The following is a 72,089-nucleotide window of genomic DNA, read 5'->3' on the forward strand; positions in this document are numbered from 1 at the left end:
CAAGGAGAAAGATCTCTTGGATCGCTCAAACCAATAGCTACTGGATTTTCAATGCACAAACTGCAAGTCTGCAAAGAAAGTATCAATTGACACCCTTGAAGTATCGAACGACACCAATCGAAAGAGAGTGTCGATCGATACTACCACATTGTTGTCGACACCACACATGGAAATGCAGAGATGGTTAATATGATCATACTTAAGGCTGATTCAGAAGGTGTTTTACGAGATGAAAATGTTAGTGTGCGCAATAGAGCAGGCCAACTGATTGATGCATAGGGGGCTGCAATCTCTGATGCAACTACTGCTGCTGAGAATGCTAGAGTTGTTAAACAGAAGACAATGGAGACTACAACAAGCCTTATGAGTTCTACGCTAACAAGTATGTGATTCGTCCTCCCACATTCCATTCCAGAGGAATGACTTTGAGTCAAACCCTGCATACTACTCTCTTTTGGCTAAGAAACTTTTGTGTGGTCTTCCTCACGAGCATCCGATGGATCATATTGAGATGTTTGAGGATTTGGTTTCTTACATTTAGTACGAAGGAGTTTTTGAAGACTACCTTCTCTGCAAGCTCTTCTTGAAATTTCTTGTTGGAATAACACCAAAAAGCCTTCCTTAACCAAAATTTTCAATGATGATGCATCAACTCAAGAGAGTAAGTTGGAGTCTGTGATGGAAAAAATCCTAGAGGGTCAGCAAAAGATGATTGTAGACTTTAAGAAACAATTGGATTATGTCTACATTGAGCTAAATGGAAAATTTGAAGCTCTGAATACTCAAGCAAAGCGCTGAATATTCAGTTTCAAAAGATTTCTGAAGTTGTGAAGAGGCTAGAAACAAATCCTAGGCAATTTGATAATGCTATCTTGGTGGATGATGAAGAACATCATGAAAATTAGGGTCAAGACTCGAAACTAAAGCTTGGTGTAGATTGACACCACACTAGCATCAATCAATACCCATCGGGAAAGTTCCAGAAACTTCACCAAAGGCTGGTATCGATTGACACTCATCTAGTGTCGATCGACACTCATGGTTAGACGCACAACCAGTTTTCATGATTGAGCCAGACCAGTTGAGGAGAGAGTGTACAAGCCAGAGGTTCCATACCCTGTTATTCCCAAGCATCTGAAACTACCTGTTTGCGCAAAACAATTGGCTGGTTTTCAAAAAAGAGTGAAGATGATACCTGAAGATGTCCTTTGAATATGCTTATGAAGAATTTTGCTTCTTTCAGTTCTTCGAGGACTCTAGAGAGACCATCGAGAAGAACATTACATTGTATGATGAGGCTACAAAACCAGCTGAAGAGATAAAAAAACTCACAAGACTGCGAGACCCTGGGAGGTTTGTGATTTCATGCTCTATTTCAGGAGTGAATTTCATGATGCTCTCTGTGATACATGATCTAGGATTGGTATATGTTGTGCCTAAAGACATTGCTTAGAAACTAGGACTCTTCATTGAAGCTCCTAAATTTAAACTAACTCTTGAAGAGAATTTCTCGCTACAGTAGTTGACATGCAAAGTAGCAGAATCTCATTTGCAAACATTGATGAGAATGTCTTTTCCTCCCACCATACAGAGGTGTGCTCTAGCTTGTAGTTGTCTCAAAAATTGAATTTCGCGTGAGGAAAGACCACTCGATAAAATTATCGAACGAGATCCGCTTTGGTATTGATCGAAACCATTCTTGTTTCGCAGCAGTCCAAAAAGGTCTAAGTTGTAGACACTATAACACAAATAGCCAAGTCCAAATAGGAAGTCCTATTCTATTTAAAATGACATTGTTCGTATCCAAAGTATCACCTAAAACATAAACTATATATTCCTAAATAGATATTCTACAGTAATAAACATTATGTACAAACATACATTTTCTCTTTTGCTCCAGGCCAGAAAAAAAGAAGCAATGGACCAAATCAGTTTTAATGTCATTGTGCCTCTTGATGATTTTATCGCCGGAAGTTCACAAGAAGTTGTATTGATTTTACTAATCACTTGAATAAATACATTTTCTCTACTATTTTCAAAAAAGTATTTTGGTTCTAGTTATAATTTTATTACAGATTTATTGCTAATTTTGTGTTTTTAAATTTTTTATGATTGAATAACATCAATTTACATGTTTGTAAATTAAATCTAAGTGTGGGCAGGACTAACACTTATTTACGAGATATAATAATAACTATATATATATATATATTTCATAAGAAATATGTATTATCATATATTTGTACGACATCTTATTATTGTTTATCGAGCAAAGATTAGTTAAAGCGACGTGGAATAAATTTTATTTTAAAATAAACTAAATTTTATATCGTGATTTTTTTGTGAACTTTATATATAGTAATATTGGGAAACGTGTTTTAAACAAAATGGTGTTAAAAATTTGTTTTGAAATACACTAAGCTGGATATCATTTTTAAAAAAATTGGTTTAGTAATTCAAGGGTATGGTTGATTTTATAAATTTAAATAATTTTAAAGCATTTATAAATATTTTAGGAGAGTTAGTTCTTATTTTTTTCATGATAAACCTAAAGTATTTATAACAAAATAGTTATCATTTAAAAAAAAAAATTTTAATCTGATATCAAATATAAGGTAAAGTTATAGTGTTTTGAACATGGATTTTTGTACGACATTAACTAGTCATCACTAAAGCACAATGTGTTATACCAAAGACAACCACTACTTTAACCACCAATAAGAGTGGTTGATGTTCATCTTTTGCCCATATAATATTTTTCTAGGAAAAAATGTTAAAAAGCAGAAGACATATACTATTTAGATTATATGTTTTCAATGCGACTTTGGGGCATCCATCATTTTCTTTTAGTTGATCTTGAGGGGTCAACAATGTTAAAATTAGATCAATAGTCTCCAAGTAAATAAAGGAATATATGAACTCTTGTGTCGAGTAGTCGCGTCAGACATATTAATGCTGAAAGTTTATATTTTCTTTAAAAGAAAATATTAATGCTGACATTTGGCGACAGTATCAATGGATCATTTCTCTTTCGTTATTTTCAATACTAATACTAAGAGCATTGCCTCCACACTTGTAAACAGAATTCTTGTTTCATCTCAATATTTGCTAACGTTATTATAGTTGTAAATTTTGCGTTTTGGTTTGATCATTGTTTTTCAAGTTTTTATTGTTATAGGGTTAGAGTTGTGATGATGAACTGTGTATGCATTGTTCCCCACTTATAAAAGACTAAACTGTGTTAGTAATGTGATTGATATAGTTCGTGGTGTTACTTGTTGTGTCACTGAAACTTATTGTTTGTTTGTCTTTTTAGTTTGTTTCTTGTACTGTTGAGAGTACATAAATTATATTAAGGTTGTTGAGAGTACCTTTTGTTTCTGGATATTTTTTCTACAGTTTAGTTGTGTAAGTTGTGTGTATTAAGTAATAGTTTTAATTATCTTTATTATGTTTGTTATATGTTTTTTTTTTTTAAACTTATTCTTTTACCAGATCTTTAAAACAAATACATGGACTTGTAGAAATAACTATAAAATGCGCGATAATTCTGAGTATTTGAGCTTTAATGGATTTTAAACGAATTTATGTATTTCTCATAAGAAGACAATAACATTGGCCTGTTGACATTGGGCATGTAAGATATTTTCATAAGACAAGAAGAGTGAGCATGTGAAGATGTTGTTGCCGCATTTGTGTATGTCGGGATTGTCTCTTGTATCTCCTGGTGTGACTGTGTTTGTTTCTCTTTTATTTGATGGGTAATATGTAAACAAAAATCATTGTTATTTGTATTTATCAAAGTTCGTAACTTACACTGCTTTTTTGTTTAGGTAATTTCACTGATCTTGGTTGGCGTCTTCATCTTCTTCGTAAGCATATGCGAAAGTACGTTTGTAACTTGTTAAATAGCTGGCCATGTAGTTTGTATTTGTTTAGCTGACTCGATTTATGTGTTGTCGAGTTTTAGTTGAAGTGATTGGTTTGGTATATTTGTTTTGAAGTTTATTTGTAAGATTAGACAAAAAAGAGAGGTGATCATTAATGATTCATCTTTTCTGGGATTCTAGTTTTTGGTGTTTTGATTGTTTGGGTTGTTGTGGTTTATTTTAAACTGTAAATTAAAGTTTTGTGTAAAATTAGTTTGATAAGTAAGAGAGATAAATAGATAACCACAGATCTTGGGTAGGAAATATTTTTGATTATTGATGTTAGCACAATATAGACATTAATATAAAGGAAATTGTGTGTTGATTGTTTCTTACGGATCAATGAGGAGATGGATAACGACTCGAGTTGTTTCTTTGGTGAGGTCAGAGCTCTGGACAGAACGGATTTTCCTAACCACATCTGCGAGTTTAAATATCAGTTATAATATCGAAACATTATATAAACACAGATGCAATATGATAATATTACCAGGGAGTTATATGTTTGTGTTCACAATCACTTGGAGACTGTCAAATAATTTAATCATGACTGAAGATTGATCTCAGGAGCACCCGTGATGACTTCATCAATAATGGTTGGTGAGATGAAACGAATGAGGAACGGATGATCAGTTATCTTGTACATGCTTGAGCACCTAGCAACCTCAAAACGATCGACTTTCACAATGGAACCGACTTTCAAAGATGACATGTAATGATTAGCAAGTCCGGTGGGAATAAACCCATGAATCACGGAATCTGCAAATAATATTATTCAACAAAGAATCATGAAATCAATTTAGAAAAATTATGTTAAATAAGTGTGATAGATCGAAGATTAACTGACCTTTTCAATCAAAGAAGAGAACCATGATTCCATAAACTCACTGTCTTTCTTGAACTTCAGGGAATCCCAGAAGCGAAGGAGGCCAGAGGCTATGCTCTGACTACTATGACCAAGACGAAGAGACTCGAAGGGTGAGTGACGGACGCCGGGGACCCGGTTTGAGGAACATGAAAGGTAGAGAGAGACATTTTCTAAAATATGGTTAAAGCTAAGAGGAATTAATGAGTTTTGTGGGGATGCAGATTGAGTTCATCAAGATGAGAATCCTATATATAGGGTTTACTGAGGGGCTACAAATCAAGAACATTTATGATCAAACGATTTAAGATGGAGAGATGAAGAGTTCACCGGTTAAAAAATAGATTACGAACATACACACGGCACAACTCTGTAACTCAGACTTGTCTGAGACAATGATGAAAAGAACCATAATTCATGTTAAACGACAACAATTTACAATATGAGAAAACTATAATTGTTGCAAACTTGAGCTTTTTTTATAAAACGTGATGAATCCCATTTAAAAATGAAACCCATAATACACTTGTAGGCCCGGCCTTCAGAGGAAGCCGAAGAAGCAAGGGTTCTGACCTTTATAAATATATATTAGTTTCGGCCATCAATGTACAAAGTATCCTTTAATCTAGTGGTATAAATATTGGTGTTTATATCTCAATAACTTGGGTTCGAAACATGAACTTAAAACTTTTTGTACAATTTTTAAAAGTAGGATCCACAAAACGCTTACGTGACACGCTGAAAAGCGAGCAAAGTGCCTCGTTATAATGTGGATTCCACGATAAATGTAGTTAAGTACTCAAACACACTATTTATTGGCTAAGGATAAACGTTGGATTAAATCATTTATAACATAAAGGTTTATTTTTGACACTTCTGTCTTTCGGTCATATAATAGTTTCAAAAAAAAAAACAGTTCCAGATCATATATATATATAATTTATGAATACATAACTGCACATATAAATTACAATAAATTATCTTGTAAATATTTTTGTAAGGTTAGAGAAATTTAGATTATAATATATATATATATCTTATATATTAAAACAGAAGTCACAACCTTGATTCATGTGTGATTTTTTAAAAATGAACCTAATGGACCTATTCACTAGAAAGTTATGTTACATTTAATCTCTAATCTTATATTTTAAATTTTGGGCATACCAGAAATTTTTATTGGGCTATCAATAATTAGATTTAAACAAAAGATGATCCATTGGATTTATACATAGTATAAATTAAATAGATATAATTTAATGTTGTAATACTATACCTCCATATGTTAATTATTTAAATATTTATCGATGTTAAATTTTAAAATTATGAAAAAAAATTTTAAATAACAAAAATCATATCATCTAACAATCATTAGTTTTTACTACCTTAAACCAATGAAAACAAATTTTAAACTTTATAGTTTATTTTAAAAATTAAACAAAAACTAAATTTTTAATTATTTACTCGATAATATAAATCTTTGAAATGAAAAGTTAAATTTTTAAAAAACTTTCTAAATTTGTGAAATGTTACAATATTTTTGAATATGACAATAAAACAATATTTTACTAATCTTTATATATATATAGTTATGATTTTAATAATTAAATAATAATCCGAAAATATATATATAGAAGAAGATACAAATACATGTGAAAGTTTGAAACAATCTATTCAATGAAAACATATACCGTAAACTTATTATATTTTAAAAATTGATAGACACATATATATTATAATATATACCAATTTAGAATTGAAAACAAAATGTTTAAATAAAAATAAATGAAAACAAAAATCCGCGCGGTTGCGCGGATCGAGATCTAGTTTATTATTTAAAGTTAAACTATTTTAGATCAGTCAAAACATGTTAAATTTTAAAATTATGAAGATTTTTTTAAATAAAAAAAAATCATATTATCTAACAATGATTAATTTTTACTACCTTAAACCAATGAAAACAAAATTTAAACTTTATAGTTTATTTTAAAAAGTAAACAAAAACTAAATTTTTAATTATTTACTCGATAATATAAATCTTTGAAACGAAAAGTTAAATTTTTAAAAAACTTTCTAAATTTGTGAAATGTTACAATATTTTTGAATATGACAATAAAACAATATTTTACTAATCTTTATATATATATAGTTACGATTTTAATAATTTAATAATAATCCAAAAATATATATATAGAAGAAGATACAAATACACACTACAAGAAAACACATGCTTAACGACGAAAATTAACGAGGAAAAACAATCCTCGTAAATTTGCGTCGAGTTTACGACGAATTTACGTGAAAAACTAAAGTCATCGTTATTTCCTCGTAACGTAACGACAAAACTGTTTCGTCGTAAAGTGGATGTAACTTTACGAGTATTTTACGAGGAAAAACTATTTCCTCGTAAATACGACGTAAACTTTGCGTGGTATTTACGAGGGAATAGTTTACGTGTATTTAGCGAAGAAATTTTTGAATCCACCAACTTTATAGGTGTTACACGTTTTTTTTGCCCACCTAATTAATTTTCGTCGTAAATTCATAGCAAAATTACAACTACCAGATTCGAATTTTCCTATAAATATGGATGTTTAAACATCATTTTAAACACACCAACAACAAAAAACGTGAAAGAAAAAAAATGGCTGGCTCCGGGAATATTTACGAGTTGCGGAAGTGGATGTATATGCATAGAGATGCTAACGGGAGAGTGACGAAAGAATACCTTGCGGGTCTGGAGACATTTATGCATCAAGCAGATTCAACACCGCTCGCCCAAGAAAGTGGTAAGATGTTCTGTCCTTGTCGGAAATGCAACAATTCGAAACTGGCAAACCGTGAAAATGTTTGGAAGCATTTAATAAATAGAGGTTTCACGGCAAATTACTATATCTGGTTTCAACATGGAGAAGGTTTTAATTATGATCAGAATGAAGCTAGTAGTAGTAATAGCAATTTTCAGGAAAAAGAACCGGTTGATCATCATTTGCATAATGAACATAGTTACCAGCAGGAGGAGATGGTAGATTATGATAGGGTTCATGATATGGTAGCTGATGCATTCGTAGCTCATGATGGAGATGAAGAACCTAATATAGATGCAAAAAAGTTTTACGAAATGTTATGCACGGCGAATCAACCACTTTACAGTGGTTGTAGAGAAGGTCTCTCTAAATTGTCGTTAGCTGCTAGAATGATGAATATTAAAACTGATCACAATCTACCTGAAAGTTGCATGAACGAATGGGCGGACTTGTTTAAAGAGTATTTGCCGGAAGACAATGTGTCTGCTGATTCTTATTATGAGATTCAGAAACTGGTTTATAGTCTTGGGTTGCCTTCGGAGATGATAGATGTTTGCATCGACAACTGCATGATCTATTGGGGAGATGATGAGAAGCTAGAAGAATGTCGATTCTGCAAGAAGCCACGATTCAAGCCGCAAGGACGGGGACGTAATAGGGTACCGTACCAAAGGATGTGGTACCTACCAATTACAGACAGATTGAAAAGATTGTATCAATCAGAGCAGACTGCTGGAAAGATGAGATGGCATGCCGAGCATACTCAGACGGATGGTGAGATGACTCATCCATCAGATGCAAGAGCCTGGAAACATTTCAACAAAGTACATCCAGATTTCGCTAGCAATATCCGGAATGTGTATCTCGGATTATGCACAGATGGATTTAGTCCGTTCGGAATGTCAGGGAGACAATATTCATTGTGGCCAGTCTTTCTTACTCCATACAACCTGCCACCGGAGATGTGCATGCAACGGGAGTTACTATTCTTGACCATATTAATACCTGGTCCGAACCATCCAAAAAGGTCCCTGGATGTTTTCCTACAACCACTGATAAAAGAGTTGAAGGATTTGTGGTCAACAGGGGTGAGGACGTATGACTGTTCAACGAAGACGAATTTTACGATGCGAGCGATGCTTTTGTGGACCATAAGTGATTTCCCTGCCTATGGGATGTTGTCTGGATGGACTACACATGGGAGATTAGCTTGTCCATATTGTAATGGAACGACAGATGCGTTTCAACTGAAGAATGGTAGGAAGACAAGTTGGTTTGATTGTCACCGTCGATTTCTTCCCATTGGCCATCCTTACCGAAGAAACAAGAATTTGTTTAGGCACAAAAGGGTTGTGAGAGACACTCCTCCTCCATATCTAACTGGAGAACAAATTGAAGCGCAAATCGACTACTACGGAGCTAACGAAACAGTTCGTTGGGGTGGTAATTGGCATGTCCCTCGTAATATGCCAGATTCTTACGGTGTTCATCACAACTGGCACAAGAAGAGTATATTTTGGGAGTTGCCATATTGGAAGGATCTTCTTCTGCGCCACAACCTCGATGTGATGCATATAGAGAAGAATTTCTTTGAGAACATCATGAATACAATATTGAATGTCCCAGGGAAGACAAAAGACAACATAAAATCGAGGTTGGACTTGCCGGATATTTGCTCAAGAAGCGAGTTACATATTAAAAGCAATGGACAAGTTCCCGTTCCGATATTCAGATTATCTTCAGAAAAAAAGTCGGTGTTGTTCAACTGGGTGGCATCAGAAGTGAAGTTCCCCGATGGGTATGTTTCGAATCTCTCTAGATGTGTTGAAAAGGGTCAAAAGTTCTCCGGGATGAAGAGTCATGATTGTCATGTATTTATGCAACGACTACTGCCCTTTGCATTTGCGGAGCTACTTCCAACAAACGTACATGAAGCACTTGCAGGTACGTAGTGTATTATATCACAATAATTTACAAAATAATATATGACTAACAATGTGTTTAATTTTTTTTTGAATATAAAAGGCATTGGAGCATTTTTCAGGGATCTGAGCACACGCACTCTTAAAGAAGAAGTTGTGGAACAGCTTCAGGAGAACATTCCCATCTTATTGTGCAACTTGGAGAAGATATTTCCTCCCGGATTTTTTGACGTCATGGAGCATCTAGCTGTCCACCTCCCATATGAGGCATTGCTTCGTGGACCTGTACATTACGGATGGATGTATCAGTATGAGCGAGCCATGAAATATTTGAAGGGAAAAGCAAAGAACCTCGCCAAAGTTGAAGGTTCTATAATTGCTGGAAGTTTGACGGAAGAAGTTTCTCACTTCACATCGTACTACTTTGCGTCAAAAGTACGTACACGGAGAAGAGCTCCAAGAAGATATGATGATGGTGGTGTTGCGCCAACATATGCAGTTGCTGGTGTTCCAGACATCTTTAGCCAGATTGGGCGACTCGGTGGGAAGTGTAAAGAGGTTTGGTGGTCGAGTGAAGAAGACGCTCATAGTGCACACACCTATATTCTACTCAATTGCGAAGATCCATTGATGCGTTATTTTGAAAGGTAACATATATTGACACTTCGAAACACATATAACTATAATTAATTGTATAATTGCGAGAGATTCATTCCTATAAAATGTGATTTTACAGCCTATTTGTTTCTCAAGTCGAAGAAACATTTCCTGGTATATCCACAAGTGACGTAGACAAAAGGAAAGATCAACACTTCATTAAGTGGTTGCGGAATCAGGTATTAACTAAAACTTTTTTTTCATACATTATCTGTATTTCATTAACATTCTCTTTATTTTTGCAGGTTGATTATGACGACGACGATGCAGATTATCCTAAGTGGTTACACGAAGTAATTCAATCTCCACTTGTAAAGGTCACCACATCACAGATGTATTTCACACGAGGCTATACTTTTCATACATATGACTATGGTAGACAGCGGGCGACCAGTAACTATGGAATATGTGTGAAAGGGGAAACAGATTTCTACGGGATCTTGACGGAGATTATTGAAGTCGAATTTCCAGGGATACTGAAGCTGAAATGCGTCCTCTTCAAATGTGAATGGTTCGACCCCGTCGTCAACAGAGGTGTTCGGTCTAACAAATTCGGTGTAGTTGATGTCAACGGTGGACGAAGGTACAACAAATTCGAGCCTTTCATCTTAGCTTCACAAGCAGACCAAGTTAGCTTCCTTCCATACCCTCGGATGAGAGATTCAGGTATAAATTGGTTAGCAGTGATCAAAGTTACACCTCGAGGACGAATCATCAGTGGAGAAGAACCACCATTGCAAGAAGAACAGATAAATGAAGTCGAGGAACCTGAACAAGAAATTGATGACATCCTTCTCATTGATCCGCATAATCACGAGTACGAAGATCTTACCGATGATGCCACAGACGAAGCTGTTGAAGACGAGTTTAATGAAAATGATGATGTTTCTAGTGATGACGAGAATGTCGATGTATCCGATTGATGTATTTGTTTTATGAATAAGATGAGGGAGTTTGTTTTATGAATAAGATAATGTGGGGTTTGTTTTATGAATAAGGTAATGCTGGGAGTTTGTTTTATGAATAAGCAAATGTGGGATATTGTGGTTTGGAATGGAAATAAAGATGGAGTTTGGAATATATGAAGTAGAAAATAAGGAATATGGGGTTTCGGGTTTTTGGTTTCGGGTTTTGGGTTTTGGGTTTCGGGTTTCGGGGTTTGGGGTTCTAGGGATATATGAAGTAGAAAATTAAAGATGGGGGTTTGGAATATATGAAGTAGAAAATTAAAGATGGGGGTTTGGGTTTCGGGTTTCGGGTTTCGGGTTTGGGGTTTCGGGTTTGGGGTTTCGGGTTTGGGGTTTCGGGTTTCGGGTTTGGGGTTTCGGGTTTAGGGTATGGGGTTTGGGGGTTGGGGTTTCGGGTTTCGGGTTTCTGATTCTAGGGATTTAAACATAACACTCGTTAATTCCACGTAAGCACAAATCGCCGTAAAGTCCACGCAGGTTGAAATCGTCGTAAAGTCCACGCAGGATGAAATCGTCGTAAAGTCCACGTAGGATGAAATCGTCGTAAAGTCCACGCATGATGAAATCGTCGTAAAGTCCACGTAGGATGAAATCGTCGTAAAGTCCACGCAGGATGAAATCGTCGTAAAGTCCACGTAGGATGAAATCGTCGTAAAGTCCACGTAGCATAAAATCGTCGTAAAGTCCACGTAGGATTAAATCGTCGTAAAAACCACGTAAGACAACGAGGAAATAACGACGAAACCTAAAATTAAATATGAGGTTTGGAATATATGAAGTAGAAAATTAAAGATGGGGGTTTGGAATATATGAAGTAGAAAATAAGGAATATGGGGTTTGGGGTTTCGGGTTTCGGGTTTCAGGTTTCGGGTTTGGGGTTTCGGGTTTCGGGTTTCAGGTTTCGGGTTTGGGGTTCTAGGGATATATGAAGTAGAAAATTAAAGATGGGGGTTTGGAATATATGAAGTAGAAAATTAAAGATGGGGGTTTGGGTTTCGGGTTTCGGGTTTGGGGTTTCGGGTTTGGGGTTTCGGGTTTCGGGTTTGAGGTTTCGGGTTTCGGGGTTGGGGTTTCGGGTTTGGGGTTTCGGGTTTCGGGTTTCGGGTTTGGGGTTTCGGGTTTCGGGTTTCGGGTTTCGGGGTTGGGGTTTCGGGTTTCGGGTTTCGGGTTTGGGGTTTGGGGTTTCGGGTTTGGGGTTTGGAATATATGAAGTAGAAAATAAGGAATATGGGGTTTGGGGTTTCAGGTTTCGGGTTTCGGGTTTGGGGTTTCGTGTTTCGGGTTTGGGGTTTGGAATATATGAAGTAGAAAATTAAAGATGGGGGTTTGGAATATATGAAGTAGAAAATAAGGAATCTGGGGTTTGGGGTTTCGGGTTTGGGGTTTCGGGTTTGGGGTTTCGGGTTTCGGGTTTCGGGTTTCGGGGTTGGAGTTTCGGGTTTCGGGTTTCGGGTTTGGGGTTTGGGGTTTGGGGTTTGGGGTTTGGGGTTTGGGGTTTCGGGTTTCGGGTTTGGGGTTCTAGGGATTTAAACATAACACTCGCTAATTCCACGTAGGATGAAATCGTCGTAAAGACCATGTAAAAAGATTTAAACATAAATCACGTTAATTCCACGTAAGCAAAATCGTCGTAAAGTCCACGTAAAGAAAAACACGGGCCTTTGTGATTCCTCGCCATTTCCTCGTAAAAAAAACACGGGCCTTTGTAACTGCTCGCTATTTCGTCGTAAATTTACGACGAATTTGCGACGATATGTAATCTTATATATACACCCGACCGCTCACTCTTTCTTTCCTCTCTACTTCCTCTCTACTTCCTCTCCATTTCGTAGCAATGGTAAGCCTGATTTCTCTCTAATTTGGTTAGTTTAGGATAGATTAGGTGGTTAGTATAGGGAATTTAGATAGGTTTGCGGATTTTATGTTATTTAGTGTTGATTAGGTGGATAATGTTGGAAAATATATTGTTGATGTTAATTTTAAAAATTTCATTTTTTTTTCCAGGTTCGAAAAGGAAGACTTACTGCCCATTACAGAGAGATCTTCGGTGAGCCGGGTAGTCGTTTAGACCCGGCCTCTTCTTCCGCTCCCAGTTCTTCGGGCCAGGAGACTGTCCCCGAGACTCAGTACACTCAGAGAGTCTCTGGGTCTACTTCTTCTAGTGCACCATCGGCTCCTCATGTGCCTCCTCCGATGCCTCCTCCTGTGCCTCCTCCGATGGCACCTCCGATGGTCGCTGATATTCATCCTGATCTGATGGTGCCTCCGAGTGCTCCTTACTCGCAGTACACGGTAGAGGACATTCTCAGTCTGCCAGGCAGAGAAGGTTTACCAGTCATCGACCCAGACCGACCGGACGGAACGTTGTGGTATGTTGCATTAATTTTTTTAATTCGTTTAAATATCTTTTATAACATTAAAAAATAATTTATATTTTAAATTTGTATTTTCCAGGTGGGGGGTTGACGGATGTCTTGCATCGGACGTAACCGACACGATCAAGGGTTACTTCTCCATGGCACATCCAAACTGGAGTAAGACGCCTCACTACGTCAGAAAGACGTGGTTCAAAATTTACGCTGTAAGTTTCTATTAATTAATTATATATATTTTAATTTTTTCATGATTTATATATATACTTTCTAAAAAACTAATTGTTAATTTATTTTTTCCAACAGCAAAAATATAATTGGGCTTTGGGGATCACTGAGAGGGTGAGGAAGAAGTTTAACGCGAAAGCGAAAGTTCGCTTGTTGGACACGGTCTCCAACTGGAAGGGTGACTGGATCGTGAAGGGGTATGAGCGTGGCAAACCCGCTGAGCTCACCACGGACGTGTGGGATGGCCTCATCCGTTATTGGCGCCTTCCTGATTCGATTAGAATCGCCCAGGCTTGCTCTAACTCCCGTAACACGGTCGATGAGCACGGGAACGGGCCGATGCTTCACACTACGGGCCAAAAACCCCACGCCGGTGTCCGTTTGGAAATGGTAATTAAATATTTTATTAAATAATTTTTTAATAATTATATTAATTTATTCTAACTTTCTTAACTGTTTTTTAGGCCAAAGAGACGGGACATCTCCCGTCTCTTATGGAACTTTACGAGAGGACCCACAAGAACAAGGCGGGCGTATTTGTAGATGGCAAGTCCGAGCAAATCTACAACGACGTAGTTGCTCGGGTTGAAGACCGCCAGACTCAGCTGACCCAGCAGTCTACCGACGGATTACCCGTCACCTTATCCACACTTGAAGTGGATAAGATTTACGAGGAGGTAAATTTTCAAAAAAATTAATTTTTAATTATTCATTTAATTTAACTTTAAATATTTACTTACAATATTTATTTTTTGTTTTTAAGGTTGTCCCTAAAAAAAAGGGACGGACGTTGGGTATTGGTTCCGTCAACGATGTTTCGAGAGCGACATCGTCTTATGGTCAGCGACGGGATGATGAAGTCACGGAGCTGCGTAGAGAGTCCGCTCAGCTGCGTAACGAGTTGACCGCGACAAAATCTCGTATGGGTGGAGTCGAGGGCTTCTTGGACGTTATTGCGGCCACAAATCCGGAATGGGAGTCCATGTTGAGGAACATGCGACAACAACATCCCATTCATGGCGAGTCATCCGACGACGTACATAACGAGGCGGATGTTACGAGGAGGAGTGATGAATTCTACCGGGCGATGAACGACCCTTAGTTTTTTTTTTGTTGTTGTATTATATAAATTCAAAACTTATTTATTTATAAAATATTTTCATATGAATTTATTTTTATTTTGAATTTTAATTTATTATTAAATTAAATAATTTTAATTATTTTTTAATTATATTTTAAAATTCTGTAAAATAATAAAAACGAAGTAAATTCGTAGCTAAAGTACGACCTCTTTACGTGGAAATCTTACGAGGAAATGACGAGAAACAGTTTACGAGTATTTTACGAGGAATTATTTACGAGGAAATAACGAGGAAATGTTTACGACCATTTTACGAGGAAATCATTTCGTGGTTGTTACGTGTATTTTGCGAGGAAAATCTTTCAAGGTATTTATGTGTAGATTACGAGGAACTGTTTTCGAGTTATTTACGAGGAATTGTAGCGACGTCCTTACGAGGAATTGTAGCGACGTCTTTACGACGAATCGTTCTACTTCGTCTTTACGACGAAATATATTCCTCGCTAAGTTACGACGAATTAGCGAGGAAATATGTGTTACGACGGACGTGTAACGAGCAAACGCGTTTCCTCGCTAATTCGTCGTAAAGCCTCTTTTACGACGAAATAACGAGGAAAACCGCCCTCGTTAAGATTATGTTTTCTTGTAGTGACATGTGAAAGTTTGAAACAATCTATTCAATGAAAAAAATATACCGTAAACTTATTATATATTAAAAATTGATAGACATATATAAATTATAATATATACCAATTTAGAATTGAAAACAAAATGTTTATATAAAATTAAATGAAAACAAAAATCTGCGCGGTTGCGCAGGTCGAGATCTAGTTTATTATTTAAAGTTAAACTATTTTAGATCAGTCAAAACATATGTAAAAAAGCTTAAGATAATTCTATTATTTACTTATATCACCAAAATGAATTATTCTTTCGGTCGCTTTTCTAAAAAGAATTCCAAAATAAACTGGAATAGGTTGACAAAAAAAAAACTGGAATAGCGGAAAGGAGATCAGCAAATAATTTGTGATATCGTGCTAGTATCAAAGTACTAAGAAAGATAAGATGGTGTTTACATGTTTAGTAAAAAAAAGTCTTTCAAGTCTTAAGTGTTGTGGATACACATGAGAAACATATATGGATGTTGAAAAAATCAGAAATCGTCAGTCGTCTCGGTTCTTATCTGAAAGGCGGTTAAAGATATATGTTTTAGTGTTCAACGAGGATGTTTGTTTTGTGAGTGGAGATGATTATAACTTTCGATTTCTGATATATAAAAAAGTATATCCAAATGGTTAAAAGAATTGATTTATCTACCTATGTCGCTAAAGTTTTTTTTTGTTCATTTATCTAGAAATATAACTATAGTTAAGCGATTCTGAGATAGAAAGTGAAAAGACATTAATCTATCATAAAGTAATTTGAAAATATATGTGAGTGAGGTTAAAATAAAAGATTTTTTTTTGATAAAAATTGTAGAGTCAATAAAAGAAACTTTTGAACCTATCAAAATTAGAATTTTTTACATTTATAGACACTTTCTCACATTCAAATTACATTACAAGACAGTTATCACTTGAGACACACTTTCTTTTATCAAAAAACTCTTATAACCCTAAACTAAAGAGAATCTCTCTCCTCTTCTTATTTCATTTTATTATTTTTCTTATTCTACTTTATGTATTTATTTACTTTTATCTCAAGTTCTAAAATATATTAAACAAAAATAATTGTCATAATAAACTATATATAAATTTCTCTATCTTTAAAGATCCATCTTCATATATATATTATATATATTAATGTGTAAACAAAATGTGGACGTGGACACCAAAGCGTTGGATAACAAAATTATAAATTAGTTGTGGACATGAACATCTTAACAGAATTATAAACTAGTTGTGGATATGGACAATATTCCTTCGATTCCATTCATCATCTCGGAATCTAAATTCAACTCTAATTAAAATTACATTCATCCACATCATGACAAAGCACAAATTTCTTAGATTAGAAATCTCTGACATGCAAGATCTATTACTCTCCGACAAAAGGTAAACGCTTCTTCGACTTTTCTCTCCGCTCATACTCACAATATCATCTCTTTCTCATTTTGATTGAAGTTTAATTGCAGATAATTTATCAATTGAGTTGAAGAAGCCAAATGTTTGTATTGGAGATAACAGAGTCCTTGTCCACGTTTTATGGTATAATTTTAGTAACATGAGTTCATGTCCACGTATTGTTGTATAGTTTTATGGAATCAAAACAGAGAGTTTGTCCACGTTATCTACTATAAACACATTAACATCACTCATCCACACATCACCCATCCACAAATCACCCAACCACGCATCACTCGTCCACAAATCACCTATCCACAAGTGTCATTTCCATTAAGGGCAAAATTGTCCACAATCTGTTGCTGCTGAGCCATAACAAAGTGTGTTACATGTAAGAAGTGTCTATAGGTGTAATAGAAAGTCAAAAAGTGTCTCTTAGTGTAATCAACTCTCAAAAATAACACTTCTGACCGTGGAGCAAGATGAAACTAGACCTAAAGAAAGAGTGTCGACATAAGCACACATGAGATACATATAAAACAGTTATCTACTATTTATGCATTTTTATTCTTTCAAGGACATTTTCGTATTTGCAAATAAAATTACGGACAAAGGGACATTAACTTAACTGAAAGATATCAAGTACTAAGCATAGAGACCAAAACAGTGAATAAATTTGAGACAACAATGCTTTAAGTCTATGCCTAGAAGAATTTTAGTCCATAATTTTCAAACTAAAAATCTTAACAAATCCGCACAATTTTCCATTTAGTCTTTTAACATTTTTAATTCATCTCTATGTTTTGACTTTAAACTCAATCAGAGAATAATATTTTCTTTAACCTAGTTTTTACCTCTTTATTGTAAGAATATTTGATGTTATGCCATTAGTAAAATATACAAGTGTTAATTATTTTTGTCAAAATTATCGAACTTTAATTTTGATCCGTCAAACGTGCATCAACAGTGAGGATGGCAACATCCTGTGTCAATTTGGTCACCTCTCATTCTGAACGCCAAAGCAAAATGAAACCTTTTTTTTTTCAGTTTAACGAAATACAAATTTATTTTATAATCGCACAAAAATGGAAAAACTTGATAGTGAGTCAAAACTTAGATGTGTAATTACTGGACACGACTTTTTTTTTTTTTTTGATAAAAATGTAAAGATATTATTACCAAGGTTTTTTTAATTTTTGACAGAAATACAAGAAAGACAAAGAAAGTAGAGCAATTGAAAAACACAAACTAAACAGAAGCACTTTCTAGCCTAAGCAGGGACTGACTCAACAAGCAAAACCGCTAACTAGATGACACTACTCCATCAACACAAACCCGCTTACAACAAGAAGAGAAGCCACAGTGATTTCGAGAGACAGAACCCGGTAGAAATTGGCGTACCCAATGGACTGCTCTTAAGGAATTGGCTCCTCCAAAAACAGCTTACGAATGGCCTCCTAAGCAGCAGCCAACACAGCTGGACGGTAACACTCGAGGCCAAGTACACCCGCACCGACGAGGCATTGCAGTTATTCGGAAAGGAGAGCCTCCAAGGATCGCCACATGCCAAGGACCTACACCAAGCAGACAGAGAAAGCAAGTACCACTTTACCTAAGCAAAAGCGGACAGGAGACAGCCCTAGATCAATCCCCTGTAACAAGCTAGCTCTATATGCGACGCCACCGAGAAAGAGAGCCACAACTGACTAAACCGACAACTATCCTCCTCACGCGCATCAACAACGGAGAACCCGTAGCGGATCTACCTAGCTGGGAACCGAAAGAATCCCATGAGACTCTTCGAGAGCAGAGACTCACCTATCTTAAAACACGCACATCCGAGGGCAAAGAACAAGCAGAAGAACACTGAACCTCCACCGCCAAATACATCACAGCAACGATGCAGACGAAGTGAGAATGCTCACCCACGCCGAGAAGGAGGGGAATCAGAGACAAGGAAAAGGAACATATCCGCTTCAGGAGGTCAGATCTGACACCAGATCTTCACCGCCCTCGCTGAAACCCAACCGCAGGAACCGCTTGACAAGCCCACCTCCATGTTTCTCCGACACTCCGAGCAAGACAACGCCATATCTGAACCGCGGTGGCGAGAGAACTCAGAACATCGAGAAAGGAAACACAGAAAGAGAGGATTATGAAGCGGCGAAGACAGAGGAGCAAAAAAGAAAAGGGGGGGGGGCGGAAAGGCAGAAAGGCCTCCGGCCACCCAAAACGGCGGAGAGATTAGGTTTTGGTCTTAGAGATGGAAGAGAGGATTTTTGGAGAAGAGAGATAAAGTAATCACAATAGACACAACTTCTTTCTTTGCAGGGCTAGATCTAAATACTCTTGAACTGATTCAATTGTGATGACAAACTCTTTATCTGAATAAAGATATACCACAACAGTCCATAACTTTGACATAAGGTTAATAAAATAGAAATAATAAAGTTTTTAATAATAGAAATGGAAACTCTCAGGAAATTCTTCGAATTGCGGAAGTGGAGAGTGAGGTATGGACGGAGGCTCAAATAACAATTCCAGAAATGCAGTTTCAGGGTACACAAGCTTTTGACTGGCAATCTTCGGATCCTTCGAAGATTTGTTTTATAGATGGTGCGTGGAAGGAGAATGATAAATTCTCCGGGTAGGGATAGTTCTGCCGAGGCGTAGGATCAGAAGAGAAGATGATGGGGGCGATGAATCTCCGAAGAAGCTTATCAGCTCTACATGCATAATGTGAAGCTTTGATATGGGCTATGGATTGCATGAAGACCTTTGATTTTTCAGACGTAGTTTTTACAACAGACTGTTCTCAACTGGTGAAGATGGTGTCCTCACCTGACGAATGACCAGCTTTTACTACACACTTGGAGGAGTTTCGACGCAGTAAGAGTTTCTTTCTTTCCTTCAAGATTCAACATATACCAAGAGCAACTAATCTAGTGGCGGGCAAGCTTGCACGAGGTGCTCGGAGTTCCCCTTCAGCTGTGTTCTATGTTAATTCCACCCCACCGGTTTGGATTTCCGAGTCGGTAAGACCTTTATCTTAGTTTAGTTATTATTGTTGTAAAAAAAAAAGAGATGACCGGAGCTTAGAGATGGATGAGAAGAAGTTTCAAAGCATTAAAGATAATTACAAGAGAACTGAGTCTAGAGTTTTTTTGGGGTGTAAACTGGATCTAGAGTTCTCAAGAGAATATGTAAAATGAATAATTAATTTCGTTTAAATAGCGAGATTTGAACAAGATTAGTTATGAAAAATACTTGCGTCCACCCTTTGTGGTGAACTGTCAAATTAAAAAATATTTGTGTTCATCCTTTTTGGTGTACTGTCAAATTCTTCATCTCTTATCACCAATCAAATTAAAATGTTATGTAAAATTAAAAAAATATCTATATATCTAATTTATTAATAGTTCAGCATCTATAGTTGAATGCAAGGTTTTTTCTAAAAGTTTTATATATCTAATTTATTAATTTAAGATTCTATTTTTATTTATCGCTGGAAATTGTCATTTAAATTTTAGATAAAGTTGTTATTAGGCTACTTAAATTTTGGATCCTTTCATGTTTGTTTCAATATTATTAAACGCTACTTAGATAATAAAACCGGTATACTTAAACTAAACCAACATCATCTAATAAAACTAAACCGGTGTCATATTTTAAAACTAAACTAAAATTAAACCTTTGGTTATCTACTATTAGAATAACAATACAATACACACATCTCTTCCTATGATAGGGGTGGGCACTATACCCGATATCTGAAGTGGCACCCGAACCCGATCCGAAACACCCGAACCGAAATTCGAACCGAAGTAGCAGAATATCCGAACGGGTATTGAATTAGGAGATATTGGATATCCGAATCCGAACGGGTAATATCCGAACCCGAATGGATATCCGAAAATAACCGAACATATGTATAATTAACCTTATATTTCTAGTTTACATCTCTCATTTTATATAAAATATTTATATTGATACTACACATATTTTAAGTTCATATGATATACATACAATTGCGGAGAAAATGATTTGCTACTCACTTAAAATGCATGTCAAATTTTTTATTTCAAGAATTAACAAAAAGTTTCATCCAAAATTTAAAAACAATAACCAAATTAATGTCTTTTTAGTTTCAAAATGTTATGTCCAAATCTATTAACCATTCAATCTATTAAAAATAAAAAATTAGTTAAGTGAAAGCTATAATTTTAAATACAATAAATTTGAGAAAAGAAAATTTAATTTTGTTTTTCCAAAATCTAAATATCCGAAACCGATCCAAAATAACCGAACCCGAACTAAAAATATTTGAACCCGACCCGAAGTACAAAAATACCCGAACGGGTTCTACACCTCTATACCGAAATACCCGAAAATCCAAAATACCCGACCCAAATCCGAACGGATACCCGAACGCCCACCCCTATCCTATGACATGTCTTAACGACTGACTCTAATCGGACATCAAGTTTGTATAGATGATCGTCTTTAGTTCTCTCCAAATCACTAACTGCAACATAACAAAATATAATTAATTCATATTTTGCCCATCTTTCATCATGCTAAATTATCATATATTATATAAATATAAATTACATATATATGACGTTACATAAAATACATATTTGACAATCATATACCACATACTAATTTTATAATAAGTTTCATAATGACAGTTTTTGTATATATTTAGTCATTTATAACACAGACCAACACGTTTATATGATTGTCGAATGCCATTATATTTTCACATGATAGTATAATGTTATATTTTAAATAATTTACCATTATATAATAAATTATAATTTACAAAATATTTTGAATGTACTTATTATATTTATTGTTACACATAATATTATCTATACCACGATTTTAGTAAATGGAATAACCTCTGCTAGAATTAAACTACTAACTAAAATTGTGTATATCTTCTTAACTAAATTCATTTAAAATCTATACTATTAAAAATAAATTATTTTTAAAAATTACAATAAAAAGATTTTAGACCTATCTAAAAATAAATGAATCTATTGTATTAATTTAAAGTTCTTTTTGAAATTTACCGTAACCTTTTTTGGACCTATTAAATATGTTGTCATTTAACCAAACCAAAAACCAAATAACTAAACACAAACTGAACCCAAATTCATAACAAATCAAACGGTTCTTACATCTTGAACTGAAAACCAAAAACTACACAACTAAACTGGAAGTGAACCTAAAACGAACGCCCATGCCTAAACATATTAATAATATGAACAAACATAGATATTAGTAAATTTATCAACAAATGCGTTTTCAGAGCGCGGATCGGATCGTATCTTAGTTAAATTAACCATATATATTTGTTCCGTGAGATCGGTTTGCTTTGCATGTCGTCATGAACCCTAGAAACTGATATCAAAATTAAAATTATGGACCCAAACTCTCTGCCATAAATAACCATCTCTCCAAAGACAATTCACACCACTTGAGAAACATAACACTACCTGATAAACAAAAAAAAAAGAAAAATAGAGAAGGAGCTCTTTTTTCATTTCTTTTTTCGCACACTGAAGATCTCATAGTGTCGACATGGGTTATTGCCAAGACGACAAGCTAGTGAACACGATCTGCGATCTGTACGAAAAGATCTCGAAGCTCGAGAGCCTGAGACCTTGTGAAGATGTCGACACTCTTTTCAAGCAGCTTGTGTCCACATGCATACCACCAAACCCTAACATCGACGTCACCAAAATGTGTGAAAGCATCCAAGAGATGAGATCAAACCTCATCAAACTCTGTGGGCATGCTGAAGGTCACTTAGAGCATCACTTCTCTTCAATCTTAACCTCGTTTGAAGACAACCCACTTCACCATTTGAACGTTTTCCCGTACTACAACAACTATCTCAAACTAAGCAAGCTCGAGTTCGATCTCCTCGAACAAAACCTTAACGGATCTGTTCCAAAGACTGTAGCTTTCATTGGCTCTGGTCCTCTCCCTCTCACTTCCATCGTTCTTGCCTCTTTCCATCTCAAAGACTCAATCTTTCACAACTTTGATGTCGACCCATCAGCGAACTCCGTTGCAGCTCGTCTGGTTTCTTCTGATCCTGACCTCTCTCAACGCATGTTCTTCCATACCGTTGATGTAATGGATGTAACAGAGAGCTTGAAGGACTTCGACGTTGTATTCTTGGCAGCTCTTGTCGGGATGGATAAACAAGAGAAGATTAAAGTGATCGAGCATCTTGAGAAACACATGTCTCCTGGTGCTTTGCTCATGTTGAGAAGCGCTCATGGACCTAGAGCATTTCTATATCCCATCGTTGAGCCTTGCGATCTCCAAGGTTTCCAAGTGTTATCGGTTTATCACCCGACCGATGAAGTTATCAACTCTGTTGTGATCTCAAGGAAGCTCGATGGAGATGTAGGTAATCATGATCACATGGATCAAGCTTCTGAGCTCGCGTGCAACTGTTCCCAGATCCACGCGATTATGAACAAGAAGAAGAGCATTGTCGAGGAGTTCACAGGTTCTATTGAAGAACAGCTTTCTTAGAGGTTACTGTTTTATTACAGTTTTCTTTATCTATCTATTATGTCTTTTTTCTACAATAAACTGGATGTTCATGCTACAGTATCGTTCTTGTCTTTTCTTTGTTCTGTTTCTTATTTGAAAATGACCATTTCTTTTTGTTTGATTCTGACAAGTCTATTGCAATTTGCGAAGGGTCAATCAAACTTATCTGTGACAGAACCGATTACTCTTGTCGGTATTAAAATGAAAATAAAAAACATAAAAGGTCCCTTTAAGATAACGATACGATTGGTCGAAATTCTCACCTCTAGTTCTGTTCAAAGAGCAGACTTTGTGAAAATATTATCCTAAAGTAGAAATATCGGATTCCAAAGGAACATGATTCTCTTTTTTTTCCTCTCATGTTTCTATTCTGACTTCAAACTACATTAAGTAAAAAAGGGAACGTATTTACTAATTACTATTTAGGATATCAAACACTACCCAAATATCCCTTATATATTAAAAGAAATACACTATAACAAATACATTCAGTACAATAGACACGTGACAAGTTTCACAGCAATTTGAAAATGAACACCCTGACAGATCAAATGTAGAAAATTTTTCGGTCAAACTCTACATAAATATGTTCACACTATGTATTTTGCGTTTTGCTTTTAAATATAAATCTCACATGTAAAGTTTCAATAAAACTCACATTATCCAGATTTTTTTCCGATTCGAATCAAAACGGATAACGAATCGAAAATCCAATTATACATATATTATTTTTATTATTTACGGATAGGCTGGGCAAAATATTAGTAAATTTTTATTTGATTCTTTATCCGTTTTGATTCGAACCAAAAAAACTTGATATCCGTAATCATACGAAGCAAATCAAATACTAAAATACAATATCTGTAAAAAACAAAGCAAATCACAAATACTAATATTTTTAGGAACGGATATCCGATTTGATCCGTTATATGAATATATATATACATATATTTAAAGAATTATATATATATATATATAAGTTATATATATTATAGTTTATATGATTTTTACAATATTTTCATGTATTAAATTTATTATAGGGAAAATTGCCAAAATGGAACAAAAATTCAGCATGGTTGTCCCTTTGGTATAAAATTTTTTTTGTCCACTTTTTTTTCTCTTTTACCCTTTCCAATTCTAAAAGTTAACGAAATAAATAGTTTATGAATAAAAAAATTGTAAAAATAGAAACAATTGATAAAACACCCATATACACAAACTGATATTTTTTTTTTGTTGAAAAACTTGATAAATTAAATTTTACAAGTTACTTCTACTAAAAGTAGAATTCATCTTCTACGGAAAATGAGTTAGTAGAAGGTGAATTCTAGATTAAACAACTTCGTCTACTTTTTTTAGAAAGAACAATCCACTTTTAATTAAAATTCTAAATAGGGGGAATGTGAATTCTAGTAATTGTAAAGATAGCTACTTTTCTATCAAAAGCAGCTGCTACTTTTATTACGTATTCTACAATTCCCGGGATGTGAAATCTAGACATTACTCTGACGGCTACATGAGATAGAATCTGCTTATGGGATTTCTGTTTTCGTAGAAAGTGTCTTTTACGGATAAGAAAACCTGATTTTTGCAAAAATTTAGGAACTTTGAGTTAAGAAATTATTCTAAAAATATTTCAAATATTCTAACTTCCTAAAACATGTATATCTGGTCGCAAAAATATTCTAAATATATTTGTAATCTCTATGCTTGCCTAAAACGTTACAAACATATATTTTTGATTTTTTGATATGTTTACAAACATATATATATTCAACGTTTATTTTATTTGTTTACAAACATATATCGACTAAAAAATAAAGGGAATTTGCCAAAACTAACCCACAACTTTATTTTAAACCCAAACCTATACTCAAACTTGAATCAAATGCAAAACTAACCTAAAAACCTTGTGAAATTACAGCCCAGCCCCTTGTGACCAAACAAAAAACAGAAGCCATTTTTACGAATATAGCCCTAGTAAGTCGTCTGAGTCATCTGAGATGTTTGAAGTCGTCTGGACGACTACAAAGTAAGTCTTCTGGTGTAGCTGATTTTAAAAATAATTTTTAAATTTTTTAAAAAATATTTTGATAAGCGAAAAATTAAAATCATCTAATTATAAACAGTTTTAAGTGATATAAATTAAAATATAACAAAATTGAATTGTTTTCAACATAGATGAGTGTAGGTAGTGAATCATGGTATTCTTTGGTCTAGGGTTTGGCAACATATGTTGTAGTATTGTATGTATACTTAGGGTTAGATTTTGGAAAGCTTGAATGTTTTTTTTGAAAAATTAAATTTTTACCTATACATGTTTATTTTTGTGTATAGTAAACAATTTTGAAGTTTAATTTGATTTTATGAAGTGTTTAGTTAGTTAATTAAGTTTAGGGGTTATGTTTAGGGTCTAGACGACTTACATTTTAGTCGTCTGGTGAAGAAATTGAAACAGACGACTTACATGTAAGTCGTCCAAATATTCCCGCCTAAAATTTAAAAAAAACTTATTTTCCCGCTTAAATAATTTAAACCAGACGACTTACTTGTAAGTCGTCTCGGAAGTCTTCTATTTTAGTTTCCCACTAAAAATATTTTAATTTCCCGCTACAAATATTAAAGTCTTCTGGACGACTTAAGTCGTCTAGGAAGTCGTCTGAATCAAAAATATTTAACCTAATTAGATTTTTTGTCTCCCTATATAAAGAAAAATCTACACATTCTCTCTCCTCCTCTCAAATGGCTGCAACAAAAATGTAATGTTCATCACTCTAAAACTCTTCAACCTCTCTATAATCTCTTTGACTTGAAAACACCAAACCTTATATGAATTTTTCAGTTTTGTCTCATGTCTTTCTTACTAATATATCTTTTTTTGCAGGTTTTTAATCAGATGGTACTCATCTTCAACTCATTTAAAGGTAGATCTATTAATTTTAGATATGTATTTTTGTGTGTTCTATAAAGGTAGATTTATCTAATCTTCCACTCATTTTTTCTGTTTTTAACCCATTTGAACGTTTTTGGATATGCAGGTTTTTCAGATCTGGATTTGATATACAGGTTTTTCAGATCTGGAAGACTTCTGGGACGACTTACCTGTTAGTCGTCTAAAATATAATGCACTAGACGACTTCCAGGAAGTCTTCCAGACGACTTCAATTTCAGTCGTCTAGACTTCCTGGAAGTCGTCTGGACTTCCTAGAAGTCGTCTGGACTTCCTGGAAGTCTTCTGACAAAGTCTTCTTCCATATCAAGTGGAGTCCAAGCTTGTCTTTGTAGAGGAATGATCTATAATAGTTTTGTTTGTGGTCTGTTTTGTGAATTGCATGTCTAGTTGTGAATTTTTTGTAAAATCAGTAATAATGTTTCCCAAGATGTAATACATGTGCTAACAATGTGTTTACACATTTACAAATCAATGAAATAATAAACTTTAGTAGCCTTTTTATCAATAATAAACAAATCAATGAAATAATAAACTTCAGTAGCCCGTCTTCCGCTGATCCTTTTACCATTTCTTGCGCATATAACAATGCTCTGTATGAAGTGGTGTAATCAAGTGTCATGCCAAACATGTTCTTCATTGCATCTTTGATATGCTGCGGATTCAACCCATCAATGATTCCAACACGATCTATGAAAAGTCGACCAATGTATTTCGGAGTACAGCGTTTCCGCTGAGTGATTCTGTCTGGGATGGTTAACTCCACAGACTCTGTGTTCAAGTCCAGGTTATAATCTTCTTGAGTCATTGCAACAAGATCAGCATGTGTCGAACCTTCACTCAAAAACATTCTCGCTCCTTTGAAATGATCAACCACAAAATTCCAACATCCATCTTTCAACAACCATTCTCCATACATTGCATGTAACTGATGCATCATCTGAAAAATTCAAAATAAAACACATTAGCAAACTTAGAATAAAGAAAACGAAAGTTTATTAAAGATCGAAGCGGACAACTTCAATCTAAGTACTCCTGATGACTAAACTATACGTCGTCTAGTAAACGCAGAGGTTATTTTTGCAATTGACTTTGAAATCTGTTATTTCAGACGACTGAAAAATAAGTCGTCTACTTTTGTTTGGTTAAAAAAAACTCTAAAAAAGCTAGACGACTTACATTTCAGTCGTCATAGGTTTGTTTTGCATTTGACTGGATTATTTCAGAAGTTATACTTTCCTGGACGACTTACATTTCAGCCGTCTCGTGAAAATTAAAATAATAACATTTTTTTAAAACTAGACGACTTACAATTAAGTCGTCATAGGTTAGTTTTGCAATTGAAAAAAAAACTTCAATATTTAATTATATATAGACGACTTACAATTCAGTCGTCCGTCAGACGACTTACATGTAAGTCGTCCAGGATTTACGAGGTTTGACCAGAATTTCAGAATAAAATCTTGGACGACTTACATGTAAGTTGTCGGGCGGATGACTGAATTATAAGTCGTCTGGGTATGATTAAATATTGAAGTTTTTTTTCAATTGCAAAACTAACCTATGACGTCTTAATTGTAAGTCGTCTAGTGTTAATAAAATATTGATATTTCAATTTTCACCAGACGACTGAAATGTAAGTCGTGCGGGAAAGTCAAACTTCTGAAATAATCCAGTCAAATGCAAAACTAACCTATGACGACTGAAATGTAAGTAGTCTAGGTTCTTTGGAGATTTTTTTGTAACCAAACAAAATCAGACAACTTAACTTTCAGTCGTCTCAGAAAACCGATTTCAAAGTCAATTGCAAAAATAACCTTTGCGTTGACAAGACGATTTCCAGGTAAGTCGTCTACAGCCAGACGACTTCCCATGTAAGTCGTCTGACGAACAGATCTGGAAAAAAACTCGATTTCATATCTTAAATTGGTGAGATAACTTTCTTAGCACACATAAGGCTTCTCCAAGCACACAGAATCTCAAACGAAAGTGACCCACCCAGAATCGTTTGCTTCTATGACTCTATGAACCATAAAAAATGTAGAATCAAAATCTTGGGTTTTTTTAGCTCATTGTGGAGAAAAAGTGAGAGATATGTTGTGTTTTGTTCACAAGAATGGAAAAAGAAGAAGGGTAACTCGATTTTGGGAGCATTAAGAGCTTCAAATTGGTTGTTCATGGTGGTTAGGGTATTGATGACAATGGCAATCTTGTAATTACTTGAAGATGATGAGGGTGAGAGAGTAAAAATGTCATTTTCGAAAAAAAAAAAAAATTGATGGCATTTTCGTGAATTATATGAACTTGTGGGGTGAATAGGGCAAAACCAATTTCCAAAAAAGGGAAGGTTAGTTTTGTGTTTGACTTTAAGTTGTAGGTCAATTCTGCAAAAAGCCCAAAAACAAATATGTATATTTATTTTTATTTTTATTAATAAATTTATTTATAGAATTATTTGAAATTAAATTGTGTATATCACGGGGAATATATAAATGTTATTATGATAACTGTTTAAAGTATAAAAGTAATAATATATTAAAAATAATAATTGAATTTAAGTATATAAGTATCGTAGAAATATTAGTACATAAGTGTTACTTATTATAACTGTTTAAAGTATAAAATTATTTATCAAATATGATTAAACATTTCAAATGTTTAATGAAATTTTAACATATTTAAATAATTTATAAAATAGTTAACATACACTAAAAATTGTTGAATATCGACTAAAAACTTTAGTCGATATTTTGAAAATATCTGTTTGTAAATTTAAATATACAATTTATAAAAACAATATTAAATTTTTTTGTGTGCTCTTTATGTTAATTAAATTTTTATTAATATATTCATTTATTTTTATTAATGTATTTATTTATATAATTATTTTGAATTCAATTGTTTATATCATTTTTTATATTAATATAAAATACGTTAAATATATTATTTTTATTAATATATTATAAAATGTTGAATTAAAATTATATATATATATATATATATATATTTAGTTATTTTAATTATTTTAATACATTTTTTAATATTAAAATACTTTAAAATGTTTTTATTTGATTAATTTGATTAATCAACAGTTAGTTTTGGGATTATGAAAAAATTATACTAATAGAACAACTTACTGATGGTATTATATTAAAAGAACAACCATGTTAAATTTTTGTTCCGTTTTAGCAATTTTCCCTTTATTATATTAGGTATTAGAATTTAAAAATTAAATGATAATTTATTTTGTCATGAAATATTATATTTTTTATATTAGTTAAGATTTTTCATTTATTTTTAAAAACTTTATTTTATTTACGGATCAAATCGGATATCCGTGAAAATTCTAAATATTTTCGGGATATCTAAGACATCGTATATCCAGGTGGCTACGGATCTAATCGACACTAATACCTCCAAATACCCGAATATTCGATATGTGTCCCTATTTACGGATACAATTTAATTTTCTTTATATCAAAGAAAATTTACTAATGTCTAGGCTTATTTTTTTTAATTAATTTTATTTTAATAATCTATCTTTCATGTGTTATTTTGAATAAAAAGTCATTTTTCTTACATCAAACGGCTATTTTATAACTAAAACTTGAGGTGGTCTGGTTCTCCGGAACAGAACAACCAATGTAGTACAAATCCCTATGAAAGGATTTTGCTATCTTAGCTAATGAATCAGACGATACATTTTCAGACCGTGGAATAAAAACAATCGAGAACTCAGTAAATTTACTCTTCAGCTCCATTAGCTCTTTTAATTCAGTGGAAAAGTTGGGTCATGCTCCTGGGTTTTGAATCATTGAGACTATATCCTTGCAGTCGGTGGCAAAAGCCTGACACTTCGATATCTGAAGCATGAACTCCATCGCCCATGAGAGGGCTTCGCTGATGGTTTCGTGCTCCCAATAGCTGAGTTACTCCTCTAGAATTTGTCCGATAAACAATGATTCTGAACCTTGTCAAAATTAATGCACCGTCCGTCGGACGGGATGAGCCTATGGTCCGAGTGAGCGGGCGTGGGAGGCCTATTAGCCATAGGCGGTCAGGGTTATAAAAATTGTAACATACCGGTTTGTGGTATATGAAAAAACTTAAAAGAATTGATTTAGATACCTATGTCACCAAAGTGCAGTTACGTTTTCCATCACACATCCGTTTAGAACACCAAGGTTAAGTGTACTTGAGCTGGAGTAGTGGAAGGATATGTGAATGATTCCAGATATCATGCGAGTGAGGCCAAAGCACGAGAAAATGTCATGTGGTGATTGCAGGGTCAGTAAACAATAATTTTGAGCCTTAAAAAAATTAATCACTGTCCGCCTGACGGGATGGGACCCACAAGCCAAGTGAGCGGGTTTGGAAGGCCCATTATCCATTGTCGGTCCATGGTCGGTCGGACGTTATAAGTGGTATCAGAGCCAAACCCAGACGAGTGTGGAGTTATTGAGGACTCACACTAACATGGGTAACGATCTTGGGGCACAACAAGTACGTTGCGTTTTTTGAGAGGGAATAAATTGTAACATCCTAGTTTGTGATATATGGTAAGGTTTCAAAGAATTGATTTTTTGGCTACCTATATCACCAAAATGCAATTACGTTTTCCGTCACACATCCACTTAGAACTCCAGGGTTAAGCATGCTTGAGCTGAAGTAGTGGAATGATGGGTGACCTCTCGGGAAGTGATTCACGATATCGTGCGAGTGATGCCAAAGCACGAGGAAAGGTCATGCGGTGATTGCAGGGTCAGTAAAAAATGATTTAAAGCCTTGGCAAAATTAATGCAGCGTCCGTCAGACGGGATGGGGCCCACGGGCCGAGTGAGCGGGCGTGGGAGGCCTATTAGCTGTGGGCGGTCGGGGCGTTATAAGAATTGTAACATCCCGGTTTGTGGTATATGGAAAAGCTTAAAAGAGTTAATTTAGCTACCTATGTCACCAAAGTGCAGTTACGTTTTCCGTCACACATCCGTTTAAAACTCCAGGGTTTTGAATGCTTGAGCTGGAGTAGTAGAAGGATGGGTGAATGATTCAAGATATCATGCAAGTGAGGCCAAAGCACGAGGAAATGCCATGTTGTGATTGCAGGGTCAGTATACAATGATTTTGAGCCTTAGAAAAATTAACCACTGTTCGCCGGACGGGATGGAGCCCACATGCCGAGTGAGCGGGCGTGGAAGGTCCATTTGTCGTGGGCGGTCGGGGCGTTATAAATGGTATCAGAACCGGAACCAGAAGAGTGTGGATTCAGTGAGGGCTCACATTAACGTGTGTAATGATCTTGGGGCGTAACGATGACGTTGTGTTCTTTGAGAGGGGTTGAATTGTAACATTTCGGTTTGTGGTATATGGAAAGACTTAAAATAATTGATTTGACTACCTATGTCATCAAAATGCACTTGCCTTTTCCGTCACACATCCGTTTAGAACTCCAGAGTTCAGCGTGCTTGAGCTGGAGTAGTGGAAGGATGAATGACCTATCGGGAAGTGGTTTCCGATATCGTGCGAATGAAGCCAAATCACTAGAAAAGGTCATGTGATGATTGAAGGATCAGTAAACAATGATTCGTGTCTTGAAGAAATACCGTATGTCGGATGGAATCCACAGGCCGAGTGAGCGGGAGTAGAAAGCCCATTAACCGTGGGCGGTCGGAGCGTTATAAAACCATTCACCAACAATCATAGTGATAGAACCTCCATCCTTCTGCTTAAGGAGACACAATGGCTTCATAGCTGCAACAGTGATCACTTCCTCTATCCTCATCCATAAACGTTCAACATATTTGGAGTCTTGTAAACTTTACCATAAACTCCAACTTCCTTTAACCCATACCACTGAACCTTCTCAACAAGTGATACGCCGTGCTCCCATATCCTATTAGCATGCTCTAAAATAACCAAGTTACAAAGCTCTTTTAATATTAAATTTGAACTTTTCTCCAAAAAATATAATATTACCTCGAAAAAAATTTGGGTAGCAAAGTTGGGAACCTGCTAATATCCAAAAAAACTTGGATCCAATTTGGTTCCGGTTCGATTATGTTTTTCTTGGGTATTGTAATTTATAGAAAAAATATCAGATAATTTGAGATTTTTCAATTTAAATATCAGGTTATTCGGATAAAAATATAAAATAATTCAGGTAATTTTAAATATTTTGAATAAAAAATAGTCAGGTAATTTGTTTTGGGGTAATTTGGTTTATAAATAGTATTTTTAGGATATTTTGTTATTTTGTAGAAATATAATTTATATTTTAAAATTTTTGGTACACATTCGGTTTTCGGTTTTTTTGGTTCCAGAAATATAGGATCCGCTCGGTTCGGTTATTCGGTTCCGGATAAATGTCCTCAGACTTATACACTATATATCTTATATATAAATTTATATAAAAATAATTTATTTAATTTTAAAAATAAATTTACGAACGGACCAAAATCTAGTTAATCATTTAAATTTTAAAAAGTTGAACTACTTCAAAATTAACATCACTAGAGCATCACGTAAGTATCTAAAAGGGGAAAACATTTTATTCATGCATGAACTAGGGGTTGCTGAGAAAACAAGTGCTTGAACTTTCAAGACATGTCAAAATATACTTCCACTAAACATAAATTGAAATTCATACCGAGATTGTATAAGTCGCCGCTAATCCATATTTTGACTTAAACTCTATTAATTAATTTTTAACGGCGATGACTAGGATGCTTAGTCGGCTGATGAGTCAGATTAATCAATAATTGGACTAAATCAAAAATCAGATTATAGTGGGCTTAAATTGATAATGTTTGGGCTGGAACCCTAAACAATTGGGCCATTATCATTACGACATCGTTTTGTTTTGTGTTTTGTCTCCTTTTCTTTCTTCTTTATTCTATGACAAAGTAGGGATCCCGACAAAGTGAATTATAAAATCATCGTCGTGGAGAAAGATTGAGCAAGAGGAATGTCGCAGTCAGTGAAGCCAAGCTCGTCGTCGATTTCTGGTACGTGAGTGAATCAATTGTTTAATGTTGTTTCTCTGTAAAGTTGGGCCAAAGCCCTAAAAAGTTGGGCCATTAGCAAACGTTGTCGTTTTGCGTCTCCTTTTCTTGCTTTCTTCTTCCCCGACAAAGTGAAGTCACAGGATAAATTGGGTAACAAAAACTTCTTATTGGAGAAAGTGACGAAATTGAAGAAATCAGATAGCTAGAGAAGCTGGGGTTCTCGAACTCATATAAAAATGAGGTAAGTCTTCGTTTGCGGCTCAAATTTTTAGGGTTCCGGCCCAACTTTACAGAAAAACAACATTAAACAATTGATTCACCCACTAAAAATCGACGACGAGCTTGGTTCCACTGACTGTGACATTCCTCTTGCTCAGTTTTTCTCCACGACAATGGTTTTGTAATTCACTTTGTCGGAATTCCTCATTTTGTCAAAGAAGAAGAAAGAAAAAAGAACAAAACGAAGTTGTATAGTGATAATGCCCCAATTATTTAGGGTTTCAGTCCAAAAATTATCAATTTAAGCCTATTATAATCTGATTTTCGATTTGGCTCGATTATTGATTAATCTGATTCATCAGCCGACTAAGCATCCTAGTCATCGATGTTAACAATTAATTAATAGAGTTTAAGTCAAAATGCGGATTAGCTGCCATTTATACAATCTGGGTATGAATTTCAAATTTATGTTTAATGGAGGTGTATGTTTTGGTACGTCTTGAAAGTTCAGGCACTTGTTTTTTCAGCAACCATGAATAAGCTGTTTCCCTATCTTAAAGTGTCTTTTTCCAAATCTTTTTAAAATTTTAATTAAAAAAAAAATTAAAATACCCACCAAATATCTTCCTCCGGAGATGTTCTTATGATGAAGTTCATTGCCGGATCTGCAACATCCAGACCATCAATATGACCCAAACTTCGAAAACTCCATAGAAAAAAAAAACTCCATAAACACACACAAGCTGAATCAAAACGAATCATAAGAAATGGAGATGGTCTCCAGTGCGCCTGTGACACATACCAGTGAGGTAAGAGATCTACCGGATGAAGCTTGACAGCAGAGAGGATATTAGAGAGAAAACTTTAGGCCTTACTAGATAAGATAAACTGAAACTATGACCCCTTATCCATTGTATCAAACAGACGATCTCTCTCTCTTCCCCGAAAGTTTATGCAATTTTGATCCGGTGAAGTTAGGGTCAAATAACATGACCCGAAGTGCACATTCTTAATTCCAGTTGCTTAACTTCACCAAAATGATGAAATGAAAACTGACAATAGCTTTCCTCTGAATAACATATCTTAGCTAAACCAAAATGATAACCCGGTTTTAATATTCTTCCGGTAAACATATGAACAATTCACAGCCTGAACCTCAAAAAAAAAAAAAAAAAAAAACAAAAAACAAAAACTGATTCATGATGACTGAAAAATGTTTTCTGGGTCTGCAAGATCTTCACCATGTACGCTGCTAAAGTGAGAGCCATCTCCCAAGTTACTGTTTCAGGCAGTATCTTGATCCCAGTTTGTCTAAGACCTCTGCATATACCATTGGAGTCGCTTTACTGCAGAAAACATCTTCCCAAATCTTCAAAAGCTCTGAACCCAAAAGAAATCAGTTGAAACCACAATTACATTTCCAGTCAGATTAAAGATCGTTGAAACTGATAAAAGGGATTTTACCATTTTTCTCCGTTGAGGTAAGGCACATGGCGATCATGTTGAATCTAGGAACCTTTGTTAGGTTCTCAATGTACTTAACAGCAAAATCCATATCTTCACTGCAACATGCAATAAATCATAAGCACCAAATGTTTACCAGAGTTTTGGTGAACCAATAATGCATATAATGGTCGGTTTACTAACTTGAAAAATGAGGCTACACACTTGATTATGTCAAACAAAACGGGAGAAGTCAAAGCGCTCTTGAAAATCTGAGGTAAAGAGCTCGGTGTCGTAACCTGATACATTTACAAACCCGATGAGTGGCAATGTTATTTGAGGATTTAGCAAAAAGGTGATATGTCAAACCTTTAACAACTGGGTTTGCAATGCACGGTCGCCTGAGAAACTCCGCCAGGAGTTCTCAAATTCGTAAGCAGATTTTGGGACTCGAACGTTTTTAGAAACTTCAGCCATTGCAAGTGATGCTGCACGAGCAGCAAGCTCTTGCACTGATGGCTTTAGTTCCAGCTTTCTAGAAACCTGGTTTCCCTAGAGAATGGGGACAAGCATTGCAGCATCAGATAGGATTTCATTTGTACTACATAAACTTGTTAAACCCCAATTTTTTATTGCAAATACTCACCGATCCAGAAGGCTGAGTACCATTTATGCCATAAGACTTTGCCTCCTTTTCATAACCTTCGCTTTTAAGCGTCATTTTCTTGGAAACTTCGTTCTTTTTCTCCTGAAGAAGATGTCACACAAACAAAAAACAAAAAAGTTTACGTGACAGGTTTTATGAGACAAGCTCTCAAAATTTTTACATGAGGGTTTACTTAAAGATAAAAACTTCAGCGATGATAATACCACACTAAACTTTACAAGTGAAACTAAGGCTACACCGACCTGCTAGATGTGTATTTATGAACTTAAGATATAATATCTAACAAAAGTAGCTTTGGTATAATACCTCAGGTTGTACACTTTCAATGAGCTTCTTTCCCGAAACTTCTTTGCTACCTGAAACAGGCCTAGCCGTATCCCCGTTTGTTTTGGCCCCTTGGGTCTTCATCATCTTCATTTCCGTATTTGGCGTTTTTGTCTTCTTTTCTAAACCGGCTGTTTTGAGCAGTTCTTCTGCAGTGCTTTGCATTGCTCCAGTGGCTCTCTCAATGATTTCCTGCCTCATTATTAAAAAAAAAGTTTTTTAAACTTTCAGTGATGCATATAATAAACTTTATATGGTGAAAGGAATGGAGTATATGAGAATATTACTTTCTCGAGCAAAGATTTGATGTCGGCATACTGCTTCTTAAGTTCCTGGCTTTCAGGCTCTAATCTTAAAGCAAACTCAGCATCTGCGATAAAATTTTAGTCACCGTGGATTTTAAGCAAATAAACTTTAAATATCTTAGCACAAGAAAAGAATACAAATAAACTCAGCATCTGGGATACCTTCCTTGGCTTCTTTGATCATGCCGAGTTGCTTTCTTACTGTTGCTCGGCGTGAGTATGCTTTTATGTATCGATCATCTAGGTTTAACGCTTCTGTGCAGTCTGCTTCAGCCTCTCGATATCTAAAACAAACATTAGAGCCTCAAAAAGTCACTAAATAAATGAAACTAAGTTAAAAGAAAATGAACTAGCCTTTTGAGTTTAAGGTAAGCCATAGCCCGATTTGCAAAAGCCACGGCATTTGGTGATAAAAGCAATACTCCTAGAGTAACAATCGATGGCCTCATTGAACTTCTTCTGCTTGAAATATTCATTCCCCTGAATATTTGAAAAGGGAGAAACATGGCATTGAGAGGAAGAGGAATAATATCAAATAGCTAAAGGCATAATAAGCTTGATGACAAGTAATACCTGTTCCTTCTCTGAGTTAGCATCGAACTGACTTGAGAAATCGCTCATCGGACCATACTTTTTGACAAAGTCATATTGCTTTGACCCACTCGGTCTGAGTTTCTCACTAGTCTGATAAAAAAAAAAAAAAAAAAAATACAAGTTTAGGACTAAGCTGAAAAGTTAACAATAAGGAAGAACTAGATGGAAGAGAGAGAAGAACTAACAAGGTTAGAGGAGGAAGTAGATGGTTGGTGTTTCATTTTCTTGTCTTTATCCTTCAATGAAAGTTCCCAGTCCTGCAAGTTATTCAAAAATCCCTGGAAATTTCGAAAACCCAAGAATAAAAGTAAACATTCACACTGAAGTTTCATCTCAATCCTCAACTAAAATCCGGGGAGTTGAGTAACCTGAGCTTGATCGCGACCGTATTTGTCCGGTGACCTAGTCATTACTACTGAGATTCTCCGGCAAAAGAGACGATGATTCTGGAAGAAAGTTCAATTAAAAGCTAATACACTGTTGCACAAAAAAAAAAGAAAGAAAAAGCGCTGATACAACAACGTACTATTTGACTTGGGCCTTAAATGGTATCGGGCTGATTACGAGCCGGGTCGGGTTTATAACCGGGTCTGATCCGACTCAGATTGTTTCTTGAGGAAAAGGAAATCGCAGAAGCCTTTTTTTTTTTTTTTTGTGAGTTTAGACCAAAATCAAAAGCTTTTCAGATCTTAATTGAAGAAGAACCTAAACCTCTCTCGATCCGAAAAAAAGATGACTGTAAGTCCGACCGAATCTCAAATCCTCAATGTTCTTACTCCCGGTTTCGTTTTCGATTAACGCTGATTATTTCTTTCTCCAGTTTACTATTCCGATCGATAACGGTGATTCCGTGAAGAACGCAGAAGCTGATTCACAAAGAACACTGTCTGTCTATCTTTCTCTCGTCTTTATCTTAGGTTGTCGATTGAGTTTTTCAATTATGGGTTTGATTTTGTAATATTTTTTTTTATTAGGTACCCATATGTTACTGGGACTTCTATTGTCGCAATCAAGTACAAGGATGGGGTTTTAATGGCTTCCGACATGGGAGGTATGTTTCCTTTCCTTTTTGTCTCAGCTCAGTTGCGTATCACTGTATAATTGTGTTGTTAGTTTCTCAAAAGGGCTTGCAGTTATACCATCCCAATAGACCTCCCTTGGTTGTTTATTTAGTTAAAAGCTATTTCTTTGCAGTAAATAGTTCATGTGTACCAGCTTTGTTGTTGAAGTTGAGAAGACATTAAATTTTTTTTCCTAGTAGGTAGTCCCACGTATACTCTTTGTACACTTAGTGATCAATTTTATTGTATATGCATGATTGCTTTTAGTTTATGTTTCTTTAGTGCCGCAATTGTAGTATGATTACTATCTTTTGATGTATTCTTCTAATCTCCTTGCATGGACTTAGATGTGATAATGATAACCAAGATTAAACATCTATGGTCAAGTTAGGCATATATGCTGAAAAGATGTATTTCTGGCTAGACATGCAACTGTTTTCTTTCTTTCAATAAACATCTTGTTTTTGTTTGGGTGGATCTTTCATTATAACCATCAACCACTGCTTCACTGAAATTGTTTGATTTGTAATATTTCAGCTATGATTTGTCCATAGACTCTTGATATTATGCTGGTATTTCGATTTATTCACCTACGTATTTTGGCAGGTTCATATGGATCCACCTTAAGGTACAAGAACATTGAGAGAATGAAAGCTATTGGTAAGCATTCTCTTCTCGGTGCCAGCGGAGAAATCAGTGACTTTCAGGAGATTCTTCGTTATCTTGATGAGCTCGTGTAAGAAATCGCTTCTTCTTTTCGTAATCTTTTCTTCTTGTCAACTCTCATGAGCCCTCGTATTTTAACACAGTTTGAATGATAACATGTGGGATGATGGTAACTCTTTGGGGCCAAAAGAGGTGCATAACTATCTGACCCGAGTGATGTACAACCGTCGCAACAAGTTTAACCCTCTCTGGAACACTCTCGTCCTTGGAGGTGTCAAAAATGGGGAAAGTTACCTTGGCATGGTATGTCTCAAGACTTTCTATTCGTATATAGTCTTTGATTATTCATTTGGATCTCTTTCATTCTCTCTTCTAGGTGTCAATGATTGGTGTTAGTTTCGAGGACAATCATGTTGCCACCGGATTTGGAAACCACCTCGCTAGGCCAATTCTTCGTGATGAGTGGCATGCAGACCTGAGTTTTGAAGATGGTGTCAAGCTCCTTGAGAAATGTATGCGTGTGCTTCTGTATCGTGACAGATCTGCTATTAACAAGCTTCAGGTTTGTCATTACTTATCAAATTTTTTCTTTGTTAGTTTATTAACTAGCTTCAGAATTATCTTTGTCAAGTGTTGGTTGGAGTAAATACATTGAAACTTTTTGCAGATAGCTAAGATCACAGAAGAAGGCGTGACGGTTTCTCAGCCATATTCGTTGAAGACATTCTGGGAATTCAAGGCGTTCAACAATCCGACTGCTGGTGCTGAAGGCTCCTGGTAAGAAGCCTAATCAACCACATACTGCCTGGAGATCTTTCAAGAACGCTTTCTTTTTTTATGTTATTTCTTGTGATGTTAAATTACTATGTACTCTAGTGGTTTTCCTAGCAACAATTGTGGTTATTTCATGATATTTCGGAGTTAGATCGATAAAAGTTTATGGATATTTCTTAATATCTTTGGACTAAACGAGTCTCAAAATTTTCTTCGTATATTTATTTGTTGGTGTAGCAATCATGAGCATATGGACATATAGTGGATGATCCTCACAAATATTTTTTATTCTTATAATTATTTATAATTGAATTATGTGATACTTTGACAAAAAAAAAAAAATTATGTGATGCTAGACTAGCAAGACCAACATAAGCGTATATAAATCTCATGCTGAAATTACAAATGGCTAACACATTCATGGTTGCTTCAGCCTTTCTACCTCTAAATGGCTCAACATTCCCAGATGGTGGAAGAACAGGAATATGAGTGCCATCTAAAACCCCTACGCAGTTCTTAAAGTAAGGCCAATACACTGGATTATCAACTAGAAAAGGACTAGCAGATGCGAACTCATTCCTTGTCGGCTTCACAATGTCTGCTGCAAGTTTCAAAACAGAACTCAAAACCTCATCAATCTTCCTATCCACGGTTTCAGATGAATGCTGATAACGCTCTGCTATAGCCCGTATAGTTAAGTCTTGTCCAACCATCTCCAGGAACATGGCAACACTCTCCTCGAGGTAAATGTTAAACGACTCCACTAACCCATACCTTTCCGATAGTATCTTACATAAACTCCTAAATGTTGACTGGTTCATGCGTAGAATGTCATAGCATTGTACCTCAGACTCGAACATAAAACGTTGCACACGTCGCCAGCCTTCGCCTCGGTTTGTCCTGACCAATTGTCTATCAGTACCAGCTTCTGTCACTCCAAACATTTCCTCTATGAGAGTATACATGTGCTCATTCTCATCAAATAACAACTCTAGATCATCATCCTCAATTAGAAGTCTTAATATGTCCTACAAAATTACAAGTAAGACAGCAGACAAGAGTAAGAAGCATTCTCGTGATCATCATATCTAAAGAGAGACTAACTAACAGCAGACACAAAAGCCACACAAAACAACTTAGAGAGAGAGAAGCTTTAGACTTACCTTACTGTCCATCTCAACCTTGTCTACTTCACCAAACTGTTTCCTCTATTTCACCAAACTTGAAATATCAGAACCATTCCCAAACGTGATATGTCAGAACATTTCTCATATTAAAAAGCTGATTCTCATATAATAAGATAAGTCACAAACATAATGTCCATAAATGTTTTAGACTGACAAATCAAAGATCACTCTATACACACAAGCATATTAGATTCAGAAAGACATTCTCAAAACCAAAGAAACCCATCAATGAATGTTTCAACTCAAAGATCACTCTATACACACAAGCAGATCAAAATCAGAAAGACATTCTCAAAACCAACGAAACCCATCAACAAAATGAATCTGTAGAGATCTAGAAGCAGAAAACCAAACAAGCTCAGAGAGAGAGAGGGAGAGACTGCGAGAGATACTTGAGAGAGAGAGAGAGCTGCAGCGAGAGAGAGGCGGAGAGAGAGATCCAGCGAGAGAGAGAGATCCGACGAGAGAGAGGCGGAGAGAGAGAGAGAGATCAACCTCCATTCATGGCGAGAGAGAGAGAGAGTGTGTGAAATGTGATGGTGGAAGGTTTCGTCGACGACAGAGAGAGAGATACGAGAGTGAGGAATTAGGATAATTAGGTTTGTAATTTTAGAAGTTTATAATGGGTAAAATCGACATTTTGACATTTTGACTAAACCATCTCAAGTCAGCTTGTTCAATTTGGTCCATCCAGCTGGTTTATGAAATTAAAGCTAAATTTTTGAAAGTCATCCAGATGGTCCATCTGAATGAGTTGTATTTTTAGTGTCTAAACAAACAACAATCACATCTCCATCCAGATGGATCATCTGGATGTTAAAACAAACAGGGCCCAAATATACCGGATTCATCAATCAAGAATCAAAAGAACGAGATGTGTCGGTGCTTGAGAATTGTGTTGTGCGATGATATACTTTTGATTAGGAGTCTGGCCATAAGTCAATTATGTGATTTTTTTGCTAGAATTATACTCAGAGTGGCCTATTGATATGCTCAAATTATTCTAGAACAATTTTCTCAAATAAAAAATCCATAACAGTACTTATGGATTGAACCTACAAAAAGCCTATTAGTTATTGGTAAAGTTTGAACAAATTAAATTAAAAAACAGCAAATCAAGAAGAATAATATATTGGTTTGTAGATGATTAGGGTGAACACTAGATCCAGAGAAATCAAACATGCAATGAAAACTCAGATCAAAACCCAGATCAATAGTTGGTAAGGGTTTATTAAGTTCAGTCTTAGAACTCGAATTCAATAATCAGTTGTTCAACTCTCGCTAGGACAACTGCTTAAGTCTAGATATCCTCAAATGCCAACTCTCACTGCGCTACCAATTTCTCTATACAAGCATTAAGGTTCAATTCAATATGTTCACTAAGTTATTTAAACCAACTATTTTTGTGTCTAACAACCTAACTCAGTAGGATTCATGCCAGGATATTAGTCACACTTTCATTTTATTTCAATTATCCTAAAATCAAGTTCTAGTGAGTAATCATAAAAACAAGCAATAAGATCAATAAGAACAAGTAATCTAGAGAACCGGAACCGAACCCGACCCAAACCAAAGTATGGATACTCGAATGTATCCGAAATAGACTTATATACTTATATATATTAATTACTTTTAGATTTAATATATATAAAATACCCAAAAGATATAATATTTTGAAGTTATCCAAAATACTTGAAAAATATATACAAATAGTCAAAATAGATGTCTAAAATAGCTAAACAATACTCAAAACACTAATAAAACTTGAAATATAAATTAATTATCTATCAAAAATTTCAAGCTAGACCAATTTATATGTTAAGTTTAAGTATGTTGACATGCATTTTTTGAAGTTTATATGTGATATATTATTTACATATGAAGAGAAGGTCATTGGTGTTTTACGGATGGATCTTGGAAGCAGAGCCATTTACATACTTGAGTTGGGTAGTACAACACACTAGAAGGTTTTGAAGAATTTAAGGGAGCGAAAAATTGTGGACCGCTCTATGTATAATTCAAAATTCTCATTTATAGTCAATAGAATGCATGAAGACCTTTGACAATATCATGTGACTTTTACAATAAATTATTCTCAAGTGGTGAAGATGGTTTCAAAACCAAAAGCATGTCCAGCTTTTGCAACGTATCGAAGAACTTTGACGGCTACAAAGAAGTTTTAAAACATGCGAGATAAAACACATGACCCGGTATTACAACACATGGGCGGAAAAACTTGCACGAGGTGTTCGAAACCAACCGTCCTATCTTATCCACATGGATATTGAGTCCTCTTTTTGGTCAACATAGTTTTAATTGGACAAAAAATAATATTATTTTTATTTTTGGGTTTTGAGAAATTTAAAATATATATAAATTTTAAATTTTATAAAATAATTTAAATGAGTTAACCAAATCTGAATCGAATCAGCAAATATCCAAACAAAATTTATAAACATACGAATATGACTAAAATCTTTTATCCCAAAAACCAGGAAGAAAAAAAAAAGAACGTAGAGAAGGCCATAATGAAATGTGCGGTTGACAAAAGGCGTAGTTTAGCATATCCTACGCCCTGCCTTTCTAGTACTTGGGAGAACACCGCAGAAGAGTGAAGGACAGAAAGAACTTTCTTGTGCTCTTCTTCGCCAATTCCTATAAACCCTAATTTAATTTTTTTGATCGTTTTAGAATTTAATCAGAAGACCCACCAGGTAAAACTGCTTTGATCGACCTCTTTTACTTGAGTTTCTTTCCTTCTGTCTTTGTTGTGAATTTGTTTTGATTGAAGTGAATTTAGTATCATCAAAAATCAATTTTTTATATGATCAAAATTAAGAGCTTGAAATCAAACGCAAAAGCTGAATTCTCTGAATTACCTTTTGGGTATACTCTGTGTTGATATTTCAACTAGGTTTTTGAAGAAACTCAATCCTTGAATGGGTTTGATTTTTTTTTTTTTTTGTCTATTATCGTGTTTGCTTAGACTTGGACTGTCTCATGTCTTTCTTCAGCATCTTACCCTGTTTGAAGGCAAAATAGAGTTAGTTTTCAATATTCAATCTTTAATCAAATATTCTTCAACATTTTTCTTTCATTCTAAGTGAAGAACACTCTTTAGTCAATGTGTTTAGTCTGATGTCTTTGAACTATTGCAAAGTATGCAATCTTTTGTCAAGAGAATCCTCTGTCACTGTTCTCTACTCTTCTTCTTGAAATTCTTCTCCTTTGTTTCGTAAGTGAAACTTGTTATGGATCTAGATGATGCTCTTTCTAAATCTTAGATTAATCAAACTGTTCCAAGTAAGGGACCTTTTAACATGATATTGATATTTTTGGCATCCCTGTTTTGTAAAACACATTATGGAAATTCCTTACCCAGGAGCGTTGGAAATTGAACTCTTGTGGAAAGTTATCAGAATTTATTATGTTTGGGAACCGCAATTAGCTTTTACTGCTAGCTGTGTCCTTCTCTTAATTGCTCTTGTATTTATTCTGATTTCATAATCTGATGTGGGATGAATTAGGGACATTCAGAATGTGGAGGTTCAGTTTCTGAGTCGAAGAAATAAAAAAAAAAAAACAAATTATGGAAAGCCTAGGAGGAGGTATAGGTTTCAGTAACACGAGCAGTGCAACAACAACAAGGAAGAAGAGGAGCACTACATTGCGCCGGCCCTGGAATGAACGACAGTTACAGGATGCTTCATCATTGCCCTCCACACCAATCCCTGTCTATGTAAGAAACCGCCAAACCCAACTTCAAATCTTTGTACAAGTGTTATCTCTTTTACTTTAGCTAAGACTAGTTTGCCCGCTAAGCGTTGTTGTCATCAACTGATATGTGTTTGGCAGAATGAGAAGAGGATAGAAGAGAGGGAAGCAGTGGAGTCAGATGAAGGTTCAACGAATGGTTCATTCCAAGGAAGTAATCAGGGCCACAGAACTGCATCCACTGAAGGGTTTCTTGTCCCTACAATCAAGAAGGTTAAACTCAAAGTCGGTGGCTCATCGAAAGTTATATCTGCATCCGATAGTGCTTCTGATATTGGCTTGTGCTCAGCAAAGTCCTCCCACGCATCGTTGGACACCACAAGCAAGGCAGATTCAGGCAAAACAAATACTTATCCCGTTCGAAAGAGCAACCGGATTTCTAAACGACGTGTTCTTGATGATGATGACGAAGAGATTCAGTTTCTGAGAAAGGTGAAAATGGGTAAAATTGTTACTGCGGAAGAAGACGTTGAGGAGGATGAAGAAAGGAATAGAAAACATAAAAAGCTGTCCAAGGTAATGAAACAAAATGTTGAATACCCGCGTGGTGTTGGAACGTCAGACAAGTCTGGCAAGAAGGATAAGAAGTCAGGAAAAGAAGCATTTGATGATGATGATGATTATGTCAAAGACGAGGAAGAAGGTCTGAGTGATGCAGAGGTTGAGCTAGAAAGTAAGAGCGGGAGAGCTAGAAGAAGAGAAAGTCTGAGTGAAGTTAAGACAGAAATGACTGTGACTACTCGTCGACGTTCTGGACATAGCGGAAACCTCATCGAGTTTCCTGGTGGCTTACCTCCAGCTCCACCTCGAAGTAAGCTTGATGAACATCTAACCTTCTCTCTCTCTCTCTTTTTTTTGCTGTTAGACATGGAGAATTCTCCGACTTCAAGCTTTTTGATTGTGTTAGTTTACTTACAGAGCGGAAAGAAGATGGGTTAGAGGTCGATCAGCAACTAAAGAAAGCTGAGGCTGCCCAGAGACGTAAACTGCAAGTCGAAAAAGCAGCTAGAGAGTCAGAGGTTTGGTCATGTTTTCATTTTTAGTTGAATGAACTCAAAGTTTACATCTTCTTTCTTGCATCGGCAGGCTGAGGCAATCAGGAAGATCTTAGGCCAAGACTCTAGCAGAAAAAAGAAGGAAGATAAAATAAAGAAACAACAAGAAGACAAGGCTAAGGTATAAAATAACAAAAGTTTTTTTTTTTCTTTTTTCTTTTTGCTGTTGAATGAAACTTTGAGCAGCTTATGTGACATCTCTTTTTCTATCAATCTTAAGATGGTTTGCAATTCTGTTTCATGTAGGAGAAGGCTGCAGAATCGATAGCCCGTAGATCAGACACAGTGAAGTGGGTAATGGGTCCTTCAGGAACCATCGTAACCTTCCCAGAAGAACTTGGATTACCATCTATATTCAACTCTAGACCTCAAAGGTACGATTTATTCACACTTAATCTTAGATACATTGTTATATTCCAATCTGAAGTACCACTTTGGTTTGATGCTAAAGACTCATTGGTATCCAAGAATGCCTTTAAAATCAAACCGGACTTAACCGCTGATTATTGACATGGTTCGCCTTGTTATTTGAACCAGCTATCCTCCACCGCGGGAGAGATGTGCGGGTCCAGAATGTACGAACCCATACAAATACAGAGATTCACAATCAAACCTTCCATTGTGCAGCCTCCAGTGCTACAAGGCGATGAAAGGCTAGAATGGATATTGTAAGTTCTTATTCAAGCCCGTTACCTACGATAGTAATAGAAAATAATAATCGTTCATGTTAATAGTAATAATGGAGCGTCATGGGTATTGATATAACGAAACAGGATGTATAATTTGTTTGTGTTAAAATAAGATTCGACTGTAAATAAACATAAGTGAATGTAGTTATGTTTTATGTCATAATGTTTGATTGCCTAGAAATAGTCTTCCAAGTATAATGTTGGGTCTTTCATACCACACTATCAATTCCCTATCTACACTTTGTAAGACATTCTAAATTCATATATTTAACGATAAACCACATAGTCACTGGGCAAAACTTACCTTCTCTCAACCTATAGGGGGTAATCCAAGTATGGATAAACTGATGAAGACGAGGGAACACTTTTGGTACTAACAAAATCGATCTTGTTGACAACGTTTGTAACAATTAATTGCTCTATTGCTAACCTTATGTTAACTCTGCCAAAATAACTCTCGACTTAACTTGTCAAATAAAGTGGTTTACTTTGCTGGGTCCGAACCCTCAATCCTCTTGACTTGAAGAGAGTTGACAATATGATGCCACAGTATATCTCCCTGATTTTGTATAATCTGAACGTCACTTGAAACCAAACGTTAAACGACTAACACTGTATCACACACGGTATATCTATATAGTTATATAACAATATGATGCAATTTGTCTTCGGTGTTATAACAACTAACAAGAATAATATTGCTTGATATGTTTACCTTCTTTTGTTGTGTTTAATTCTGTAAAATATAACATTATGGTATAATAAAAAATATATAACTAAGAGGTACGTTTACTAACACGAATATAGATACAATAATGTTTGAGTACATGGATTATACGAAGGGTTAGGTGAAAAGATCAAGGGTGAATGTGTGGAATATACCCAATTAAGATCCAAATTAGCTGAATGCCCATAATTATGGATAACCCAAAAATGAGTAATTTTTTGACACTGTGCAGACGAAAATACCCTCATGCTTTATCGAAAACAAGTAACTCTAGATTTATCAGCTAAATATTTACATAGCAGGTAACAATCTACATATCAACTAACATATCAGCTAATAATTTCAGTATCATCTAACAATCTATGTATCAAACAAATGTATCGACTAACAAATCATATATCAGTTAATGAAACTATTAACAATTAATTAGTTTTCTATCAAATAGCCCCAAAACTATTTGTAACAGCTAACACTTCATGGATTAAGAATCCATTAAAATCTAAATAATAACAGGTAAGTAATAAAATACCTACTGACGTATATATTAGGAGGTGTTATTGGTTTATCTATTTTGATTGATTTAGAAATCCTTGTAGTATTTATAAATCCAAGTAAAATATGCAAATCCGGAGGTTTTTCTTCGGATTTGAGTCTTTGTGTTTTTAACTAAAAAATCCAAACAAATCCATTCAAATCCATTATAAAATCAAATATATTAGCAAATCCGTACGATTGAATAACACTTGATTTGATATAGAATTTATGAATCATTAAACCAATAACACATGATTATAATACAGATTTGAAAATCATAGAACCAATAACACTAGATTTAGTTAGGATTTTCAAATTCATTAAAATTCAACAACCAATAACCCCTACTAAAAGTTGATTGTTAGTCGAAATTAGAAACATTGGAATTGGGGTGAGATAATAAGATTAGCATTATGGATGTCAAAAGAATCAGAATAAAAAAATAAAGATTTGTGTTGAATTAGAAGATGATTTGAAGAATCTATACGAGATATAAAGAGATTAGAACATATAAAAGGAAAAAAGGAGAGAGATACAGATAAAGGTATTATAGTCATAAAAAATATTAAAAAGAAACAAGGATATATGGCAAATTATATGGGCTTATGGGTGCATTCTTACCAATTACTCAAAGATCAATACTAAAAAATATACTGGAAAAATGAAAATAGTTTTGGTATCAATGATGAATATATAAACGTACTTGTTGTTTGTTCATACCAGCTTTAAAGATATTCACTATGTAAATAATATCTTTATATATAAAGTTGACTTGTGTGATGCACACAGCCTTCCACGTTAGCAAGGAGGAATGAGCGTTTTTGGACACGTGTCGCTCACCAAACCAATGATTTATGTGTAATCCGGTCTTATTCGAACTGGGCTTTTATTAAATTTTGTTAGTAAGCCCAATGTTATGTCAAGCCCCGTATTATTACGTATCTTCTTCCTTTCAAGCTTGCGACTTCCGCGACCAATTTCCAGAAACTTCAATCGACATTACGATCTCCATAACGTCTCAGCCTTCCATTAATACATACTTAACTCTGAGTTTTTGCATGATTAACCATCCCTCCCACGACATTCAATCGACCTCTTTAATCTAAGTTTAAGATGATTTTGTTTATTTCTGTTCGTGACCTTTGCGATTTCTTCATCTTCCTCCACTCACTTCATCTGTTATTGACATCATAATTCCTCTTCGATCCCCATTCTCTCTATAGAAAGCCAGATGCAAGTGAAAAAAACCTAACAAACTAGGGAATTAAGATTCACTGAATGAGCACTACAAAAATTTGGCTTCAAGCGATCTCAGGGATCCAAACCGGAAAACAAAATAGCATAGCTATTCGAGCAAAGATTGTGTCTCTTCTCCCTTGTCCATGGTCAAATCGCTCCTCCAAAAGCCGAATCGTTAGTTTGTCTCTGCTCCCTAATTTTCAACTCGAGTCCTCGATTTTCAAATAACTATTCTGCTCTGTTTTTTTTTTTCTTGCAGGAAGGATTCGTCTTAACCAAAAGGTAAATAGAAAACCCATATTCACTTTGTTTCGATTTTGTATTACCTTTCCTACTGATGAATTTATGCTAATTGAATATGTTAATTAGCTTTTGAACTTCATGTTTCAGCTTTACAATAGCACCTTTATTTTGCTTAAACTATTTGTTTCACTGATCAACCAGAGTTTTAGCTGTGAGTTGTGTGCATTTATATGGTTCGCAGATGTTTTCTTCTAATGTATGAAAGTAGATTTTGGAGGCGTGTAACATGTGAGTCAGTCTCCACGTCAATCTAACTGTGGCAATGAGCAGACATGTGCCTCAAATGCTCTTGCTCTTTTTATATAATCTGTTTCTATATATGCTGAAGAAAGATTTTTTAAAAATTAGTTACCTTTCTCCTGTCTAAATTTCTATTAAGCATTGTATTCTTATGGGTTTGGATGGCTGACAATCACGCACTCAATGAATTCTGCAGGTATTCTTGTGGGTGTGCAGTTCCTTCGACGTGCAAAGATTACGGGGAAGAAAATCACGGCTGGTCTTATCTTTTCAAGCCATTGGACGCAGCACTCCGGCAACTGCGTTCTGACCGAGGTTAGCTCTTGAGCTTGGGATTCATTACTTGAACGTAATTTCTATAATCTTGAGTTGGGTGTTTTGTGTTTATAACCAGCTCCAGTTATGGTAATTGTGAAAGTGCATTGCTTTAGTGTTATTTTCTGCTGCCTACATGCCTTACATCTTACATAATCTTTTTTTTCAAGAACAATGATGCACGTGGTGAAGATCTTGAGGCTGGTGGTGGCGGTCTCTACCATTAGGATTTCTCTTTTGTTGGCTGCAGTTACTCTGCAAACTCATACATGGTTGGTGAGTCAACGAACCTGCTGATTTGTCTTATTTTTGCTACTTATTGTTCTCAACCAGCTAATATTGTTTAGATGTAACCATGTTTTGGTTTGCACCAGATAGCGATATGCTTCGTAGTGTCTATTAATGGTTGGAATCGGGATACTACAGTTTCCTACCTGTTCTCAAGAAGCAATTCTCTTGCAGCATGTACTTCAGTACTCTCTTTCTTTCTTATGTTGATAATGTTGAATTCTTTTACGAATCTGTTTTAGTTGTATTGCAGGTTGTTGCAGAGTATTCAATCTTTCCATGTTTGAACCATCCATGTAAATACACTTTCCATGTAATTAGAATCATCCTTGAATTATAATTTAAATGTAGTTCATGATTGGTTGTGTTTCGTATTCTAATTCTTGAGTGATTTTTGCAAGAGCTTCAACTCTGCTTTCTCATATTATATGATCAACATTATCAAAGTATTATATATGTCATTGCTTTGCACTTGCATTCTCAGTTTGTTACCTCTGGTTTTATTTTCTGATTGTTTGTTCATATGATTTTCAGAGAATCAAATTTGGTTTGGGACCAGACAGGAAACTAAAATTTCCTTCTCATCAACACAAGATACATGCTTTCCGCTCTTAGACAGTACGCTATATCCACAGGAAACCCTCTTTGGGGACGTGGTGATCTGCACAACGCCCCTGCCTACGATCAACAGCCTCATTCCACTTCTTTCTTCTCAGACAAAAAGGTCATGGGAATTTCGGTATGGCAAATCACAGAGATCTTTGCAAATCACTAAAAAATTTCATTTAAAAAACCTTAATTATCAAGTTAGAGTTTAGGATTGATCTAGGAGGGAAAATTGGGGCTTATGATGATCCTTGTAATGTTTAGCATGAACATCATCATAACCTACACTGATCATCATCCATAAGGAGACTGAAGCTAAACATTAACTTGGTCAAAGAGCTTTTTATAGTTTTGATACTGGTTCGCATTATTTCTCGTGTACCTATTTAAATATGTTCAGATCCATTTAAAAGTGTCTAATACAGTGTTGAAGAAGTAATCTATACAGTCTGCTTAATGAACAAATGTCTAATAACAATGTTGAAGAAGTAATCTATACAGTCTATAGATATTTACTTTCCATGTCCATCAAATATTTAATATTTACAACAGTAAATTCTAATACATGGAGTCTGTCACTATCAAAATTCAATAATTGTATATTAAAACTATAGAAAGGTTATGGCAAATATGGAAGAATTCAAATGCAAAAGCTAGAAAACCATTAAGTCATTACCTCTCTGCAAATGTAGAAGTCAAAACAAATGCAACTATTAAATATTTTTTTTTGATGAAATTTATTTATCAACAATTTGAAATTTTTACAAACGATTAAAAGTTGTTAAATGTCTAAGGTGCATACGAGAAACAAATCGAATACTAAAGAGTAACTTGAAACCATCTTCTTAGCAACCCTTCCAATTTGTGGCCATGAGTGTATCGCAAAGAGCAGATGCGGTTTCGAACTGCCTTGTCTATGAATCTTCTTAATTGATCAGTCTGGATCCCTCGTTGCTGATGACGCCTTGAATTTCTTTCCTTCCAGATGTAGTACACGGTTGTTTGGAAAAGCATCCTTGCGAGGATTGAGTCGAGGCTTTTTCCTCCCATAGTACGTAGCCGATTGACAGTCCATTCCCAATCTGGGTTGATGTTCCGTCCAACAAGTGGTCTAGCCAGAGATTCCCATATCGTGTAAGAGTATGGGCAGGCGAAGAACAGGTGATCTCTTGTTTCATTTCTCTCTCCACAAAAGCCACAAACCTGAATAATACCCCATGTTCGCATACGACCTCCCGTTGATAACCTGTTCCTTATTGACAGCCATGTTATGAAGGAGAATCTAGGAACCCCCTGTGCGAACCATACCACTTTACACCACTCAACGTTACTTCTCCTCTCTCGTAGTTGATCCCAAGTCCTGGCTGCCGAATACGTGGTCCTGTAATCATCAACCCCATGCTTCCATAATATAATATCGCTACCTGTACCAGGGGAGGGAGGAGCCGCAGCTAAGATCTGGTCATAAAGCTCCCGGTACCGCCGACTCCTACGTCCTCGAATGTTCCACGTATTACCCGTCGCTGCATCACTGACTTTGGCATGGCGTGATATACCCAGATATGTGGCGCCAACCGCTCCTGTAATATTAATCAATTTCCCAATTCCAAGCCAATTGTCAAACCAGAAGTAAGTAGTCCTACCATCCCTGATATCAATTCTAACAAACTCATAGGCCAAATCTCTTAGTTTCAGGAGCTTCCTCCATATCCAAGATCCATTTTGTTCTCCCCTCACATCCCAAAAGGAATTATACCTGAGCAAGTAATGTGTAACCCAACTTACCCATAGAGAAGCTGGTTTTGTGAAAAGTCTCCAAATGAGTTTTAGAGCAAAGGCTCTAGCTGTGTCCTTGAACTTCCTCACACCCAGACCACCTTCGTCCTTAGGCAAACAGAGATCCTCCCAACTGACCTTAGCTTTGTGAGTTTGTGTAGGTGAGCCCGACCAGAGAAACGCGCTGCACATGCTTTCGATGGTGTCATAACACTTGGCTGGTAGGATAAAAGCAGAGCTCCAGAAGTTAACCATGCTTGTAATGACCGACCGGATCAGTTGTAGTCTTCCTGCAAAGGATAGAAATCTGTTGGACCAACACAGAATCTTTCCACGAATCTTTTCTATAAGCGGTTCATAGTCATGGCTGGAAAGTGTCTTCGTTGTTAACGGCATTCCTAGGTACCAGATGGGTAAGGTACCGACACTGATACCCATAGAAGCCGCAGTAGTAAGGAGAGCAGAGATGTTTCTTCCTGTAACATAGATGGACGACTTAGCTACATTTATGTGTAACCCAGAAACTGATGCAAACCGGCGCATTACACCCAGAATACCCAAGAGCGAGTCCGATGTGCCGTTGGTGAAGACAAGTATGTCGTCCGCAAAGCACAAGTGAGTGAGTTTGACATCTTGACACTGCTGATGATAACCAAATTCACCTGCATCTGCAGCTTTGTTGAGCATTTTTGATAATACATTATTTAGGATGACATACAAGTAAGGCGAGAGAGAACAGCCTTGACGGATACCCCTGGCACTCTGAAAAAAACCCTCCAAACTTCCATTCACATTGATAGAAAATGCGGCTGTGGAGATGCATAACCTCATCCAGTGGACAAACTGAAGAGGCATTCCCATTGCTTGGAGCACGGAAGTAATGAAAGACCACTTGACCGTGTCAAACGCCTTAGATATGTCAAACTTGATAGCACAATTTTCCTTGTTCGTGCTCCTGTGGTATCCAGTGACCAGCTCAGAGGCGAGTAGGACGTTTTCTAAAAGTAGACGATCTGTTATGAATGCAGACTGGTTTGCTTCTACCGCATCCGGAAAAATGATCTTTAGCCTATTAGCTAGAACTTTGGAGATGACCTTGTAAAGCAGATTACAGCAAGCGATTGGGCGATAATCCTTTAGAGTCTGTGCAGTAGTTGTCTTAGGTATCAGGGAGAGTATGGTTGCATTCACACCAGCAGGCATGAATCCAAATATGAAGAATGATTGAACTGCCACAATGAAGTCCCTTCCGATGATTGGCCATGCTGCGATAAAAAATTCTTTTGTGAACCCATCTGGACCTGAAACTTTCCCATTTGGAAGTGAATGAAGCGCCTGTTTGATTTCCATTGGTGTGATAGGTCGAACCAGTGCAGCTGAATGATCACCAGGACACCTATAGGTCAGTAAATCTTGCAGAGCAGCTACATAAATTACCTCGCTATTCGGATCCTGTCCTTGTAATAAGGATTGGAAATATGAGACTGCCTCTTTTTTGATATCAGGTAACGAAGTGAGAACTTCTCCGTCAGTCGTAACAAGTCTTCTGATTGTGTTCTTTGCAATCCTCGTTTGAACCATATTGTGGAACACCTTGGTATTTTGATCTCCAACCGATAGCCAGCGAACACAAGACTTCTGCTTGTAGAATTTTTCCTCCACTCGAGCTAAGGCATTCCATCTGTCAGCTGCTTCCGCCGCCCTTGCAAAGTTTCCAGGGGTTGGGTCTAATAGTGCTATGTTTTGACATTCACACAGCCCGTCATAAGCATTCTTTGTACGAGCTGGTAGATCACCATAGTGCGTTTTGTTTAGCTCCCGCAGAGGCTGTTTCAGGAGCTTAAGTTTCCTGTGAAAACGTGAAAGAGCTGCTCTAGAAGGGAACAGCGGTTCCGTTGTATCCCAGATTCGCTGAACTGTCGGCAGGAACTCGTTGTGCTCAGTCAGGTAGTTGAAAAAACGAAATAGTTTTCTAGCATCATTAACAACTCATGTCGTACGGATCAAACACCTTGCATGATCTGAGATTCCACCAGCATCAAAGTGCGCAGAGGAGCTTGGGTATTGACTCATCCAGCTTTGGTTAACTAATGCTCTGTCCAGTTTCTTTCCGATGGGGTCCTCCTCTCGATTGTTCCACCAAGTAAATAAAGCTCCCGTATAGGGAAGATCAGTAACTGAGCAGTCCGCCACTAACTCCTGAAATTGATACATACCCATCAAGTCTCTACGATACTCCAAAGCTCTGGAGTGCTCACTTGAAGCTAGTGTTTCATTAAAATCGCCAATCAAGATCCAAGGAAGCTTCAGGTGACCATAAGCATCTTTTGTGCCTCTGAGTTCCTCCCATAATCTGGTTCTTTCCACTGCAGTGTTATACGCATCTATGGCTGAACAAATATATTGTTCTCCGGTGGATGGATTCTGAATAGCACAAGTGATCACCTGTGCACTCGTGTGCAGTTGTGTGACTACAACTTCATCCGTCCAGCAAAACCAGATTCTCCCCAAAGGATGATATGCGTAGTTTGTAAGAGAGTTCCATCCCGGCATAGCAACATTCATACACCACTGATGGTTTGATTCCTGGACTCGTGTCTCAACTAGGCAGCCATAAGAAGGCTTTTCCTCCTGTAACCATGATCTGAGGGCTCGATGCTTGCGTGGTAGATTGAATCCACGCATGTTCCATGCAAAGAAAGAAGTCATAACTTCCTACTGGAAGTTTTTTTTGACGTTCCGTGCCTGCCACCGTTGCTCATGTCTTTAGAACCAGTTACTCTCCCCCGAAGTTGCCTTGGCACCGATCCCTGTTGCCTACTTCTCGATGCAACCTGCAATTCCTTCTCTTTTTTGCCATCCACTATATTTCCCCGAAACTCGCCCTCTTCAACTTCCGTTCCACTTTCTTCTAAGCATGTCTCCTCCTCTTCATCGATGTCCTGTAAAGGACTAAATCTTGACGGGGATATCATAAACTCCTTTTCTCCTTTCCTGTCGCTTGATGCCTTCACTCCTTTTCCGTTTACCCACACGTCAATTGTATTGGTCTTAGAAAGCTCCTTAGATGATTCAGATATCTTGATCGCTTCTTTCTCGTCTGAAGATGCGACAGGTGTAAGCTCTTCCAGGTCCTTAATTAGATGCTCCATAGCGTTTCCCTCCTTAGGCATTGTCTCCACTACTTCCACAATCCCAGTCTCTTCCCCTCCACTCATCTTATCATCCTTCACACCAATTTCCTTGCTACCCTCCACTTCTTTGCCTTTGCCTCCGACAGATATCCCTTCACGCGGCATGGAGGCATAGGTAGTTTCCCCTGTCCTCTTACTCAGGATGTTAATCTCCTTACTCGAACAGTCCTGTCCCTTATGTCCCCACCTGCAGCAGACATTGCAGCGGGGAGGGAGCCAAGGATAATTGACTTCACTATTAAATATTACTGAGTACGAATTTATTAATAATTGTTTTTTTTTTCAATTCTGTTAACTATTCTATATTTTTCATTTTCTATAGTTTAGCTCACATATATTGACAAAATACTTAGTACCCATAAACTTTATATAATTTTTAAATATTTTTATACAATAATTTGACACAATTTTTTTGTTAACGTACAATAATTCAGCAAAAATACATAATAAATTTAAAATAAATTAATTGCAACAAAAAAACTTTTGACACAAAAAATAAGAAAAATATTTACAATATTGTTTCTCAGGTTTTATCAAATCCACACAAAAGTGAATCTCAGCCAAAGCTTAGAAAAATTAATTAAAAGAAAAAAAAAACAACAATAAAATATTATTACATAATCAAAACATTTTTTTTGAAAAACATTTTTTGAAAAATAAAATAACAACTATAATAAAGAAAAATTGATAATTTCTTGACAATCTATAACTTTGACCTGTGACAAATAATATTTTAGAAAAAATACATAATATAATAAACAGAAAAATTAATAAAAACCAAAAGAAGATAAACTCATTATAGCATTGCTTTACATGTTTTATAAAATCCGCATCAATAAGAATAAAAATGGAATCACACGAAAAAGTTCATTCGGTTAAAAAAACCAAGTTAAAAAAATTAATAAGATAAAAGATGGATAACCATATTTGAAGATTATTATATATATTCAAAATATACAATATAAAATAATAAACAGTAAAATAATAATAATAAACAGTAAAATAGTAAAAATAAAATATAACTCAAAGCATATAAATTTTAAGAATAAAAATATAAAATTCATAAGAACAAAAAGGAAGAAATGACTATCAAACCATTGACCATCCATCCAATTACTTTTCTAACAAAGTATAACGATTTTATGACAAAATGTTTATCAGCTGGAAACTTAGAAATTCATTATGAAAAAAGCTTTCAAGAATATTTTGAAAAAAACAACTCCGTCATCGGCTTCCATCATCTACAAACATCAGTAGACGGTTGTACCTAGATGCAGTTTACGTATACAGTATAACAATGTTGTACAAAGGTGAAAAAATGTAAGTGAAACCTACATTGATAAAATTTGTTGGACGCAGGCCTATAATCTCGGAGATCAATGCTAGAGTCGTATTAAGAAAACATTGCATGGAGTATTGGTTAAAAGAAAACTTAAGTGTTACTCAATCACTTTACAAACAATGAATGGTACAATATAATGTCACCCGAACAACATCAACAAGAGATACAAGAACAGTTATGTCTAGATGCAAATGATTAAATTCATCTACTTTAACTGATATGTGGTGAATCTCTTTTTATTGCTTGACATTTGAACAATTGCAACTACTTTTATGTATTTCAACAATAACAATTATTTGTATTATGTTGGCCACAAATATACAAATATTATTACTCTTTTACAATTAATTTTTGTCTAACTTTCTTTTCTCAAACATATACACTACATAAAATAAACATTTATACAATACACTAAAAACTCAATAGTTTAACCGAAAAACAAACAAATATCTATCAAGAAAAATTTATATAACTCCAAAAGAATAATTCCACCACATTATTACAATTCAGTTCCTAAGGCACCAATAACAACACGTCACATCCTTTCTACAAAATCCAAAAAAAAAACAAACAAATAACATATGTGATTCGCGCAAATGGCAAACAATCCGCGCGTAGCAAACACATGTATTTACGTGTTTTTCTTTTTGGAACATCAACTTTGTTTTATCTTTAAGTTCAACTATATTTAATTTGGTGCAAGTCATCTATTTATTCGATTTTTATTGAATCGATCAATGAATACCACCTACACTCATGTCTCTGGATCAAAAAATAATTTTAAATTCATTAGAGAATAAAATATACGAACCCGGCGCTACGCGCCGGAATACCACTAGTATTTTATAGAAAAGAGGATGATACAACGAAGATGATAAAACATACAACATGAATGTATATCTTATTCTTTACATAAGAATTAAAGAATGTTTTTTCCACTAACATTATAAACGAAATTAAATTCTGAAGCTTAAAGATGAAAGATGGTTAATATAAAGAGACGAGAGAAGAAGGAAGAGTGGCCATCCAATCATCTTTATCAACGAAAGTTTTAGGATTTAAGAGAAAGTCAACTTCTTTAGCTGAGAGATTCTTCTCCCACCCAACTCTTCCCTTCTTATTTGCTCCTTTTCCTGTGCTGTTTACCTCCACAAATATAAATTTATCCCTGATCATATTGTTTGTAGTTCGTTATTATCGTTAGAATATGTTTTCCAAATATATAACACAATCAATTGGAAGTAAAAGAGAGAAAGAATTACGTACTCTTGGCCTTTATAATGCCAAGCATCCCAACCTTGAGGAACAACGACATTCGACATGTGTGTTCCATAAAAGACAACTCTAGAGTAGCCTCGGTAAGCTCTTCCCAGGAATGTCTTACCAGTTCCTTTGATCACACATTTATTGAACACAAATTCACTTGTGTCTTGCTCGCTTTCCCTCCCTTGCGCAGTTATGAATCCTGCTAACATTTATCTGTTATTCACCATTTTCTTTGATGTTACTCCTTTAACATTTATTACGCAGTTCTGCATCCAAACAACAACTCATTTAGATATATTTTGGCTCAACATCAACGGGAAAACAGAGAAAAAAATAACAGTTTTTGTTTGGTATGTTGAGTCTTGGTGGGTTTTGTTTGGCATGTTCGTTTGTGACTTTGCCTAGGCTTCAAACTGACTCCCACTACAAGCAAACAAAAGATTTCCAACGGCAGATTTCGTCAGAAATTCGTCGAGAATTTCCAGTGGTTTCCGGTCGGATGTAGTCATGACAAAAAAAATGACGAAAGCAGCCGTGAAAACCGCCGTCGGTAATTCTTCGAAAATAATTACCGACGAAAGTTAGATCATCGGAAGTTTTTCAGACGAATCTTTTCATCTCCATCATTGATCCCGTAAATATACATTATTATCTTTTTGTACAATATTTTTATATCAACATCCCTATACTTAACCCACGTGCTTTTATTGAGAGAATATATGAGATTACTTGGAATATAGATTGGCCTCTTCCCCATATGAAATCAACGGCACCTTCGATGTAACATTTGTGGAAGTAGTGGCGACCAAGTAAGTTGTTTGATACAAAAACGGTGTTTATGCTGGTGATGTTTGTTGGAATCATACAATAAATAATTTAAGGATAATGATTAGATTCTTGAGGTCTAGAAGAAATCTTGAAAGAATCAAATAAGAAAAAGGAACATGAGATTTTATTGATCAAAAATTGCATTACAAGAATAATTCTAGTGTAAAGTGAATCTAAAATCTATAAAATCCGAAGTGTTCTAGATCTAAATAGAAAAGAGAGAGATCCTCTGCTAAAGAGAGATGTCTCTTTATTTATACAAGGAAGAAGCTAGGGCTCCATAGTAAAATGAGCTTAGCTCATTGTCTAATGGGCCTTGGGAGAGGATGTAAATTCACCCCCAATAGTAAGCTCTCCAAGTTCGCAGATAGAGATGAAATCGTTCTCTGCGAATTTTACGAATAGGGTTTATGAGACAATGAACTAGACACATACCCATGTCGCAGATGATTGTTATGAACGGACCGTCATGGTTAGGTTGCCATAAATGAAGTGTCATAGACAGACCGTCTCGGGCGAGCTGTCATCGATATACTTCTAATTCTAATCAGACTTCTTACTCCGGGATGGTTGCGCAAATGATCTGTGAAGACAGTGTTCTGAACCACCGGAGCAAGTTGCCATGGATGAAGCGTCAATCGACTAACTGCCAAGAACAAGTCGCCATATACATCATCATGAACGTACCACCATGGACGAACCGTCACAATCAAATCACCACGGTGGACATGTCTTCGTGGTATTGTTGCGGTCCATGTGTAGATGGAATGAATGGTGGAGTCGGCGCGTCGGGTCGTCTTGTTGATCAGCATGTTGCCATGACCGAACGTATATCTCGTGCCACTTCGGAGACTATGAGCTCGTCTTTGAGGTGGAGAAAAAACAAGCATCCGAGGTAGAGATCACGTAACTGCCGAGATCGAACTCGACTTATGCATGATCTTGACAACGAGCTCATCATGAGATCATCAGATTTTCTGTGACCATAAAAATAATATGGTCAAAACGTGGAATACGTGTGTATCTCATAATGTTTGATATGTATATAAAAGCTAGACAAATAACTTTCTAAATACGTAACAAGACACGTTACAAGACACTTATCTTTGGCATGGAGAAGAAGTGTCTCGAGATGAACCCGGTGTTGTGGTCGTGTCTCTTGGGAGAGCTTTCTTGAAATAGAATCAAGGGGTTTATGCCACAACACCTTCACCAAAGCCCCTTTTACTCCAAGAAAAGAACTGAGCTGCATTTGTGGTGTTCAGTTCGGGATCAATGGCGAAGCGTCACCACGTCTCCATCACAAGAAGCTGAGAAGCGTTTTATTCAAACACAAGAACAAGCTCAGCCGCGGTCTCTCGAGCAGCTCAAAGGTTTGAGGACGATGACCATGAGTTGACCGTGAAGAGACACCGTACTGGTCATGTCCTCTGTTTTCTTCTGTTCCTTTTGGAGCTTGAATCAGAGCTTGAAGCAGTCGACAATGAGGAACCATCTCGCGTACGGAAGAAGAGGCACATCTGAGCTCTTCTTCCACGTCTCTTCGCAGTCCCTTGTCGCTGTTTCTCCCGAATGTCTTCGTTTTAGACATCTGAGAAGCGAAGGCTGAGCTTGTTCGGAGAAGCCAAGCTCCGTTGGTCATCTCCTGCGGCTGAAAGTTCTCAACTTTTCTGGTAATGGGTTTATCGGTTGCTTGCCTGACTCCACGGGGACTGTGTTAACCTCATGGCCTTGGATGTTAGTGGGAATTCACTGACTGGGAAGTTGCCGGTTTGGATATCTCAAAATGGTTCTCATGATAACTCGACTAGAGGTATCAAGAAGATCCAGGTGCTGGATTTGTCGAGCAATTCTTTCTCTGAAGCCAATTTGTCTTTGAGGTGGTAATGAGATTAAGTAGTCTCGGCTCGCTCAACTCGCCTAAAGAACCTGTTCCTCAACGCTCCATGACTAACCGCAGAGACAAGAGTCTTCTCTAGCACTTATGTCACTTCCCCAGAGTTTCTGCTATTTAGTCTCAGATAAAGACAAGGGCTTTTGAAGAAGAAGAAAGCTCACGGAGTCGTATGCTCATGTGAGAACTCGTCTAGCAGTGATGTTTGTTTGTGGCATCTCTCCATGAGATTAGTCCACTTCAGTTCTCGTCACAGGTGATGTCGAGATGCATGATGTGTTGTGATTTTGCATAGTTTTAGCTTTGTTATTTCATATATATTCATGCATTAACCTTACATTTATTTGCATTTAGAGTCTATTGCATGTACATTTGCATCTTGTAGGTGTTGGATGAATTGTTTGGAGTTTTGGAGGTGATTAGAGCACAAAAGGAGCTTTCGAGGAGTCTTGAACCGAACGTGTGAAAGACAAGAATGGATGAAGGTCTTAAAGATATCTTTTGAAACTTGTCTTTTGGGAAGACATGGTAAATTGAGTTAGCTTTACAATGGAGGTGGTTTCAAGTCGTTTGGAGCTGTATTGAGGGATTTATGATCAAAATACTACACACATATGAGTATGACATTCCTAGCGGCCACCCTAGCAACATCAACAATAGCCTTCGAATTTTAAGCCTTTAGACTCATTTTTATTCACTTAAAACCTATAAAACTCATTACTATTCATTATTCTTCTTATTTTTGGTATTCTAAAGGTGTGTGCAACATGGAGAAAGTGGAGAAAACTTTAATGAGTGAGTTTTATCTCTTTAAAGCTTGCAACATGGGGGATGAGTTGTCTATCATGAGTTTGGTGGCTCTTTTGGCCTAACTTTCTCTACCTTTTCTGAAGAGCCAAGACTACTTTGGCCATATGAAGGGGAAAAAGGTGTTCTATAATGGAAGAAAGTGAAGAATAACTTTTATGAGTGTGTTTTATGCTTTATGCTTTCACATGATGGATGTGTTGTCATCCTCCTTTACTTAGGCTATAAAAGAGACTGCAAGGGGAAGGAGGAAGACACACAATACACAGAGTACAATACAACAAAAAGTAGAGAGTGAAAGTTTTATAGTTTCATATTTTGTATTTTGAGAGTTTGAGAGAAAACATTTGTTCTTGAGCTGTTCTTCATTGTTCATCATCTATTCTTGAGTTTTAATTTCGTTTTGCTTGTTTAATCCTTGTTTATCTTTATTCTCTGTTGTATCTACTTGAATATGCTTCAATCTATTATGAGATTAAGTGTTTTCATGGAGATTAGTGAGTAGTTTCCTTAAGAATTCATGGGTTAGGGAGATTAGAGTAACTTAGTGAAGATCTATGGTGTTATTGTATTAGATCCTTGTATGAACTTGCTTGTTGAGTATTTTTAATGCTTGTTTAGTCTTGATCACTCTAAACCTGATTTCTAAACACTTCTCATCAGACATGATTAGATGAAGTGTTTGAATCAACTCAACTAAGCTCTAGTGAGATTAGCCAAGGACACTTGATGTTAAAATTGCTAGATAGTTATTAAACTTGAACTTAAAGATTGCTTGATTGAATTAAGCCAAAGACATTTGATGTTTAATGATTTCTAAGCAAATGGACATTTACCTAGACATAGGACTTGTCTAAAATTGTGTTTAGACTTAAGAGATTACTTTGATTGAAAGCTTGTCACCTAGATTGGATCTTAGTTACTTGAAGTCAATTCCCAATACCCATGGATTCACTTGTCTAAATTGATTAAAACCTTGTTGTATTGCTCTGTTTGTTATTGTTACTTGTCACACACTCACCACTATTGAATCTGCTTAGCTTAAGAAATGACTTGTACTCTCACTGATTCACATCACTAGGACTGGTTCGACATTCACCCCACTATACTACAACATTTGCAATAGGCAGAAAAACCTATTATCAATGCATTCATACCACAAACTTGGTCTCAGGTTGAAATGGTTGCAGCGATAGGCTCTGATCTGATTTTTCTCAGAGGCATCGCTGCTGTAAGGTCTAGCATGAGCTGAATCTTCTGAATTCTTGTTCCCCTTTGTTCTTGGAGGAAGACTTGGAGGAAAGAGGAGAAGCAATGCAATTAGAAGCTCTCTGAATCAATCCGTCGAACAAGACGTGTGCAGATCCGAACCTCGACAACTTTCGCTTCGTCTCTCTTATGCTCTCTGTTCCTGAAACAAACGAGGCCTCTCCTCATCTCCTTCAACACGCTGAGAAGCTCCTGAGGAACCTTAGGGCTTTTGACCCGTCTGTCAATGGCGTCGCCCGAGCGTTTTGATTGTCTTTCTTAATGTTTCATACCAGAAAGTAGCGGCTCCGACGTCGTTGATCTTTGTCATCGTCTTTCTCCTGTGGCCACGAGATCCCGATGACCTTCCAAGGCTCTCTCTCCTCGTCTTCTTCACGACTTTCGCTTGACCTTGACCAGTCCGAGAAGACCAATCCCAGAAGCTTCACCGGCGGAACGATATTCAATCATCGAGATCGCCATCGCCGCTCCGAGCCATCTCCGTGAGCCGAAGGACCAGACGGTGAGCTGAGAGTCTTGGGTTCGTTGGTGGGTACGTCAAAAGCAAAGCATTCATGTTGGTTGAAGAAAGCTTCGAACTTTGACCTGTTATGGTCAATATCTCTTGCTCCGTAGAACCAAAGCCGATTGGTGAAGAAACGAGACGACATTGTTGCTTTTTTTTTTGTTAGATCTTGATTCTCTCAAGTTTGATATGCTTCGAAGATAGTTCTCTTTGTCCCCCTCCTTCTAGCGCCAACTGTTTGATCAAAAAACGGTGTTTATGCTGGTGATGTTTGTTGGAATCATACAATAAAGAATCTAAGGATAATGATTAGATTCTTGAGGTTTAGGAGAAATCTTCAAAAAATCAAATGAGAAAAAGGAACATAAGATTTTATTGATCAAAGATTGCATTACAAGAATAATTACTAGTGTAAAGTAAATCTAAAATCTATAAAATCCTTATGAGAAGTGTTCTAGATCTAAATAGAAAAGAGATAGATCCTTTTTTAAAGAGAGATGTCTCTTTATTTATACAAGGAAAAAGTTAGGGCTCCATAGTAAAATGAGCCTAGCTCATTGTCTAATGGGCCTTGGGAGAGGATGTAAATCCACCCCCAACATAAGTCAGCAAGTGTGTCTTGGACACTGATGAATCTACAGCCATAGAACGACGCCTTGTCCGCCATTAGTATAGCCGATGGACAGTGGCGGAGCCACATGTAGTAAGACGGGGGCCGCTGAACCCAACAAAATTTCAAAAATTAGTGTAAGTTACTAAATCCCAGTCTATATGCCCCCATTCTAAAACAACGTTTGCCCCCATAGATTTGCTTAAACCCCCTAAAAATACACGTAACAATAACATAGATAAGAACATTTAATATTTGTGCCCCCAATAAAATTATTTCCAGCCTCCGCCACTGCCGATGGAGCTACCTTTATATCATTATAAGCCAGGTTCGAAAACGCGGGCACGGAGGCCGATTACACAGCGTTGGAGCGTTAGGCAGAGTTCAACCAAGGCGATTTCGTCTTAATAGTTCAATAAATCGGTTTCACAAAAAAAAAATCATATTTTTAGGGTTTAAATGCTTGAAATCGGAAATTAGATGTGAAATCTACATATTTGATGAAAAAACATTAAGAAAAAAGCAACATTAGAGTGAGAGATGTCAGATCTGTATTATAAGCCATGGTAGAAATTGCAGAAAACCTAATCGATAACTAAAGGAAGAAGAAGAATTATTTACGGTTCTGCCATTCATTAAAAGAAAACATTAAAAAAAGAAAAATTGCAATATTGGGGTCGAACACGTGACTCGATGGTCATTTAATAGCTACTCTTCCAACAGACCACGTAATACAATATTTATTACATAGAAAATCAATTACTATATATATATTTACTCATAAAACTAAAAAAGCCTTAAAATTAATCTCCGATTAATCGTCGATCAATCTCCAATTTTTCGTTAACTCGCTAGGCCTATACTGACCGCCCGACTCACGCCTAGCGCGATTCCGAATATGGGTTATAAGTATTACTAGATTTTGACCTGCGCTTCGAAAGCGCGGGATTATCTTTTGCTGACATATTTATTAATCCGTCTGTTTGTTCATTAATATTTTTAGACCTAGGCGTTTAGTTTTGGTTACAATTTGTTTCTTTTTTTATTCGGTTTCTGTTTTGGTTTCCATTTTTTTTTCTAGTTCAAGAGATATAGGAACCTTTCAATTATTTATGAATTTGGGTTTTAGTTACTAGTTTTCAGTTTGGTTTGGATAACAATGTTAAAAACCAACTAATATTGTAGTTCTTTGTTCTGGTTCGATTTCTAATTTTCAGATAATTTTCAATAATTTGTGTAAAAATCAATTAGGGTATCAGATAACTCAGATAAATTAGATGTTCCTGATAAAAAAAAATACTTGGGTGATTCAGTTCTATCTGAAAATTATGATAATTTTAAATATTTTGATAAAAATTAATAAAATAATCTGATATTTTTGGTAGTTCGGTTTATAGGTAGTAATTTTAGAATATTTGATAATTGGAAAATAAATATTTAATATTTTTAGGTACATAAACTATATTTTAGTACCCATTTGATTTTTCGGTTTGGTTCTGATTTGGTTTCCATTTATCTGTTTCACAGATACATAGACCGTTCATATATTTCTAAACATCGATTTGGTTTCGTTTCATTTTTTTTGCTTGGTTTCATTTTTGGTTCTGTTTTAATACTATGTTTTTGGTTCTCGATTTAGTTAGAACAAAACTAGATATAAAATTGTATATATTTAAGAGAAATAAAGGCTTAAGAATACTTACATTCTCATATGCTAAGATGATATCCATAGTTTATCATGATGTAGAAATGTATTGCTTATGTGAGTGTTTTTTTTTGTTGGAATTGTGCTGTTTAAAAATCGTTAGGTAAGTTTGTATCTAATCTATTAAAAGGAGAGTACAAATTTAAATTACCCCTTAGTTTTGCAAGTTATTTACAATGACATGCCACTGAAGTTATTAATTAACCTACATTTTAGGATTTTTTGTCTTTTCCTCTTTAATTAATGCATTTCCAAAATCAAATTCTAACTAAAAACAAACATGGGAACAATAATTAATAAATCTAACTTATAGTATTATTTATTTTTCCTATTTTATTATATATATATATATATGTGTTTGGAAATAATTAATTATATATATATATATCGTAATTAAATACATACATTATATGAGCATTTAGGTACCTGTTCGGGTACGGATTGATTTTTTGGGTATCAGATTTTTAGGTTTAAAATTAAACTTTGTTCGAATATGATAAATTTTCGGACGGGGTTCGGACACGGATCATTCCGGGTTCAGATAGATTTATAGAAACCTAAAAATATCTAAATAATTTATGTGTTTAGAAATATCTTTAAATAATTTATAAGAAAATAAAAGTTAATACCCGCACACCCGTGCAGGTCAAGCTCTAGTTTATAATTATAGTGTAGCTCAAAATTTTTAGAAGGTCAACAATATTCCAACGAATATTTGTATAGATACAATGAAAGTTGATATATATTGTGGATTCAATATTTTAATAATCGTAACAAAAGTTTAAGTTCTTTTTTTTACTAATAATTAAGTTCATATATATTAATAGATAATATAATATTTTTAATATATTTGTAGATTGTAATCAATACCAAAAAAGTGGAGCTAATAATATTTTTGTAGATTTTCTTTTATTTTATTTAAAATTATTACAACATTATTATTTGAAAATTTCCTTGTTACTATTTTCTCATAAGCAATATCTTTGGTGATTTAGTGTTTTAATATTAATACTTAAATATATACTAGCTTTTGATCTCCGCGCTCGCGCGGGTGTATATTTTGCATAATTATATATTTTTGTTAGTTGTAGGCCAAGTTCTAAAAGGCGGCTGGTGTGGCCGATTAAGCGGCGGAGTAACGCTAGGGAGGTTAAGTGAGGTGATTTCGTCTTATTTGGCCAATAACTCGGAGTCCTAAAAAAAAAATCATGTTTTTGAGGTTTTAAGCTTAAATCGGGTTCTAAATGTTAAATCTGTGAGTATTAAGCATAAACATCAAGAAAAACACATGAAACAAAGGTATGGCGGCTCTGAAATTATGTTTGCGAAACCCTAAAACATTTTGGGGAAGAAGATGATAAAAATTACAACAATACCATTAATGAAAAAAAAAGAAGCAAAACACGCACGCAGAGCATCGAACCCACGACCTGTACATCACCAAGTTCATGAATTCTTCCTATAACATCTGTGAGATAAAAAAGAGAAACATATGTAACGACTTATATCATCTAACATAAATGTTTTTAAACAATATGAATATAACAGAAATTGAGATTACCTATGAGGAAAGCTGACTTTTTGGTTCCATTTTCAATTTCTTCATAATTAGCAAGAGATAAGAAAATTCTATCATCAACTAAATCTGATTTTTATAGCACAGCGTCTTCTGCTATAACCATCTTGTATTTGTAGTTGGTAGTTCGATATTGACAACCAGCTGCAGTGACGGTAACATGTTCAATAACTCCCCATGAATCTATAGGTAAGACACGTTGAATTCGTTGCATGAGAGATCGTTTGCTAGTAGCATGGATCTTGTTACCCCAAGAAAAACACAGTCATATTAGAAAAATTTGTGACATTAGTAATACAATGAAAGGAAGAAACGTGTGTTACAAACCTTACCCATTGATCTGCTAAGATCATCTCGCAAGTATCACCTGCATAAGGTGTGTTTGGCTTCCATGAATGTAAACATTTCACTTAAACTCTACAGTTGTCTTTGAATGGCCTGAGTTTTGTGAGAGGAAAAAATGTAGTCATCTTAGACATGTTGAAGTTTTGTGTTTTCTTTGATATATATGATTTCGGGAATAGATGATGAGACATATATAGTTGTGATGAAAAATGGGATCCCGTTAGGTTAATTCGTAATAATTAAATGGTAGATTTTGGTAGTTATAATTTAAACGCAGAATCAATGGCAAAATCTTTGTAAAATTATTTAATGTACATTCATTATATTTTATCTAATAGGGAAAAGAGAATATTCGATCTTTAGAGATAAGCATTACTCGGTTGGCAAGTTTTTTGAAAGATAATTACTTGATTGCGTTAGTTATTTGATCCCTTTTTTAAATGCTGACTGCGTACAATTAGGAAAAAATATTATTTGTTGATTTGTTTTTTTATTATCGTAAATTTAGGAGTCGTTTTTTGGAATGTTTTGTAGTATGGAAGGAAAGAAGTTTAATTATGTAAAATTTTATATGCAAAATCTAAGCTAATATGATATTTAAGGAGCATATTATACGCATATACAAAAATATAACAAATTTATAAACAATAATAAATATTTTACTTTGCGAACCAAAATCTAAACCATAAAACAACCAAACCGTACCTTTATAAAATTAATATACTAAATGTTGGTATGCATAGTCACACTACAAGAAAACATAAGTTTAACGACGGCGGTATTCCTTGTGAGTTCGTCGTAAAAGAGGCTTTACGAGGAATTAGCGAGGAAACACGTTTCGTTGTTACTCGTTCGTCGTAACGCATATTTCCTCGCCAATTCGTCGTAACTTAGTGAGGAAAAGATTTCGTCGTAAAGACGAAGTACATCATTTCGTCGTAAAGACCACATAAATATTCCACGTAAGAAGGTCGCTATATTTCCTCGTAAATACCTCGAAAGGTGTTCTTCGTAAACTACACGTAAATATCTCGAAAGTGTTTCCTCGTAAAGTACACATAAGTACCACGATAGTATTTCCTCGTAAAATACTCGTTTATCTTTCCTCGTCATTTCCTCGTAAATGTTTCCTACTAAAATACTCGTTTATTCTTCCTCGTCATTTCCTCGTAAAGTTTCCACGTAAATAGGTCGTAAATTAGCTACGAATTTACTTCGTTTTTTTATTTTACAGAATTCAAAAATATAATTAAAAAAATAATTAAAAATATTTAATTTATTAATAAAATTATTTTTTTTTAAAAAATCAATACCAAAATATTTTATATATAAATAAGTTTTGAATTTATAATTCAAAAACCGAAAAAAGAACTAAGAGTCGTTCATCGCCCGGTAGAATTCATCACTCCTCCTCTCTACATCCGCCTCGGGATGTGTGTCGGATGATGACTCGTCTGGTATGGGATTTTGTCGTCGCATGTTCCTCAACAAGAACTCCCATTCAGATTTGTGGCCGCTACAACGTCCAAGAAGCCCTCGAGTCCACCCACACGAGCTGTGAACGCAGATCGCGTCGAGTCCATCTCATTACGCAGCTGAGCGGACTCTCTACGCAGCTGCTCAGACTCTCTATGCAGTGCAGTGACTTCATCTTCCCGTGTCTGAGCATAAGACGATGTCGCTCTCAGAACATCGTTAACGGAACCAATCCCCAACGTACGTCCCTTTTTCTTAGGGACAACCTTAAAAACAAAATAAATAAATATTGTTAGTAAAAATTTAAAGTTAAATTAAATGAATAATAAAAAAAATTAAAATTTTAAAAATTTTACATCCTCGTAAATCTTATCCACTTCAAATGTGGATAAGGTGATGGGTAATCCTTCGGTGGACTGCTAGGTCAGCTGGGTCTGGCGGTCGTCAACCTGAGCAACCAAGTCGTTGAAGATTTGCTCGGACTTGCCATCTAGAAATTGGCCCGCCTTATTCTTGTGGGTCCTCTCGTAAAGTTGCATAAGAGACGGGAGTTGTCCCATCTCTTTGGCCTAAAAATATTTAAGAAAGTTAGAATATACATATATACATATATATATTAAAAAATTAATTAAATAAAATATTTAATTACCATTTCCAAACGGACACCGGCGTGGGGTTTTTGGCCCGTAGAGTGAAGCATCGGCCCATGGCCGTGCTCATCTACCGTGTTACGGGAGGCAGAGCAAGACTAGGCGATTCTGATGGACTCAGGATCCCGCCAATAACGGATGAGGCCATCCCACACATCCGTGGTGAGCTCAGCGGGTTTGCCACGCTCATATCCCTTCACGATCCAGTCACCCTTCCAGTTGGAGACCGTGTCCAACAAGCGAACTTTCGCCTTCGCGTAAAACTGTTTCCTCACCCTCTCAGTGAACCCCATGGACCAATGATATTTTTGCTGCAAAAAAATTAAATTAATAATTAGTTAAAAAAAATAGAAATCATGAAAAAGTAAAAGTATATATAATTAATTAAAAGTAACTTACAGCGTAAATTTTGAACCACGTCTTTCCGACGTAGATCGGCGTCTTTTTCCAGTTCGGATGTGGCATGGAGAAGTAACCTTTGATCGTGTCGGTTAGGTCTGATGCAAGACAATTGTCAACCCCAAACCTGAAAAAACAAATTTAAAGTATAAATTATTTATTAATGTTATTTAAGAATTTCAAAAGAATTGAAAAAAAATTAATGAACATACCACAAAGTTTCGTCCGGTCGGTCGGGGTCTATGAGTGGTAAACCTTCTCTGCCTGGCTGACAGAGAAGGTCCTCGACAGTGTACTGCAAGTAAGGAGCACTCGGAGGCACCATCAAATCGGGATGAATCTCGGCGGGCATCGGAGGAGCCATCGGAGGAGGCACAGGAGGAGGCATCGTCGGGAGAGCCATCGGAGGAGGCACATGAGGTGCACTAGAAGAAGGCGACCGAGAGACTCTCTGAGAAGACTGAGTCTCGGGAACAGTCTCCGGACCCGAAGAACTGAGAGCTGAAGAAGAAACGGGAGCTGAAGAAGACGGATCTAAACGACTACCAGGCTCACCGAACATCTCTCTGTAATGGGGAGTAAGTCTGTTCTTTCGAACCGTCTGGAAATTTGTTTTTAAATTTTAAAATTAACATCAACAGTAATTAACAAAATTCTATAAACCTATCTAAATTCCTACACTAACCACCTAATCAACACTAATTAACATAAAATCCGTAAACCTATCTAAATTCCATACAATAACCACCTAATCTATCCTAAACTAATCAAATTAGAGAGGAATTAGAGAGACTTACCATTGCTACGAAATAGAGAGGAAGTGGAGAGGAATTTGAGACGAAATAAAGAGTGAGCGCTCGAGAGTATATATAAGAGATTACATGTCCTCGTAATTTCCTCGTAAAGTTACGAGGAATTACAAAGGTCCGCATTTTACTATACAAGGAAATAGCGAGGCCCGCGTTTTCCGGTTACGAGGTCTTTACGACGATTTTTCCTTACGTGGAATTAACGAGTCCTTCCTTTACGAGGAATTAGCGAGGCCCGCTTTTCTATAAATTCCCACAAGTTTCCTTCTCAAATCACACACAAACTCAGAAATCACACACTGTCTCAAATCACACACTAATTACTCACCAGTTTGCTTTTCAAATTAGAAAGATTTGAAAAAAAAGAGGAGAAGAAGATATTGGAACACATGGGGGCTAGACTTACGTAGGTCTCGCCACATGTGATTCCAGTATCTTTCTTCTCTTCTTTTTTTTTTCTAGTTTTTATTCTCCGAGGAATTAGCAAGGCCCGTGTTTTCCAATTACGAGGTATTTACGACGATTTCTTCTTACGTGGAATTAACGAGCCCCGCGTTCTTTATTTTTTTATTTCGTCGTTATTTCCTCGTTAGGTTATGAGTTGTTTACGACGATTTCTGTTTACGTAGAATTAACGAGTCCCGCGTTCTTTATTTTTAGGATTCGTAGTAAGTTCCTCGTTAGTTTACGAGGAAATAACGAGGATTATGTTTAAATCCCTAAAATCCGAAACCCGAAACCCCAAACCCCATCTTCCTTATCTTCTACTTCATATATTCCAAACCCCAAACCCATCTTCCCTTTAACCTCAATCTATTCTTTAACCTCAATCTATTCTTTCCATTCCAAACCCCAAATTCTAAAACCACAATTCCTTAACTTATAATCTCAATATATCTTATTTCTAAAATAAACTCCCATTACCTTACAGAAAATCAAATACATCAATCGGATACATCGAGATTCTCGTCATCACTAGAAACATCATCATTTTCATTAAACTCGTCTTCAACAGCTTCGTCCGTGGCATCGTCGGTAAGATCTCCGTACTCGTGATTATGCGGATCAATGAGAACGATGTCATCAATTTCTTGTTCAGGTTCCTCGACTTCATTTATATGTTCTTCTTGCAATGGTGGTTATCAGTGGTTGTAGGAAAACATCCAGAGACCTTTTTAGATGGTTCGGTCCAGGTATCCCGTTGCA

General features: G+C 35.8%; 4 protein-coding genes and 1 pseudogene across 5 annotated transcripts; 3 read left to right on the forward strand and 2 right to left on the reverse strand.

Annotated features, from left to right (window-relative positions):
• The first annotated feature begins 22,036 nt into the window (after nucleotides 1–22,036).
• Nucleotides 22,037–23,592, forward strand: LOC106416128 (probable nicotianamine synthase 4). The gene has a single exon (XM_013856965.3). The coding sequence runs from the start codon at nucleotides 22,482–22,484 to the stop codon at nucleotides 23,448–23,450; it is 969 nt and encodes a 322-aa protein (XP_013712419.1). The 5' UTR covers nucleotides 22,037–22,481; the 3' UTR covers nucleotides 23,451–23,592.
• An 11,018-nt stretch (nucleotides 23,593–34,610) lies between these two features.
• LOC106413486 lies at nucleotides 34,611–37,519 on the reverse strand (annotated as a pseudogene).
• Nucleotides 37,520–37,558: 39 nt separating this feature from the next.
• On the forward strand, nucleotides 37,559–39,693 carry LOC125580458 (proteasome subunit beta type-4-like). The gene is made up of 7 exons (XM_048744919.1): nucleotides 37,559–37,712; nucleotides 37,795–37,859; nucleotides 37,949–38,025; nucleotides 38,642–38,771; nucleotides 38,845–39,004; nucleotides 39,078–39,263; nucleotides 39,369–39,693. Exons 1-7 carry the CDS (start codon nucleotides 37,707–37,709, stop codon nucleotides 39,480–39,482), a joined length of 738 nt encoding a protein of 245 aa, XP_048600876.1. The 5' UTR covers nucleotides 37,559–37,706; the 3' UTR covers nucleotides 39,483–39,693.
• A 170-nt stretch (nucleotides 39,694–39,863) lies between these two features.
• On the reverse strand, nucleotides 39,864–40,650 carry LOC111205683. Its single transcript, XM_022701839.1, has 3 exons — nucleotides 40,639–40,650; nucleotides 39,918–40,503; nucleotides 39,864–39,868 (listed from the first exon to the last, which is right to left on the reverse strand). Exons 1-3 carry the CDS (start codon nucleotides 40,648–40,650, stop codon nucleotides 39,864–39,866), a joined length of 603 nt encoding a protein of 200 aa, XP_022557560.1.
• A 2,487-nt stretch (nucleotides 40,651–43,137) lies between these two features.
• On the forward strand, nucleotides 43,138–46,343 carry LOC111205233. 2 transcript variants are annotated; one of them, XM_022700754.2, is made up of 7 exons: nucleotides 43,138–43,376; nucleotides 44,190–44,401; nucleotides 44,518–45,247; nucleotides 45,355–45,455; nucleotides 45,523–45,612; nucleotides 45,738–45,865; nucleotides 46,029–46,343. In XM_022700754.2, the coding sequence occupies exons 2-7, from the start codon at nucleotides 44,252–44,254 to the stop codon at nucleotides 46,147–46,149; spliced, it is 1,320 nt and encodes a 439-aa protein (XP_022556475.1). In that variant the 5' UTR covers nucleotides 43,138–43,376; nucleotides 44,190–44,251; the 3' UTR covers nucleotides 46,150–46,343. The 2 variants fall into 2 exon arrangements, with proteins under 2 accessions (XP_022556475.1, XP_022556476.1); XM_022700755.2 differs by having other exon boundaries at nucleotides 43,146–43,376; nucleotides 44,200–44,401.
• Nucleotides 46,344–72,089: the final 25,746 nt, after the last annotated feature.

This window comes from Brassica napus, chromosome C1 (genome assembly GCF_020379485.1).
Source record: "Brassica napus cultivar Da-Ae chromosome C1, Da-Ae, whole genome shotgun sequence".
Lineage (NCBI taxonomy): Eukaryota > Viridiplantae > Streptophyta > Magnoliopsida > Brassicales > Brassicaceae > Brassica > Brassica napus.

Bases quoted from the DNA above. Each gene is read 5' to 3' on its own strand.
- LOC125580458 (XM_048744919.1), top strand. The intron at 37,860-37,948 runs GTCTGTCTATCT...TTTTTTTATTAG, and splicing joins GCTGATTCACAAAGAACACT to GTACCCATATGTTACTGGGA. The intron at 38,772-38,844 runs GTAAGAAATCGC...ATTTTAACACAG, and splicing joins CGTTATCTTGATGAGCTCGT to TTTGAATGATAACATGTGGG.
- LOC111205233 (XM_022700754.2), top strand. From the start codon at position 44,252: ATGGAAAGCCTAGGAGGAGGTATAGGTTTCAGTAACACGAGCAGTGCA. The intron at 44,402-44,517 runs GTAAGAAACCGC...TGTGTTTGGCAG, and splicing joins CCACACCAATCCCTGTCTAT to AATGAGAAGAGGATAGAAGA. The intron at 45,248-45,354 runs GTAAGCTTGATG...GTTTACTTACAG, and splicing joins ACCTCCAGCTCCACCTCGAA to AGCGGAAAGAAGATGGGTTA.
- LOC106416128 (XM_013856965.3), top strand. From the start codon at position 22,482: ATGGGTTATTGCCAAGACGACAAGCTAGTGAACACGATCTGCGATCTG.